This window comes from Bos mutus, chromosome 12 (assembly GCF_027580195.1).
Source record: "Bos mutus isolate GX-2022 chromosome 12, NWIPB_WYAK_1.1, whole genome shotgun sequence".
In the NCBI taxonomy this organism is placed as follows: domain Eukaryota; kingdom Metazoa; phylum Chordata; class Mammalia; order Artiodactyla; family Bovidae; genus Bos; species Bos mutus.
In genome coordinates this window covers 37,272,984-37,345,072 of record NC_091628.1, presented here as the reverse complement: position 1 = coordinate 37,345,072, position 72,089 = coordinate 37,272,984, and positions in this window count along the sequence as shown.

Genomic DNA, 72,089 nt, shown 5'->3' with positions numbered 1-72,089 from the left:
CAGTTTGTGAACCAATACCCTGCAATCAGTGTGTGACAGAAAATTTATTGAGTACCATTAAATTATATCTTAAGAGCTATATGATTGTCTTCTTTAGTATTTTAATATAGTGAACTAATATCTGTTCACTTGATTTTAAATTATACCTGTGCCTAGAATTAAACATACAAGTCACAGTGTAATGTCAGTTTAGTATTTAACTTTATTTTGGTAGTGTTTGTTTTCTTTTAATTTGTTTTTAATGTTTTCATTTTAAATTTTATGTTCTGTAGTTTTACCCCAACAGTCATAGCTGGATTCAAATATTTTCACATCTTCTTTGTAAATATGGCTATTTATGTCTTTCATAAATTATAGAAACTATCTGACTGTTGATTTCCCTCTATTCCCAGTATTTTCTATCCCATGAGTAAAGCAAATATCAAAATGTTTCACTCTATCCCTGATGAATCTTATTTTCACCTTTCATACATTTCATTTATATCTACCTTAAATATTTAAGTGTATTTTCTTCAAGTCTATCTCTCCATTTTAAATTCTATAAACATACATATTTAATCAACTAAATCACTCCATTGAGGTCTAGCTAAAAGCACTATTATTTTTTACTAATAAAAGTTACATCTGATTCTCTCCCTGGTTACTTTGATAGTCTATTGTTCATTTGTCTTATTGTCAATGAATTCTGTTCATATTTTTACTTATTATGTATTTTCACATTTGTGTTGCCTATTTCTTATATTTTTCTATAGCCTATTTTATTTGCAATTCTCCTTCATGTGTACAGAGTCATATTTTTGGAGTTTTTAATATATAGGGAATGTTTGAGATTTCTTGTCCTCTCCCACCATACCTCACATACCCTATTCCCCCTACTGTTAATATCTTAAAATATCATGGCCTACTTGACATAATTAATGAACCAATCCTGACACACTATCAACTAAGGCCTATAATTTATCCATATTTTATTAGTATTTACCTAATTGTTTTTCTGTTCAGAATCCCATCCTATGTAACACATTACATTATTTACTGTTTCCCTTACCTTCCTATTTCTTTTGACAGCTTTCAGAATTGCTTTGTTTTTGATGACTTTGAGAGCTTTGAGCATTTCTGACCTGATATTTGGTGAATGACCCTCAATTTGAATGTATGTGATGTCTTATAGTGATTATAAAGGTGTTATGAGTTTGCAGGTGAATGACTACAAAGGCAAAGTGCTGTTTTCATCATATTCTATTAAGCTCACATATTACCTATATAGCTGTTCAATATCAAATAATTATGGCAGAGATAGTTTTGTAGTGTTTCCCCATTGTAAAGTTATTATTTTTTTTTTCCTTCCCCTTTTTAGTCTGCGCTCCTAGTCACTATTCAGAGTGGGAAGTTAAGCTTCCCTCTCATCAAGTGTGGAATATCTAAATACGTTAATTGCTTGAAATTCTTCTGAAGAGGAGACTTGTACCTTTTCCCTATTTATTTATTTATTCAATTATTTGTATCAGTAGAAACTCATGGAAATTATTTTATGTTTTGTGTTATAGTGCAATGCTACATTATTTAATTTGTTGCTCAGTTTATTTCAGCTTTATCTATTTGTAGTTTTTCATCTGGCCCCTTGACATAGTTCTGTTTTGGGGGTAGGGGGCAAGGCTGTATATATTGTTTTTGGAACCCCTGGATTAGCAAGATCCCCTGGAGGAGAGCATGGGAACCCACTCCAGTACGCTTGCCTGGTGGGCTATAGCCCATAGGGTGGCAAAGAGTCAGACATGACTCAAACGACTTAGCATGTACGCACCCATTATTAGAGTATACTGCACAAGAGTTTTATCTCTAAGAACTCATGGATTTTTATTTATTCATGATTTATAATCAATTAATTGTTTCCTTTGATCAGAAATCTTGGTTCATATTTTGCAGGAAATAGCATTTTGTTACCAAACACTCTCTAGATGATGTTTTGTTTTGTTTTTCATAACTTTAATTCCAAAATCATTGACTGCTATCATGTTAACCATTCAGTATATAGCTGTTCAGTATCAAATACTTATCAGACTGTTTCCCAGGTGGCACTAGTAGTAAAGAACCTGCCTGCCAATGCAGGAGATATAAGAGACATGGGTTTAATATTGGGGCCAGGAAGATCCCCTGGAGGAGGACATGACATCCCACTCCAGTACTCTTGCCTGAAGAATCCCATGGACAGAGGAGCCTGGTAGTTTACAGACTGTAGTGTTTCACAGAGTTGGACATGACTAAAGTGACTTCACACACACGCAGGTAAGCATGCACCAGACTGTAGCTGCAATGCAAGTTGATAATCACCTCCTTAAAACAAGGAAATTATTTTCCTGTAGATTATCAAGAGGGATCCAAAATAATCACTTGAGTTCTTTTAAAATAGAAGAGAAAGACAAAAGGAGAAGTCAGAGAGAGAGATGAAATTTGGAATAGGTTAGACAGTGTAATGTAAGAATAATGCAACAAGCCATTGTTGACTTTGAAGATGGAGGAAGCAGAGCACAAGCAAAGGAATTTAATGGCCTAAATGCTAGAAATGGCCTTGAGGTGACAGCCAGAAAAAAAAAGAAAAGAAAAAAAAAGTGGGAATCTTTGTCCTACAATTTAAGGGAACTGAATTCTGCCAACAATACAAATGATTAGGAAATGAACTCTCTTCTAAATCCTCTAGAAAAGAGAACAGATGAACCTACTTCTTGATTTTGGTATGACAAGGCTCACTGAATTTATGACCAAACAGAATTGTAAAATAATGTATTTAGTAGTTTAAGCCACTAAAGTTGAAGAAATTGTTAGAGCAGCAATATAAAACTACTTTAGTTATGGAGAGTTTTAACTCCAATGTTATTTGTTTTTCCACTTTTTTAAATTTTTATTTTATTTTTTAATTTCACAATATTGTATTGGTTTTGCCATATATCAAAATGAATCTGCCACAGGTATACATGTGTTCCCTATCCTGAACCCTCCTCCCTCTTCTCTCCCCATAACATTGACAAAATTCAACATCCATTTATGATAAAAACTCTCCAGAAAGCAGGAATAGAAGGAACATATCCAATGTTATTTAAATATTTTGAAGTAACATGTAGTTCCTATAAACAATATCAGATATTCTCAATGTATTTATTTAGTATTTATTCTTTCATTTCACTTATTGTCTTTTTCTTATTGGTGAAGTAGGTATTTTAACATTTCTTTCATGAAGTCTGTTGGTGTGAGCTATCAGATAAAAGGTTATAACTTCTCAGTTGTACTAGATTTTTGCTATTTTTCCTCCAGCAGTTTGAAGCTAATGTTTTGTTGTATAGTCTTGCTTGATTTCTTTTAGGTAATCTATAATTTTTCTTTAGAAGCTTTGACAATTCCTTTTTTTCTTTTTCCTTTGGTATCTTGTGATGTCACTAGATATGTTTAGGTGAAAACTTAATTTTATGTTCCTTGCATTTCACTTAGTGTGTACTTTCCAATTAAAAATTCATGATTATAATAGAGAGGAAAACTCAGCTTCTGTTTATTTAAATATAAGATGTTTATAATTTCCTGCATTTATCCCTTCTTTAAAACATGCTTTGGATGTTTTGGAAGTTCTATTATAATCTCTCAAATCTCTTTATCATATGTAGTTCTTTCATAAATTTTATCTTTTTATTGCTCACTGTGCTCACAGTCAATATTTTAGCCTTTCTTTCAAGGTTTAATATATTTAAAGCCATGAGAGTGTTCACTTATAGCATTCTAATATTTACTTATTTACACAAACTATCTTTGGAGATACAATGGAAACAGTGACAGACTTATTTATTTATTGTCCTCCAAAATCACTGCAGATGGAGACTGCAGCCATGAAATTAAAAGACACTTGCTCCTTGGAAGAAAAACTATGATCAACCTAGACAGAATATTAAAAAGCAGAGACATTATTTTGCCAACTGAGGTTTGTCTAGTCAAAGCTATGGTTTTTCCAGTAGTCATGTATGGATGTGCAAGTTGGCCCATAAAGAAAGCTGAGCACCGAAGAATTGATGATTTTGAATTACAGTGTTGGAGAAGACTCTTGAGAGTCCCTTGGACTGCAAGGAGATAAAACAGTCAATCCTAAAGGAAATCAGTCCTGAATATTCATTGAAACAACTGATGCTGAAGCTGAAACTCCAATACTTTGGCCCCCTGATAAGAAGAACTGACTAACTGGAAAAGTCCTTGATGCCGGGAAATATTGAAGGCAGGAGGAGAAGGGGACGAGAGAGAATGTGATGTTGGATGGTATCACTGACTCGATGGACATGAGTTTGAACAAGCTCTGAAAGTTGGTGATGGACAGGGAAGTCTGACTTGCTGCAGTCCATTAGGTCCCAAAGAGTCAGACATGAATGAGCAACTGAACTGAACTGACTGATATTCTATTCAGACTCTCAACAGAGTAGTTGATGCCCATCCATACTGGGGAGAACAATCTATTTAATGATTAATTTCTATATTGAATGGAAGCAGCAAGAGTAACACTCTCATTCTTGAATTTTAGTGGAAAGGCTTTCAGCTGCTCATCATTTGGTAACATGCTTGGCTGTGGACTTGCTATATATGGATTTTATTATATTGAAATATACTCTCTATATACTCACTTTTGGAGAAGGCAATGGCATCCCACTCCACTACTCTTACCTGGAAAATCCCATGGATGGAGGAGCCTGGTAGGCGGCAGTCCATGGGGTCAGCACAGAGTCGGACACGACTGAGCGACTTCACTTTCGCTTTTCACTTTCATGCATTGGAGAAGGAAATGGCAACCCACTCCAGTGTTCTTGCCTGGAGAATCCCAGGGACGGGGGAGCCTGGTGGGCTGCCATCTATGGGGTCGCACAGAGTCGGACACGACTGAAGTGACTTAGCTGCAGCATACTCACTTTGATAAGTGACGTTATTATAAATGAATTTTGAATTTTGTTCAATGATGTTCTGCTTCTATTGAGATGATTATGTGCTTTTATCCTTCAATATATTAATGTGGTGTATCACACTGATTAATTTATGAATAATGAACTGTGCTGTTTTGATTTTTTTTTGATTGATAATATTTTGTTGAGGGTTTTTGCATCTATATTCATCAAAGTTATTGGTTTGTAGTTCTGTTTTTTATAGTGTCTTTATTTTGATATCAGTATAATGGTGGCCTTGTACAATGTATTTGGGAGTGTTTCCTCCTTTTCAAATTTTTGAAATAGACTTAGAGGATAAGTATTAGCTTTTCTTTACATGTTTGGTAAAATTTCCCAGTGAAGCCATCTGGTCTAGATTTTTGTTTGCAGGGAGTTTTGTGGGATTTTTTTTTTTTTTAATTACTGATACTATTTCACTTCCTGTGTTCAATCTCTTCAAAGTATCTGCTTCTTCTTAACTCAGTGTTGGCGGACTGAATGTCACTAGAAATTTGTCCATTTCTTCTAGGTTGTCCACTTTGTGGGCATATTTCTTTTTATATTATTCTTATGATTTTTGGTATCTCTGTGGTATTGGTTGATATTTCTCCTCTTTTGTTTATTTGAGTCCTGTCTCTTTTGTTCATTGCAAGTCTGACTAAAGGTTTTGATTTTGTATATACATATACAAAATTTTTATTGATTTTTGTATGTATATATATATAAATATATATATTCTTACATGTATTTTATTTCCTCTGTTATCTGTTTTTTTTCTTTTTTTTCCTTCTGCTGCTCTACTTCTTTTTTTCAAATTCTTTAGTTTATAAGTTAAGTTATTTACTTGAGATTTCTCTTGTTTCTTAAAGAAATTTTTTCACTTCATCCTATAGATTTCTGTAACTATGCTTTCCTTTTCATGTGTATTGAGAAATTTCCTGATATCCTTTTTTGTTTCTAACAGTGACCCTTTTTTTGTTTGTTTTGTTTTGCTTTTTAGTAGCATATTGTTTACTCTGCACCAGTTCTGTTTTTCTATTTCCTTTTATCTCTCTTTTTTTTTTTTTTGACTTAGTTTCCAGTGTTTTTTGGTTTTGTTTTTTCTCTCTCTCTCTTTTTTTTTTTTTTTTTTTTTTTGCAGTTTTGGTTGGAAAGAGTGCTTGGCAAAATTTTTCTCCTCTTAAATTTGTTGAGGTTTGTTTTGAGACCTGGTATTTTGTCTATCCAGAAGCATGTCCAGAATGCTTGAAAGAATATATATTCTGCATTTTGTGCAAGTAGTGTCCTACAGATATTTGGTCAAACTGTTTTTCTGTGTCATATAGGACCTTCAGTTCAATTCAGTTCAGTTGTTCAGTCGTGCCCGACATTTTGCTACCCAATGAACTGCAGCACGCCAAGCCTCCCAGTCCATCACCAACTCCCAGAGTTCACCCAAACTCATGTGCATTGAGTCGATGATGCCATCCAGCCATCTCATCCTCTGTCATCCCCTTCTCCTCTTGCCCCCAATCCCTCCCAGTATCAGAGTCTTTTCCAATGAGTCAACTCTTCGCATGAGGTGGCCAAAGTATTGGAGTTTCAGCATTAGCATCAGTCCTTCCATGAACACCCAGGGCTGATCTCGCTTAGAATGGACTGGTTGGATCTCCTTGCAGTCCAAGGGACTCTCAAGAGTCTTCTCAAACACCACAGTTCAAAAGCATCAATTCTTCAGCACTCAGCCTTCTTCACAGTCCAACTTTCACATCCATACATGACCACTAGAAAAACCATAGCCTTGACTAGACGGACCTTTGTTGGCAAAGTAATGTCTCTGCTTTGGAATATACTATCTAGGTTGGTCACAACTTTCCTTCCAAGGAGTAAGTGCCTTTTAATTTCATGACTGCAATCACCATCTGCAGTGATTTTGGAGCCCCCCAAAAAATAAAGCCTGACACTGTTTCCACTATTTCCCCATCTATTTCCCATGAAGTGATGGGACCAGATGCCATGATCTTAGTTTTCTGAATGTTGAGCTTTAAGCCAACTTTTTCACTCTTCTCTTTCATTTTCATCAAGAGGCTTTTTAGTTCTTTTTCCCTTTCTGCCATAAGGGTGATGTCATCTGCATATCTGAGGTTATTGATATTTCTCCCAGCAATCTTGATTCCAGCTTGTGTTTCTTCCAGCCCAGTGTTTCTCATGATGTACTCTGCATATAAGTTGAATAAGCAGGGTTGCAGAATACAGCCTTGACGTACTCCTTTTCCTATTTGGAACCAGTCTGTTGTTCCATGTCCAGTTCTAACTGTTGCTTCCTGACTTGCATACAGGTTTCTCAAGAGGCAGGTCAGGTGGTCTGGTATTCCCATCTCTTTCAGAATTTTCCACAGTTTATTGTGATCCACACAAATGCTTTGGCATAGTCAATAAAGCAGAAATAGATGTTTTTCTGGAACTCTCTTGCTTTTTTGATGATCCAGCAGACGTTGGCAATTTGATCTCTGGTTCCTCTGTCTTTTCTAAAACCAGCTTGAACATCTGGAAGTTCACTGTTCACATACTGCTGAAGCCTGGCTTGGAGAATTTTGAGCATTACTTTACTAGCGTGTGAGATGAGTGCAATTGTGCGGTAGTTTGAGCTTTCTTTGGCATTGCCCTTCTTTGGGATTGGAATGAAAACTGACCTTTTCCAGTCCTGTGGCCACTGCTGAGTTTTCCAAATTTGCTGGCATATTGAGTGCAGCACTTTCACAGCATCATCTTTCAGGATTTGGAATAGCTCAATTGGAATTCCATCACCTCCACTAGCTTTGTTCATAGTGATGCTTTCTAAGGCCCACTTGACTTCACATTCCAGGATGTCTGGCTCTAGGTGAGTGACCACAGCATCGTGATTATCTTGGTCATGAAAATCTTTTTTGTACAGTTCTTCTCTGTATTCTTGCACCTCTTCTTAATATCTTCTGCTTCTGTTAGGTCCATACCATTTCTATCCTTTATCAAGCCTATCTTTGCATGAAATATTCCCTTGGTATCTCTAATTTTCTTGAAGAAATCTCTAGTCTTCCCCATTCTGTTGTTTTCCTCTATTTCTTTGCATTGATCACTGAGGGAAGATTTCTGATCTCCCCTTGCTATTCTTTGGAAGCCTGCATTCAGATGCTTCTATATTTCCTTTTCTCTTTTGCTTTTCACTTCTCTTCCTTTCACAACTAGTTTTAAGGCCTCCCTAGACAGCCATTTTGCTTTTTTGCATTTCTTTTCCATGTGGATGGTCTTGATCCCTGTCTCCTACACAATGTCATGAACCTCCATCCATAGTTCATCAGGCACTCTATCAGATCGAGTCCCTTAAATCTATTTCTCACTTCCACTGTATAATCATAAGGAATTTGATTTAGGTCATACCTGAATGGTCTAGTGATTTTCCCTTCTTTTTCAATTTAAGTCTGAATTTGGCAATGAGGAGTTCATGATCTGAGCCAGTCAGCTCCCAGTCTTGTTTTTGCTGACTGTATAGAGCTTCTCCATCTTTGGCTGCAAAGAATATAATCAATCTGATTCTGGTTTTGACCATCTGGTAATTCCATGTGGAGAGTCTTCTCTTGTGCTGTTGGAAGAGGATGTTTGCTATAACCAGTGTGTTCTCTTGGCAAAATTCTGTTAGCCTTTGCCCTGCTTCATTCTGTACTCCAAGGCCAAATTTTCATATTACTCCAGGTATTTCTTGACTTCCTACTTTTGCATTCCTGTCCCCTGTAAAGAAAAGGACATCTTTTATGGGTGTTCTAGAAGGTCTTGTAGGCCTTCATAGAACCATTCAACTTCAGCTTCTTAAGCATTATTGGTTGGGGCATAGACTTGGATTACTGTGATATTGAATGGCTTGCCTTGGAAACAAACAGAGATCATTCTATTGTTTTTGAGATTGCATCCAAGTACTGCATTTTGGACTCTTGTTGACTATGATGACTACTCCATTTCTTCTAAGTGATTCTTGCCCACAGTAGTAAATATAATGGTCATCTGAGTTAAATTCACCCTTTCCAGTCCATTTTTGTTTGCTAATTCCTAAAATGTTGATGTTCACACTTGCCATCTCCTGTTTGATCACTTCCAATTTGCCTTGATTCATGAAACTAATATTCCATGTTCCTATGCAATATTGCTCTTTACAGCATTGGACTTTAATTCCATCACCTGTCACATCCACAACTGCTTGTTGACTTTGCTTTGGCTCTGTCTCTTTATTCTTTCTGGGGTTAGTTTTCCACTGATCTCCAGTAGCATATAGGACACCTACCAACCTGGGGAATTCATCTTTCAGTGTCCTATCTTTTTGCCTTTTCATACTGTTCATGGGGTTGTCAAGGCAAGAATACTGAAGTGGTTTGCCATTCCCTTCTCCAGTGGACCACATTCTGTCAGAACTCTCCACCATGACCCGCCCATCTTGGGTGGCCCTGGATGGCACAGCTCATAGTTTCATTGAATTAGACAAGGCTGTGGTCTTTAACCAGATTGGTTAGTTTTCTGATATTGAGGTTTTCAGTCTGCCTGCCCTCTGATGGAGAAGGATAAGAGGCTTATGGAAGCTTCTTGATGGCAGAGCCTGACTAGAGGGAACCTGGGTCTTGCTCTGATAGGTGGGGCTATGCTTAGTAAATCTTCAATCCGATTTTCTATTGAAGGGCAGGGCTGTGTTCCCAACAGTTATTTGACCTGAGGCCAAACTACAGTAGAGGTAATGTAAGATAATGGTGACCTCCTTCAAAAGATCCTATGCAGGCACTCTTACATTCATTGCTCCCAACCCTGCAACAGGCCACCGCTGACCCACCTCCACCAGGGACTCCTGGACACTCACAGGCAAGTCTGGGCCAGTCTCTTGTGGGGTCACTTTTCCTTTCTCCTGGGTCTTGGTGCACACAAGGTTCTGTTTGTGCCCTAGCAGAGTATGTTTTCCCAGTCCTGTGTAAGTCCTGGCAGCTCTATGGTGAGTTAATGGCGACCTTTTCTTAGAGGGCTTATGCCATACCCTAGTGCACCCAGAGCCCCTGCCACCCTAGTAGTCCACTGCTGACCCATACCTCCTCAGGAGACATCCAAACACAGTTCTGTTTCAGTCTCTGTGGGGTCTCAGTAAGCAAATGTAAACAAAATAAATCACAAGTTTTAAGAAAAAGAAGAAAACACAAATAATGAAATGTGCCAACAAAGGTCTGTATAGTCAAAGCTATGGTCCTGTATGAGAGTGAGAGTTGGGCCATAAAGAAAACTGAACACTGAGGAATTGGTAGAGTCCCTTGGACTGCAAGAAGATCAAACCAGTCAACCGTAAAATAAATCAGTCCTGAATATTCATTGGAAGGACTGATGCTGAAGTGGAAGCTCCAGTATTTTGGCCAGCTGATGCAAAGAACTGAGTCATTGGAAAAGACTCTGATGCTGGGAAAGATTGAAGGCAGGAAGAGAAGGGGATGACAGAGGGTGAGATGGTTGTATGGGATCACCAACTCAACGGACATGAGTTTAAGCAAGCTCCAGGAGCTGGTGATGGACAGGGAAGCCTGGTCTGCTGCAGTCCATGGGTCACAAAAAATCGGATATGACTGAGTGACTGAACTGAACTGAACTGACTGAAACATTTGGTCCCAATTGTAGGTATAGTTGGAGAAGGCAATAGCACCCCACTCCAGTACTCTTGCATGGAAAATCCCATGGATGGAAGAGCCTGGTAGGCTGCAGTCCATGGGGTCGCGAAGAGTCAGACACGACTGAATGACTTCGCTTTCACTTTTCACTTTCTTGCTTTGGAGAAGGAAATGGCAACCCATTCCAGTGTTCTTGCCTGGAGAATCCCAGGGGCAGGAGAGCCTGGTGGGCTGCCATCTCTGGGGTCGCACAGAGTTGGACACGACTGAAGCAACTTAGCAGCAGCAGCAGCAGCAATAGGTATAGTTCTAAAGTCTTGAGAGGAATCTGTTTATACCTGATATAATATCTTGACCTATAAATTCTAAAGAGTGATCTTTTTTTATTTTATTTATGTATTCATGTATGTACACATATGTATGTATGTAATTTATTGCTTCTAAAGCAATACATTGCAGTTCTCAAGGTAACCCCAGAGTTAGATCACCACTATTTGGGGAATCTGAATTATCTTTTTAAAAATATACTTCTCAAAATACGTGCATGAATACATACCCTTTGTCTTACAAATAATATGTCTAAATATCTGAGTTAGTCCTTTCCAACTAGATTCAAAGGGTGATCTTTGTAAACGTCTATTCTATTATATACTGTCACTTCAATTATGAATTGATATACCCAAGAGTACTTCTTAGTTGAAGAAGTGTTTGTAACTTTCATTTGGCCCTCCACATCTGTGGTTCATGCAACACAGACAGTATGATAATGTAGTACATATTTGTTGAAAAGCATCTGTGTATAAGTGGTCTGCACACTTCAAACCTGTGTTGTTTAAGAGTCAACCTTATTTGTAAAATTGGAAAATCTCCTCCTTTATGGAGGGAGTCGTTATATAACATGAGTAGTAATGATTACAGATTGACTTAGCTATCATTATCTAGTTGTTTTGGCAATGTGAAAATTTTTCAGTCTACATAAGAAACATTTGACACATAAGTATATGTTTATATAGATTTTATAGTAGATTCAGATTGTTGTGTTTACTAAATTCCTTCTGAAGTCTTGCACAACTCTTTCTGACCTCATGGATTGCAGCACACCAGGCCTCTCTTCCTCCACTGTCTTTAAGAGCTTGCTCAAATTTGGTGATGCCTATAACCACCTCATTCTATGCTACCACCTTCTCCTTTTGCCCTCCACCTTTCCTAGCATCAGAGTCTTTTCCAATGGTTCAGCTTTTTGCATCAAGTGGTTAAAGTATTGGAGCTTCAGTTTCAGCATCAGTCCTTCCAATGAATATTCAAGGTTGATGGAGATACTATATAATGAAAGGTAAGATTGGCAATATACTGCTAGGGCTCAATTAATTTAGCAGTCACCTTTAATATATGCACATATGGTAAACAGTCCCAGGTATCAGGCTAAGGGAAATGCAACAAAATTATCAATCAAAATTATTAGTCATGGGAAATCTGGCAGCCTCTGGAGAAGATTCTCTCTGCCCTGCCCCCAGGTCAACTCAGAGTGTGTGCAGTTTTAGTCAGTGGAGTTCCTGCTTCCCATATTTCTCCTCTTAGTCCCAGTGTTCCTTAAAACAGTCAATGGGGCTGATCTTCCCCATGTTAGGACCAAGGACAAAGGCAATTCATCGTGGCTCAACTCCTCACTTCCCATGGTGGAGGTCCACACTTTTTCTTTCCGTCCCTACTTAGGGGCACAGGTCCTGATCACTTTTCTTCCCTTCATACTGGATTATGTATGTATCTTTCTTACTGTCTTAGTTCTACAAGAGTCTTTCTGCCAGTATTATATACACAATATTACATGATACAGAAGGTGGGAAGGATATAAACAATTTGAAATCCTCATATATTGCTGGTAGAAATCTAAAACAGTACAACAGTTTGGAAATCAGGCTGATTGTTCCTCAGATGGTTAAATAAAGAGTTACCATAAGAGACAACTGCTCTACAGCAAGGTATATGCTCAGAGGAAATGAAAACATGTTCATGAAAACATCTGTACATTAATGTTCACAGTAGCCTTATTCATAATAGGCAAATGTAACAACAACTCAAATTTCCACCAACTGATGAATAAATGAAATGCTATTTTGATATAATAAAATAATTGACAATGAAAAGGAATACTATAACATGAATGAATCTTAAGAACATGCTAAGTGAAAGAAGTAATTCCATTAAATTATTAAATGTTCAGAATAGGCAGATCTATAGATACAAAAATTGTAGAGTAAGTGTTATTGTCTTTGTTTAGGGGATTATTCAAATATTCTATGGACAGAGGTTCATAACATTATACAGGAGGCAGTGATTAAAAAAATCCTCAAGAAAAAGAAATGCAAAATGGTTGTCTGAGGAGGCCTTACACAAAGCTGAGAAAAGAAGAGAAGTGAAAGGTAAAGGAGAAAAGGAAAGATAGATCCATCTGAATGCAGAATTCCAAAGAATAGCAAGGAGAGACAAGAAAGGCTTCTTAAATAAACAATGCAAAGAGAGGAAAACAATAGAATGGGAAAGACTAGAGATCTCTTCAAGAAAACTAGAAATGCTAATGGAAAATTTCATGCAAATGTGGGCACAAAAAAGGACAAAAATGGTATAGATCTAAAAGGAGCAGATAATATTAAGAAGAGGTAGCAAAGATACACAGAAGAACTATACAAAAGAGATCTTAAAGACCCGGATAATCACAATAGTGTAATCACTAACCTAGAGCAAGACATCTTTGAGTATGAAGTCAAATGGGCCTCAGGAAGCATCACTACCAACAAAGCTAGTGGATGTGATAGAATTCCAGCTTAGCTATTTCAAATCTAAAAAAAAAAAAAAATAATAATAATGCTGTTAAGCTGCTGCACTCAATATGCCAGCAAATTTGGAAAACTCAGCAGAGGCCACAGGACTGGAAATGGTCAGTTTTCATTCAGTCCCAAAGTTTCCCAGTTTTCATCATCCAATCCCAAAGAAGGGCAATACCAAAGAACGTACAACCTACCACACAATGGCACTCATTTCACATGCTAGCAAAGGAATGCTCAAAATTCTCCAACATAGGCTTCTTCAATACATGAACTAAGAACTTCCAGATGTTCAACTTGGATTTAGAAAAGACAGAGGAAGCAGACATCAAATTGCCAACATCCATTGGATCATAGAAAAAGCAAGGGAATCTGAGAAGAATGTCTACTTCTGCTTCATTGAATACAAAAAAGCCTTTGACTGTGTGGATCACAACAAACTGTGGGAAATACTTCAAGAGATGGGAATACCAGACCACCTTACCTGTCCCCTGTGAAATCTGTGTGCAGGTCAAGAAGCAACAGTTAGAACTGGACATGGAACAATGGACTGTTTCAAAGTTGGGAAAGGAGTGTGTCAAGGGTACATATTATCACTGCTTATTTAACTTATATGAAGAGTACATAATGCCAGGCTGGATAAAGCACAAGCTGGAATCAAGATTTCTGGAAGAAATATCAATAACCTCAGATACACAGATGACACCACCCTTATGGCAGAAGTGAAGAGGAATTGAAGAGCCCCTTGATAAAGGTGAAAGAGAAGAGTGAAAAAGCTGGCTTAAAACTCAACATTCAAAAAACTAAGATCATGGCATCTGGTCCCATCACTTCATGGCAAATAGATGGGGAAACAGTGACAGACTTTATTTTCTTGGGCTCCAGAATCACTGCACATGGTGACTACGGCCATGAAATTTAAAAAAAAAAAAAAAACAAAAAACACTTGCTCCTTGGAACAAAAGCTATGACCAACCTGAACAGCATATTAAAAGCAGAGATATTACTTTGCTGACAAAGGTCCGTATAGTCAAACTATGATTTTTCCAGTAGTCATGTAAGGATGTGAGAGTTGGACCATAAAGAAGGCTGAGCACTGAAGACTTGATGCTTTTGGCTGTGGTGTTTGAGAAGCCTCTTGAGAGTCCAAGCCTCCTTGGACTTCAAGGAGATCAAGTCAGTCATTTCTAAAAGAAATCAGTCCTGAATATACATTGGAAAGACTGATGCTGAAATTGAAGCTCCAATATTTTGGCCAACTGATGTGAAGAGCCAGCTCATCAGAAAAGACTGATGTTGGGAAAGATTGAAAGGAGGAGAAGAAGGGGACAACAGAGGTTGAAATTGTTGAATGGTATCACCAACTCAATGGACATGAGTTTGAGCAAGCTCCAGGAGATGGTGAAGAACAGGAAAGACTGGTTTCCTGCAGTCCATCGGTTTGCAAAAAGTTGAACATGACTGAGTGACTGAACACGCAAAGGGTAGGACACGACTGAGCGACTGAACTGACTGACTGAACTGAGTGACTGAACAATAGTAACAACAACCTAACAGAAGGAAAAGGTAAGGCAAGGTTTACATAAGAAAACAAAAGTATAGACTGTGGGCCAGAGAATTTCTGTTTAATGAGCATTACACATAGTTTTGGTTTTGTAGGAAACCTTGTCATGTGAGCTATGAAATTATTCTGTTAATGGACTCTAAATATAGCTGCTAATGCCCTTCTATTGGTATCTTCATATTAGATAAATCAAGACATTGCTCTGGTTATCATTACTTATTTTAATTCTAGTTATAATACTCAGCTGCTATAAATATAAATTTCTTTATTCTTATCCCCAAATCATTAACATAGATATGATTCAAATTTTGTCATTTTCATAAATATTGAAAGAAACAGCTAAAATTCACATTGATGGCATTTTTGGAAAAAGGATTAAGCATCAGATATTTTAGTTTTTAAGATATTATTTCTACTAACCTAATGTTTGTTCTGATCTTTTATTCTATCCTCAACTGCCTCCTCTTCACTGACCATCATCTGCTTTATTTATTTAAAGTTATATAAATAATGGTCAAAATATACTAACAAATTAAATATCTAATATATCTTTCAACCATACATGATACATTTCATAAATCTTTCTTAGAAAAAGGTAGCATATCTAGGATTGTATTTTTGCTTACACAATTAACCCTGAAATACACGGTTGATTTCACATAACATTTCTGAAAATAATTGTATTGTTCTCCATCTATACACAAATATGAAAGACAATATGTATCTTTTCTGAAAGTTGGAGTCTCTATTGCAGAGTAACACTTTTGAAGGCATAAGCAACACTATATTCATAAAACCAGCATTGCTGTTGTTGTTCAGTGACTAACTTGTGTCTGACTCTTACTCACCATTAATTCTTCTTGAGATTTTTTTAATTGGCCCCTGAGGCTTCACACTTTTGCATATATGAAGCTATTTCTGGTGAGTTTTTCTTTAAAATAAAAAAAAAATGCTTGTGCATCAAACATTTTAATCATGTCAAACACTGAGATTAGCATTTTGATATGCAATATTGAATAAGACTCACTTGACTGCTCATAGTACTCTCATTGCCAATGCACACTGAGTATGTAAGATGGGGGATGGTGTAGATGATAATGAAACAAATAATTTCAATAAATAAAATGTCACTACTGGCATTATAAGTAGGCAGGTGCACATACACACAGAGACACACTTATGTAACTGAGAATAGCCACAGAAGTCTTTCTGACTTAGTATCACAGATAGAATGTTTTCATGACTTATAAAAAAATAAATATTTTCTGATTCATAGAATTGTTTTCATTGTTAGTACCTTAGCTTTGGACCTAATTATAATGTCATTCAACATAATTTGAACACATTTAGTTTAATAGTGTTACCTGAGTGAAATTTTCCTTTTAGTTTTAGCATTTAAAAATTCTGAAAAAAATACTGTCAATTTCTGAATTAATAATAGTAATTGAAACATCATTTACTCTATAGTGCATAAGAATTTTAGGAAGCAAAGAAACCATGTCTTTATATTTGTATCCTGAATTTGTCAAAAATAGCCATTTATGTGACTGTTTCTCATTTTCAAATAAAATCAATAATTAGAAAATGCAAATTACTAAAATGCAAGACTATATTAATAAATCTAAGTTTTGTATCTGTTAAAAGGACTTAAAATGAATGAAGCCAGAGGGCTTGTTTGCAATGAAGGTGTTGATTCCACCAATTATCAAGTGTCAAAGTTAATTTCTTTTATATTCTCCGAGGCACATATTTTAAAAGCATTAGCATATATTTAAATCTGCACACCCTGGAAATAACAGAATTACAAAGAGCTAACATCTTTACTATGGATAGTCTTGAAGAATTACTTTTTTTTTTTAAATGTCTCATGGAGACTAGAAAATTATCAAGCTAATGATGTCAAATACATTTTAAAAGTATTATTTTTTGATGTGTTCAAAGAGCACATTTGCATATTATAATCAATCCAAAGCTTATTTATAAGTAAGCTATTACATGTATCAGTAAAGAATTTCTGTTAGTCTTCTTTTTTGCTATCAAATATAATACTAACATCAACAACAATAGAAAATTTTCTGAAAGTAATATTCCCTTTTTAGGCTTCTTAAGATAAAACAGAAGGTAAGATTACTTGATATTTACATATATTTAATTGTAGTTTAAATTCCCCATTAGGATTTTTAAATTTTGGAAAGGTTAGTGCTAAAGGATTAGTTTTTCTTTTTAAAAAATAGGAAAATATAAATATAATTTGCTTAAGAAAAAGTGGTTTGTGAAATACTCTATGTAGACATAGTGTTCTAAAGACAAACTGCAAATTAAAGAAAAAAATATTTACTTTGGATTGGAGGACAATTGCTTTATAATGTTGTGTTGTTTTCTGCCATACATGAGTATGAATCAGCCATAAGTATACATATGTTCTTTTCCCCTTGAACCTCCCTCTCACCTCACATGCCATCCCACTAATCCAGGTGGTCATGGAGCACCAGGTTGAGCTCCCTGTGTTATATAGCAATTTCCCATCAGCTATTTGTTTTACATATAATAATGATATCTATTCAAGAAAATTGGAGATATGAAAAGAATATTTTATGCAAAGATGGGCACAATAAAGGATAGATAGAGCAAGGACATAACAGAAGTAGAAAAGATTAAGAAGAGGTGGCAAGAATACACAGAATAACTGTACAGAAAGGTCTTAATGAGTTGGATAACCAGGAGGGTGGGGTCACTCACCTAGAGCCAAGCATTCTGGAGTGTGAAGCTAAGTGAGACTTAGGAAGCATTACTGTGAACAAAGCTAGTGGAGGTGATGGGATTTCAGCTGAGCTATTTCATCTCCTAAAAGATGATCCTCTTTAAGTGCCATACTTGATATGCCAGCAAATTTGGCCACAGGACTGGAGAAGGTCAGTTTTCATTCTAGTCTCAAAGAAAGGCAATGCCAAAGAATGCTAAAATTACCATCGATTCAGTTCAGTTCAGTTGCTCAGTACCATACAATTTCACTAATTCCACATGCTAGCAAGATAATGCTCAATATTTTTCAAGGTAGGCTTCAACAGATCCTGAAACAAGAACTTCCAGATGTACAAGCTGGAAAGGCAGAGGAACCAGATATCAAATTGCCAACATAAACTGGATAATAGAAAAACCAAAGGGATTTAAAAAAAAAAATCTACTTCTACTTCAGTGAGTCTGCAAATGCCTTTGACAGTGTGGATCAAAAGAAAGTGGAAAATTCTTAAAGAGATGGGAATATCAGATCACCTTACCCATCTTCTGAGAAACCTGTATGCAGAACCAGATGGAACAGAGAGAACCAGACATGGAACAATGGACTAGTTCAAAATTGAGAAAGGAGTACTTCAAAACTGTATATTGTCACCTTGCTTATTTAATTTATATGCAGAGTGTATCATGCAAAATGCTGGATAACTCACAGGCTGGAATCAAGATTGTCAGGAGAAATATCAACTTCAGATATGCAGATGATATCACTATGGGGAGAGAGCAAATTAGCCAAGAATGCATGTTCAGGCTATCTTGCCCCATGTTTTGTAAATAATGACTGTACAACAACTGAGATCATTTATAGCAGTCCTCATGTACATCATGAGGCATTCACTTTGTTATGGGTTTTGTGTGTGATACACCTATATGAGCTCCACCTAAAAAACAGTGGCATTTTACTACTGCATCAAGGGTGTGTCTGTTGGATCAGCCACCAGAGTACAGATTATAGTCTGTCTGTTGTTATGACTGCTGCATCAGCCAGGAGAGAATAAAAGAGTCTGCGGTTTCTATGGCTGCTCGAGTCTTCTTCAAACCTCTTAGCTCACACTTTGCTTATCCTGGGATCAGCAAACAGTACAAAAAGTGATAAGTGGTAAAGTCCCTCAGTCATGTCTGACTCTGCGATCCCATGGACTATAGCCTACCAGGTTCCTCTGTCCATGGAATTTTCCAGGCAAGAGTACTAGAATGGGTTGCCGTTTCCTTCTCCAGGGGATCTTTCCAACCCAGGTCTTCCATATTGCAGGCAGGCACTTTACCATCTGAGCCACCAGGGAAGCAGATACAGTAAGACAACTGGTGTCACGAACAAGATGAACAGCAATACAACCACTTTAATAACAGAAATCAAAGAGGAACTAAAGAACCTCTTGATGAAGGTGAAAGAGGAGGTGAAAAAGCTGGCTTAAAACTCAACATTCAAAAAACTAATATCACAGAATCCAGTCCCATCACTTTATGACAAATAGATAGTTTTTCCTATCACTGGAAACAGTGATAGATTTTATTTTCTTGGCCTCCAAAATCACTGTGGACAGTGACTGAAGCCAGGGGGGAAAAGCTATGACAAACCTAGACAATGCATTTAAAAAGCAAAGACATTACTTTGCTGACAAACGTCCACATAGTCAAAGCCATGTTTTTTGTTTTTTTTTTCCAGTAGTCCTGTATGAATGTGAGAGTTTGACCATAAAGAAAGCTGAGCACCGAATTGATGCTTTCATACTGTGGTGCTGGAGAAGATTCTTGAGTCATTTGGACACAAGGAGTTGAAACCAGTCAATCCTAAAGAAATAATCCCCAAATATTCATTGGAAGGACTGATGCTGAAGCTGAAGCTCAAATATTCTGTCTCCCTTATGCGAAGACCCAACTCATTGGAATTGTCACTGTTGCTGGGACAGATTGAGGCAAGAGGAGAAGGGGGTGACTGAGGATAGATGATTGGATGATATCACTGACTCAATCAACATGGATTTGAGCAAACTCTGGGAGACTGTGAAAGACAGGGAAACCAGCTGTGTTGCAGTTCATAGGGTCTGAAAGTGTCAGACAGGACTTAGCAATTAAACAACAATATGTATATTTCAAATGCTACTCTCTCAATTCATCTCACCCTCACCTGACCCCACTGTGTCCATAAGTCTGTTCTCTATCTATGTCTGAGTCCTTGTTTCTGTCCTTCAAATAGGTTCATCAGTACCATTTTTCTAGATTCCATATATGTGTGTGTGTGTGTATATTGTTGTTGTTGTTTAACTGCTAAATTGTGTCCAACTCTGCAACCCATGGACTGTAGCCCACCAGGCTCCTTACTCCATGGGATTTTACAAGCAAGAATAGTGGCGTGGATTGCCATTTCCTTCTCCATATACATGTGTTAATATACAATTATTTGTTTTTCTCTTACTTGCTTCATTCTGTAGAACAGGCTGTAGGTTCATCCACCTCTCTAGATCTGACTCAGATTCACTCCTATTTATGGCTAGTAACATTCCATTGTATATATGTACCACTACTTTTTTATCCATTCATCTATCGAAGGACATCTACGTTGCTTCCATGTTCTGGCTATTGTAAATAGTGCTGCAATGAACACTGGGATGTATATGTACTTTTCAATTATGATTTTGTCAGGGTATGTGCCCAGTAGTGGGATTGTTGTTTTATTCCTAGTTTTTATTGTAGTTTTATTTATAGTTTTTAAAGAAATCTCCATACTACTCTCCATAGTGGTTTTATCAGTTTGCATTTCCATCCATGATGCAAGGGGGTTCCCTTTTCTCCACATCCTCTCCAGCTTTTATTGTTTGTAAATTTTTTGATAATGTCTATTCTGACCAGTGTGAGGTGATGCCTCATTGAGGCTTTGATTTGCATTTCTCTAATATTAAGTGATATTGAGCATTTTTTCTTGGGTTTATTCATCATCTGTGTGTCTTCTTTGAAGAAATGTCTGTTTAGGTCTTCTGTCCACTTTGTGATTTGGTTGTTTGTTTTTCTGGTGTTGAGTTGCATAAGCTGCTTATATATTTAGGAGATTAATCCTTTGTCAGTTGCTTCATTTGAAATTATTTTTTCCCATTCTGAAGGCTGTCTTTTCATTGTATTTATGGTTTCCTTCACTGTGCAAAAGTTTAATTAGGTCCCATTTGTTTATTTTTGTTTTTATTTCCATTATTCAAGCAATGAGTCATAGTGGATCTTGCTGTGATTTATGTCAAAGAGTATTCTGCTTATATTTTGCTCTAAGCGTTTTATAGTTTCTGATCTTATGTTTAGGTCTTTAATCCATTTTGAGTTTACGTTTCTATATGGTCTTACGAAGTGTTCTAATTTCATTTTTTACATGTAACAGTCCAGTTTCCCCAGCACCTCTCATTGAAGAGACTTTTCTTCATTTTATATTCTTGTCTCCTTTGTCAAAGATAAGGTTCCCATAGGTGTGTGGGTTTATCTCTGGGCTTTCTATCTTGTTCCATTGGGCTATATTTCTGTTTTGCGCCAGTACCATACAGTCTTGATGACTATAACCTGTAGTATAGTCTGAAATCAGAAATGTTGATTCCTCCAGCTCCATTCTTCTCTCCCAAAATTGCTTTGGCTATTTGCTTTGGGGTCTTTTATGTTTTTATACAAATTGCTAAATTTTTGTTTTAATTCTGTTAAAAAAGAAAAAGTGCCATCGGTAATTTGATAATGATGGCACTGAATCTGTAGATTGCTTTGAGTAGTATAATCATTTTTATAATATTAATTCTTATGATTCAAGAACATGGTATATCTCTCCATCTGTTTGTGTTGTCTTTGATTTCTTTCATCAGTGTCTTAAACAGTTTTCTGTATATTGCTCCTGTGTCTCCTTAGATAGGTTTATTCCTAGGTAATTTATTATTTTTGTTGCAATGGGATGGATTCCTTAATTTCTTTCTGATTTTTCTTTGTTAGTGTATAGGGATGTAAGGGACATCTGTGTTTTATTGATTTTATATCCTGGAACTTTACTAAACTCACTGTTTAGTTCTAGTAATTTTCTGATAGTATCTTTAGGATTTTCTATGTATATTTTCATGTTATCTGCAAATAGTAAGAGGAAAAAATGTACACTTTAATGAGATTGTATAACACTTTTCCCTTGGTTAATATTTAACATTCCACAATCCTGTAACATGTATTGTGAGGGTTGTTTTAAAATAAAGAGCTACTTTATTGTCACCTTTCACTCTAAGTATGTAACTATTTAAGGATATACACCAAGAAAATCATTAATAAATGCAATAAAACAGAAACTATTTGACTTTTAAAATAATTTTCCAAGCCAGTCAGTTTATATTTCCCAGATGAGTGAATGAATAAAAATTAACAATCATTAGTCTTTCTTGAAAAATTGGGTAACAGGTCCTGAAACCAATCCTCTGCAGTGATGACTGTATTTGTAATCTAGCAATAAGAATTTCAGTGTGAGTGTCAAGAATATGGACTTTGGATTTAGTCTAATAGAATTTTACCTTTACTCTAACATGTTTTAGCATTTTAAGATTTCTGTGTGTCATTTTTATCTTCTGCAAAATCAGGATTAAAGAATAGTAACTACTTAATCGATTATTGTGAGGACTAAATGACTGTGCATGTGTAAAATGCTTACCAAGATGCTTGATGCTTGCTATTTTTAAATAAATAACATTAAAAATAATCAATTATAAGGAAGGAAGACATAAAAAGAATTATAAATCTTAAATTTTAAAGCAACTATAATTTTATTAATCATACATTTCCATTAAACATCTGATAATATTTCAGTTTTTCACCTTTTCCTCAGTACTAAATAATGTTAGCATAAACATTCTAGCAAACATTAATAGCTTTAATAAAGCACATATATATTTAAAATATTTTACATGGAGTAGCTTACTAATACAAGATTTTCAGCTGCTACCAGAAGAAACTGCAAAACTATAATCACCTTGAATTTGATATCTCAAAATATTTACATGTTCAAGTTTCAATAATTCTCAAGAGAAAATAAGTTTATTAAAGAACATTTTATGAAATGGTTTGGAAAGTAAATTAATGCACATGTTTTGTGAAGCTAAAATGCAACTGGTTTTTTTTGTTTTTTTTTTTTAATTTTATTTTTAAACTTTACATAATTGTATTAGTTTTGCCAAATATCAAAATGAATCCGCCACAGGTATACATGTGTTCCCCATCCTGAACCCTCCTCCCTCCTCCCTCCCCATACCATCCCTCTGGGTAGTCCAGTGCACTAGACCCAAACACCCAGTATTGTGCATCAAACCTGGACCGGCATCCCATTTCATACATGATATTTTACATGTTTCAATGCCATTCTCCCAAATCTTCCCACCCTCTCCCTCTCCCATAGAGTCCATAAGACTGTTCTATACATCAGTGTCTCTTTTGCTGTCTCGTACACAGGGTTATTGTTACCATCTGTCTAAATTCCATATATATGTGTTATTATACTGTATTGGTGTTTTTCCTTCTGGCTTACTTCACTCTGTATAATAGGCTCCAGCTTCATCCACCTCATTAGAATTGATTCTAATGTTTTCTTTTTAATGGCTGAGTAATACTCCATGTGGTTTTTATTTTTTGCTCTTTTTCTAGTTTAATACAACATTTAAACATTATTATATCCCCTAAACAAATGCTAATACTGTAGTGAGCTCTAGTAGAATTTCTATGTTCTTTAACTAAATGATCTTTCCAGATAAGATTCGATAATCAAAATAAATTGATAATTATAATTATTTTTATGAATCTCTATACATTGATCTCACAATCAAGACAGACATAGTATTTCAAATCATGTAGAAAGTGGTTAATAGCCTAGGGCTAGTGTACTTGAATTTTCTTTACCTCATCCATAATTATCCATCTTCTGAATTTTGAAGGTTTTCTGACTACAGAAAAAACTCCAATCACAAAATTAGTCACTGCTGGGACAATAAGGATTTGACTACACACTTTGGTGTTCAAATTAAAGATCAAATTATGGATTCTTGTTATTTGAAGTGGAAACTATTCACAAATATCAATCAGAAATGGAAGATCAAGTTATTTATTGGTATAATGACTATCATATCTTAATTTCTCCCTATAGGGAACTATATTTATATATCTATCTATGATTCATATTTCTTTTTCAATCTATACAACTATTCTCACATCTATAGAAATATTAATACATGCCAAAACATTTATAAAATTATAAATTAATTCTTGAAGCATCCTAAATAATAGATATTATTATGCCCATTTCATCCATAAAGACAAAATTTTGAATATTCAATATTCCCAGACTTCATCAAATCTCTACAGCAGATCTGCAATTCAAACTCAGTTATTTAAATTTCGGAGCCCTAACTCCTTCAACTAAGTCTACAGATACCACTAAATAAGACAGTATACTGATATTTTAAAATAAAGTGCATTCTTTTTTGGTAAACAATAATGCATCAGTATAATCACTTATATTTGGCAAACAACAATACATCAATATAAACACTTATTCAGCTTACAGGTATGCTGGTCAGCAATTTTGGCAATACTCCATTTGTTAGATTTTTATCAAGTCACATAGGCTGATTCATATGGTTAGTGAGGTTGACTATTGATTGATTTAGTTTGGCATCAATTAGAGGGACTTTGGCTACACAATTTGTCTATACGTATCCCTCATTTTTCAGTAGCTTAGCCCAGACAGAGGATAAGATGGTTAGATGGCATCACCTACATAATGGACATAAGTTTGAAAAAACTCCAAGATATAAGGAAGAACAAGGAAGCCTGGCATGCTGAAGCCCAAGGGTCGCAGAGTTGTACATGACTTAGTGACCGAACAGCAACAAGCCCAGACATAGTCTCTTGGTTCTTCCCTGGTAGCTCAGATGGTAAAGAATCTGACTGCAGTGCAGGAAACCCAGGTTTGATCCCTGGATTGGAAAGGTCCCCTGGAGAAGGAAATGGCAATCCATTCTAGTATTCTTGCCTGGAAAATCCCATGAACAGAGTAGGCTGACTGGCTACACTTCATGGGATCACAAACAGTCAGACACACAAAAAATTCAAATAGAGAGATGCAAAAGCTTTCCAACTTTGCTATATTTTTTAAAGAACAGATTAGCCAAAATAATGGCTGGTCCCAGAATCAGAGTGGCAGTCCCTAGAAAGTTACATAATACAGACAGGAGTAAAGAACAGGAGACAATAAAGCAACAATTGTACCAAATTCAAATGTGGACATTTAAAAAACTTATTACATTATGAGATCTCTCATTTTTCAAAAGCTTCTTGTAAATGTTTCCAGATGAACTACAAAATTATTTTGGCAAGTTATACACTCACAAAAACTTATTGCATATAATTGAAGTTCATATTCTTTTTATGTACAAATCCATATCCTTTTATATTGATTTTTATTTTCCATTAAATACTATAATTGAAATGCCTATTTAAGACATCTTTATTTTTTCTCTTTGTAATCCTGTAATATTTTTCACATAGATACAACACATTTTAAGTTCCTTTTTTCTTATTGTTACTAACAAAACTGTATCCCCTCTTATTATATGTTAATAAAAATTCTTTTGTTTTAAACAGCTTTGTTTACTACTATAAATGACTGTTATGTTTTAGAAGTATCATTTCTTAATATTGAACAATCAAATCATTGGGATGGCCAATGTGGGAACTTCTACTGGATTGAAAGAAGCCTGGGTGATAGATTAGAAAGGTAAGGACTACCAGCCTCTGTACAAAATTACTTTGTTGTGATTCAGGACAAAATCCATGTTGAGAAATTCCAGGATGGCAAACTGAATCATCACAGTAGATCACACATGGAAATAGAAGAAACTTAATCCAATATCTGGTATTTGATATGATTAGAAACTCTGACATAGATTTTAGATAATAGTAAAAATGATATACAATGTTATTAGACATGCATGCAAGTGCGCTAAGTCGATTCAATCATGTCTGATTCCTAGAGGCCCTATGGACTGTAACTCCCCAGGCTCCTCTCTCCATGGGATTCTCTAGGCAAGAATGCTGGAGTAGGTTGATATGTCCACTTCCAGAGTATCTTCCTGACCGAGGGATCAAACCCACATCTCTTATGTTTCCTGCATTTGCAGGCAGGTTCTTTACCACTAGTGCCACCTGGGAAGTCCAATATTAGACATGTACTATGTTAAAAGTCTTCTGACACATACCTACTGACTTAATTCTCATAATATCCCCCATGAATTTACCGACTTTCAAAGTGAGAAAACTATAGCCCAGAAAGGGCTATAGCCAAGATCACATTGTTACTAACAATTTGCCTTTGACCTTAGAATATGTGCCTTTTAGTTCAAGAGAAGTGACCCATTTCGAAGGAAAATGTATGTAACTACAGATACATAATTTTATGAACCGGTAAACAACAAGTGTTTGATGTTGAAGCTGAAACTCCAATGCTTTGGCCACTTGATGCGAAGAGCTGACTCATTGGAAAAGACCCTGATGCTGGGAAAGATTGAAGGCAGAAGGAGAAGGGGATGACGGAGGATGAGATGGTTGGATGGCATCACCAACTCAATGGACATGGGTTTGGGTGGAGTCCAGGAGCTGGTGATGGACAGGGAGGCCTGGCGTGCTGCAGTTCATGGGGTCACAAAGAGTCGGCCACAACTCAGCAACTGAACTGAACTGAACTGAAACAGCAAGTGATAACAGGGAAACTGAGTAAGATCCAATAGTGTCCTAAAGAGTATTCAATACTTGTTATTGATCTCAACTGTGTGCAACTCTTTGTGGCCCCATTGTAGCCCACCAGGTTCTTCTGTCCATGGAATTTTCCAGGCAAGAATACTGAAACGGGTTACCATTTCCTGCTCCAGGGGATCTTCCTAACCCAGGGATCGAACCCAGGTCTCCTGCCTCTCCTGCATTGGCAGATGGATTTTTTTTTTTTTTTTACCAATAGTGCCACCTAAATTATAAATTCTTTTTTGATCTTGACAGCTGGTGAGGTTTTGGTTTCTGATTTTCTCTGTTAAATTCAAGTTTTTGTCAGTATTTTCTGCCGGAAACCACTGATCTTTCAATGCTGGTGGGGATGTGGCATCTATATATATATATATATATATATCTCTCTATATATGTCTATCTATTATCTATCTACCCTGAGTTTCCCTAGAACACCATAAACTTTCATTATTACTTGACTTTTTAACTTTCTGGAATATCCTAACAATAATTTTTATTTCTTGAAAACCTCTGATATGAAAACCTCAGATCTAATAACAGTGCTTCACTAAAACTTTCCCTTATTTTGTCAAACAAGAATAAGTTGATCATCTGTGATCCTGTAATAGTTAAATCATATCTTTTTGCTTACTATCTTATCCTTCAACTTCTATTTGCATTTCTCTGGAAGTTCCTTCTTTTCCTAAGTTCCTTATTAATTTTGTAAAGTACAAGTTTCTTTACCTTGAGGTCAAAATGAGTTAATGGAATCAGAGGAGATTTTATTTCATTTCATACTTGGCCAGGGGCTTCCCTGGTGGCTCAGACAGTAAAGAATCTGCCTGAAATTAAGGAGAACTTGGTTCAATCCCTGGGTTGGAAAGATCCCCTGGAGAAGGAAATGGCTACCCACTCCAGAATTATCACCTGGAAAATTCCATGGACAAAGAAACCTGGTGGGTTGCATACGTGGGGTTGAAAAGAGTTGGACATGATTGAGTCACTAACACTTTGACTTTCTGCTTACAGAATCAACTACCAAAAATAATGGGGATGCATACAATAAAATTGGAGAAGGAAATGGTAACCCACTCCAGTGTTCTTGCCTGGAGAATCCCAGGGACGGGGGAGCCTGGTAGGCTGCCGTCTACGGGGTCACACAGAGTCGGACACGACTGAAGCGACTTAGCAGCAGTATACAATAAATTAACCATTATTTTGCACATCATTGTATTTATCATGTCAGAAGTTATTAAATTACATTTCTTAAAATTTACTCAATAAAACAATTTTGCCATATAACTGCTCTACTGATTATGAATTCTGTATTCTAAAGAATCATTATTTACATAAATTATTTTTTGGAAATATGTTAAAATGCTAGAATTCTAGTATTACCTTACATCACAGGAATTTTTTCTACTCCCTTTGTCAATAGCTTTACCAGAAGAAATAGCAGATCCTGAACAACTCTCTTCTGTTTGGTAATTCTCAATTAATTATCTTCTGAATGTGTAAAGAATAAATTTTCAATCAATATCAATGACTTTCAAATATTTTTTTCTATTAAACATATAATATGCTTATTCATTTCACATATTTATCAGTTCCAGACATTTGCAGAAACAGAAACAGGGACTATATTAGCATACAGACATCGATAATATTATGTTTATCTTATATATGAAGCCTTAGTTTCTAAGCTACTACCTAAATCAACATTACAAAATGTTTCACTGATTTATATAGCCCTTGATTTCAGTAAACTAGAAAATGGTTCTCAAAAGCAGCCAGCCATTTAACAGACCTAGAAGTGCAGAAAAAACCACCGAGATTTGCCAAAAAAACAGATGCTGTGCTTGGAAGAAAAGTTCCCAACTTGGCATCAGGAGCTTACAGTACCATCCAAATGATTCCTCCACACTTTGGAAGACAATATTTTCAAACAACCTAAGCACACAAAAGCCCAGTTGAATAGCACTAAAGCTAAAATGTAATTAGTCTTTGAGGAATAGATTAAGGTGTAAAAAAAAATGTACTTTAATAACTGTGCTGTATTTTTAAGTTTAGTTTTGAAAAATACCAAATAACTTTTTACATGTGCTTTAAATGAAATTATGGTAGAAAAGTGATTCCCTAATCAGTTAACACAATTGGTTCAGAGGAACTGAGTGTGTCTTAATACCAGTCTTCAAAGTACATAAAATTACTTTTTAAACCCATTATTCTTGTAGGGTATGAAAAAAAACAAAATCAGAGGGGTAGCTTTTCCAGGGAATTGCTTCAGATAAGACTGAGTGTTTTATATTTTTCATTGTTTTTATTTAAAGATCTTTATTCCATATATATGTGTTAGTATACTATATTGGTGTTTTTCTTTCTGGCTTACTTCACTCTGTATAATAGACTCCAGTTTCATCCACCTTATTAGAACTGATTCAAATGTATTCTTTTTAATGGCTGAGTAATATTCCATTGTGTATATGTACCACAGCTTTCTTATCCATTCATCTGCTGATGGACATCTAGGTTGCTTCCATGTCCTGGCTATTAAAAACAGTGCTGTGATGAACATTGGGGTACACGTGTCTCTTTCAATTCTGGTTTCCTCGGTGTGTATGCCCAGCAGTGGGATTGCTGGGTCGTATGGCAGTTCTATTTCCAGTTTTTTAAGGAATCTCCACACTGTTCTCCATAGTGGCTGTACTAGTTTGCATTCCCACCAACAGTGTAAGAGGGTTCCCTTTTCTCCATACCCTCTTCAGCATTTATTGCTTGTAGACTTTTGGATCACAGCCATTCTGACTGGCATGAAGTGGTACCTCATTGTGGTTTTGATTTGCATTTCTCTGATAATGAGTGATGTTAAGGATCTTTTCATGTGTTTGTCAGCCATCTGTATGTCTTCTTTGGAGAAATGTCTATTTAGTTCTTTGGCCCACTTTTTGATTGGGTCATTTATTTTTCTGGAATTGAGCTGCAGGGGTTGCTTGTATATTTTTGAGATTAGTTGTTTGTCAGTTGCTTCATTTGCTATTATTTTCTCCCATTCTGAAGGCTATCTTTTCACTTTGCTTAATGTTTCCTTTGTTGTGCAGAAGCTCTTAATTTTAATTAGGTCCCATTTGTTTATTTTTGCTTTTATTTCCAATATTCTTGGAGGTGGGTCATAGAGGATCCTGCTATGATGTATGTCAGACAGTGTTTTGCCTATGTTCTCCTCTAAGATTTTTATAGTTTCTGGTCTTATGTTTAGATCTTTAATCCATTTTGAGTTTATTTTTGTGTATGGTGTTAGAAAGTGTTCTAGTTTCATTCTTTTACAAGTGGTTGATCAGTTTTCCCAGCACCACTTGTTAAAGAGATTGTCTTTTCTCCACTGTATATTCTTGCCTCCTTTGTCAAATATAAGGTGTCCATAGGTACATGGGTTTATCTCTGGGCTTTCTATTTTGTTCCATTGACCTATATTTCTGTCTTTGCACCAGTACCATACTGTCTTGATGACTGTGGCCTTGTAGTAGAGCCTGAAGTCAGACAAGTTGATTCCTCCAGTTCCATTCTTCTTTCTCAAGATGGCTTTGGCTATTCGAGGTTTTTTGTATTTCCATACAAATTGTGAAATTATTTGTTCTAGCTCTGTGAAAAATAGCATTGGTAGCTTGATAGGGATTGCATTGAATCTATAGATTGCTTTGGGTAGTAAACTCATTTTCACTATATTGATTCTTCCAATCCATGAACATGGTATATTTCTCCATCTATTGGTGTCCTCTTTGATTTCTTTCATCAGTGTTTTATAGTTTTCTATATATAGGTCTTTAGTTTCTTTAGGTAGATATATTCCTAAGTATTTTATTCTTTTTGTTACAATGGTGAATGGAATTGTTTCCTTAATTTCTCTTTCTATTTTCTCATTATTAGTGTATAGGAATGTAAGGGATTTCTGTGTGTTGATTTTATATCCTGCAACTTTACTATATTCATTGATTAGCTCTAGTAATTTTCTGGTGGAGTCTTTAGGGTTTTCTATGTAGAGGATCATGTCATCTGCAAACAGTGAGAGTTTTACTTCTTCTTTTCCAACTTGGATTCCTTTTATTTCTTTTTCTGCTCTGATTGCTGTGGCCAAAACTTCCAAAACTATGTATGTAATTTAGAAAGATGGTAACAAAAACCCTGTATGCAAGACAGCAAAAGAGACACAGATGTATAGAACTGTGTTTTGGACTCTGGGAGAGGGAGAGGGGGGATGATTTGAGAGAATGGCATTAAAACATGTATAATGCCATATAAGAAACGAATCGCCAGTCCAGGTTCGATGCAGGATACAGGAAGCTTGGGGCTGGTGCCCTGGAATGACCCAGAGGGATAGTATGGGGAGGGAGGTGGGAGGGGGGTTCAGGACAGGGAACACGTTTACACCCATGGCAGATACATGTTGATGTATGGCAAAACCAATACAATATTGTAAAGTAAAAAAAAAAAAAAAAAAAAATCTTATAAAGTTAAAAAAAAAAATAAAAGTATAAATAAACAAAAATAAATAAATAAAGATCTTTATTCCAAAAACTTGATAAAATCAGTGAAACTCAGTTTCCTGTATTTTAAAGTAAGAAACTGTAAAATACAAGAGGAATACAAAGCACAAAGGAAAATATGGGCCTGAGCAGAAACATTAAGTGAGGTTTTTATTTATTTTGAATACAAAACCAGGGAACAGTTAATATTTAAGACTAAGTTATTTTTCTTGAACTGTTACTAGTAATATTACTAGTAATATTGACGCTTAGTTTCTCATTTGTTCAATGTTGAGATCTTTGATAAATATTTTCATATTGCATATAACTTTGGAATTCGTAATTTTAAAGACATATTAATTTGGTTTTCCTAAAAATATTTACTAAATTAAGATATTCTAACAAAACTTTAGATGAAAATTCTCTGTATTTATTTTTATAAATGCATATCAACATATTTTTGACTTGAACTTAATAAAATATGATAAAGTGAATTGAGTCAATGTTTGAAATTTGTTGAAAATTTTGTACTATACCTTCTGTATCTCAAAAAGTATATATATATATATATATATATATATGATTTTCTAATAATAGGAAAAGTACATTCTTTCAGAATATAGTTGCCTGGCATTTGATTACAAATTAATTAATTTCCTAGTACTAAAAAAATGTGGTTTATAGCAATTTATTTTTGGAGTCTTGTGAAAATGAACATCCAAAGACTATTGAATTAACGTGTTAATTCTTAGTGTGCTTTATTTTTCTTTCTACATAATAATTATAGATAATTTTAATTTAGGGTACTTTCACTAATTGAGGTTGAGAGAGTCAATTCCTAGGTACGTTGATAAAAAGTCCAGAGTTCCTGAGGAGGAGAAAGGGGTCTAGAGCCCTTGAGAAGGAGAAAGGGGTCTGGGGCTCTCTAGGAGAAAAGGACAAACATTCTTTTCTACATTGCTTTGTCTTAGTCAATATAACATTGTATGTTACTCGAGGACATGTTTCTCCTTAACAGGAACGTTCTGACTAATTCTGTCATCTTAAAATGTATATTATAGGAGTGGGTCTGGTAAGTTCTTTCTGTTGTTCATTCTAATCTTGTTAATTTAAGGTGTATATTGTGGGAGTGAGTCTGGAAAAAGTATATAAGACCTTGATAAGACTAGTTAGGGGGGCATTCTCCATCCCCCTTCTGATGTCTATGTCAGAAGCTTTCTCTGTCCCTTTTCTTACTTTAATAAAACTCTGCTACACAAAAGCTCTTGAGTGATCTTCTTTTGGAGCTCATGAATCTGACATTGTTCACTGTAAGCTATCAGGGTCAAGTTCCTTGGATATAGAATATCAAGGGAACAAAGATGACACGTTCCCAGGATCAAGAATTTTTGACTAGTTTAAGCACGGGCAGCTGTGATGGTGCACAAGCACAGCCGAGAGAAGCTACCCCACATCCGAGGTTAGGGGCAGCGGCCCAGAGTGCCAAGCTGCGACGGTGCAGGAACAGCTGAGAGGAGCTACCCCACGTCCCAGGTCAGGGGTGGTGGTAGGTGGCCAGGAGAAGCTATCCCCTGCCCGAGGCCAGGGGTGGTGGCCGGGAGGAGCTACCCAACGCCCAAGGAGTAGTGGCTGCATGGGTGCAGGAGGACCTAGAGGAGCTACTCCACATTCAAGGTCAGGAAGGGCAGCAGTGAGAAGATACCCCTCGTCCAAGGTAAGGAGCAGTGGCTGCACTTTGCTGGCACAGCCATGAAGAGATACCCCACATCCAAGGTACGAGAAACCCATGTAAGATGGTAGATGTTGCAAGAGGGCATCAGAGGGAAGACACACTGAAACCATAATCACAAAAAACTATAGTCAATCTAATCACACTAGGACCACAGCCTTGTCTAACTGAATGAAACTAAGCTATGCCCTGTGGGGTCACCCAAGATGGGCGGGTCATGGTGGAGAGATCTGACAGAATGTGGTCCACTGGAGAAGGGAATGGCAAACCACTTCAGTATTCTTGCCTTGAGAAACCCATGAACAGTATGAAAAGGCAAAATGATAGGATACTGAAAGAGGAACTCCCCAGGTCAATAGGTGTCCAATGCTACTGGAGATCAGTGGAGAAATAACTCCAGAAAGAATGAAGGGATGGAGCCAAATCAAAAAGAATACCCAGCTGTGGATGTGACTGGTGATAGAAGCAAGGTCCGATGCTGTAAAGAGCAATATTGCATAGGAACATGGAATGTTAGGTCCATGAATCAAGGCAAATTGGAAATGGTCAAACAGGAGATGGCAAGAGTGAATGTTGACATTTTAGGAATCAGAGAACTAAAATGGACTGGAATGGGTGAATTTAACTCAGATGGCCATTATATCTACTACTGCCGGCAGGAATCCTAGAAGAAATGGAGTAGCCATCATTGTCAATAAAAGAGACCGAAATGCAGTACTTAGATGCAATCTCAAAAATGACAAGAGATCTCTGTTCATTTCGAAGGCAAACCATTCAATATCACAGTAATCCAAGTCTATGCCCCAACCAGTAATGCTGAAGAAGCTGAAGTTTAACAGTTCTATGAAGACCTACAAGACCTTTTAGAACTAACACCAAAAAAGATGTCCTTTTCATTATAGGGGACTGGAATGCAAAAGTAGGAAGTCAAGAAACACCTGGAGTAACAGGCAAATTTGGCCTTGGAATACAGAATGAAGCAGGGCAAAGGCTAATAGAATATTGCCAAGAGAACGCACTGGTCATAACAAACACCCTCGTCCAACAACACAACAGAAGACTCTACACATGGACATCACCAGATGGTCAACACCAAAATCAGATTGATTATATTCTTTGCAGCCAAAGATGGAGAAGCCCTATACAGTCAGCAAAAACAAGACTGGGAGCTGACCGTGGCTCAGATCATGAACTCCTTATTGCCAAATTCAGACTGAAATTGAAGAAAGCAGGGAAAACCACTAGACCATTCAGGTATGACCTAAATCAAACCCCTTATAATTATACAGTGGAAGTGAGAAATAGATCTAAGGGACTAGATCTGATAGATAGAGTGCTTGATGAACTATGGATGGAGGTTCATGACATTGTACAGGAGACAGGGATCAAGACCATCCACATGGAAAAGAAATGCAAAAAAGCAAAATGGCTGTCTAGGGAGGCCTTACAAATAGCTGTGAAAAGAAGAGAAGCAAAAAGCAAAGGAGGAAAGAAAAGATATAAGCATCTGAGTACAGGCTTCCAAAGAATAGCAAGGAGAGATAAGAAAGCCTTCTTCAGTGATCAGTGCAAAGAAATAGAGGAAAACAACAGAATGGGGAAGACTAGAGATCTCTTCAAGAAAATTAGAGATACCAAGGGAACATTTCATGCAAATATGGGCTTGATAAAGGATAGAAATGGAATGGACCTAACAGAAGCAGAAGATATTAAGAAGAGATGGCAAGAATACACAGAAGAACTGCACAAAAAAGATCTTCATGACCCAGATAATCACGATGGTGTGATCACTGACCTAGAGCCAGATATCCTAGAATGTGAAGTCAAGTGGACCTTAGAAAGCATCACTACGAACAAAGCTAGTGGAGGTGATGGAATTCCAGTGAGCTATTTCAAATCCTGAAAGATGATGCTATGAAAGTGCTGCAATCAATATGCCAGCAAATTTGGAAAACTCAGCAGTGGCCACAGGACTGGAAAAGGTCAGTTTTCATTCCAATCCCAAAGAAGGGCAATGCCAAAGAATGCTCAAACTACCGCACAATTGCACTCATCTCACATGCTAGTAATGTAATGCTCAAAATTCTCCAAGCCAGGCTTCAGCAATATGTGAACCATGAACTTCCAGATATTCAAGCTGGTTTTAGAAAAGGCAGAGGAACCAGAGATCAAATTGCCAAGATCCACTGGTTCATGGAAAAAGCAAGAGAGTTCCAGAAAAACATCTATTTCTGCTTTATTGACTATGCCAAAGCCTTTAAATTATGGATCACAATAAACTGTGGGAAATTCTGAAAGAGATGGGAATACCAGGCCACCAGAACTCCTCTTGAGAAACCTATATGAAATTCAGTAAGCAACAGTTAGAACTGGACATGGAACAACAGACTGGTTCCAAATAGGAAAAGGAGTACGTCAAGGCTGTATATTGTCACCCTGCTTACTTAACTTATATGCAGAGTACATCATGAGAAATGCTGGGCTGGAAGAAGCAGGAGCTGGTATCAAGATTGCCGGGAGAAACATCAATAACCTCAGACATGCAGATGACACCACCCTTATGGCAGAAAGTGAAGAGGAACTAAAAAGCCTCTTGAGGAAAGTGATAAGTGGAGAGTGAAAAAGTTGGCTTAAAACTCAACATTTAGAAAACGAAGATCATGACATCTGATCCCACTGTTTCCACAGTGGCTGACTTTGTTTTTTTGAGGGCTCCAAAATCACTGCAGATGGTGACTGCAGCCGTGAAATTAAAAGATGCTTACTCCTTGGAAGAAAAGTTATGACCAACCTAGATAGCATACTGAAAAGCAGAGACATTAGTTTGCCAACAAAGGTCCGTCTAGTCAAGGCTTAGATTTTTCCAGTGGTCATGTATGGATGTGAAAGTTGGACTGTGAAGAAGGTTGAGCACTGAAGAACTGATGCTTTTGAACTGTGGTGTTGGAGAAGACTCTTGAGAGTCCCTTGGACTGCAAGGAGATCCAACCAGTCCATTTGAAGGAGATCAGCCCTGGGTGTTCTTTGGAAGGAATGATGCTAAAGCTGAAACTCCAGTACTTTGGCCACCTCATGCGAAGAGTTGACTCATTGGAAAAGACTCTGATGCTGGAAGGGATTGGTAGCAGAAGAAAAGGGGATGACAGAGGATGAGATGGCTGGATGGCATCATCAACTCGATGGAAGTGAGTCTGAGTGAACTCCGGGAGTTGGTGATGGACACGGAGGCCCAGCGTGCTGCGATTCATGGGGTTGCAAAGAGTTGGACATGACTGAGCGACTGAACTGAACTGAACTGAGCCTAAAATACCCTCAGGGTATATGCCCATAGTGAGATTGCTGGGTCATGTGGCAGTTTTGTTTCTAGTTTTTTAAGGAATCCATGCTGTTCTCCATATCAGTATCAAGTTACATTCCTACCAACAGTTGCAAAGGGTTCTTTTTTCTCCTTACCTTCTCCAGCCTTTATTGTTTATAGAGTGTTTTATGATGGCCATTTTGGCTAATGTGAGATGATACCTCACTGTAGTTTTTATTTGGATTTCTCTAATAATGAGCAATGCTGAATATATTTTCATCTGTTTGTTGGCCATCTGTATGTTTATTTTGGAGAAAAGTCTGTTTAGGTCTTCCTCCCATGTTTTGATTATGAGCTGCTTGTATATTTTGGAGATTAATCCTTTTTCAGTAGTTTCATTTGTAATTATTTCTCCCATTCTGATGGGCTGTTGTTTAATCATATTTATTATTTCCCTTGTGCAAAAGCTTTTAAGTTTAATAAAATCCCACTTGTTTACTTTTGCTCTTACTTCCATTACACTAGGAAATGGGTCAAAGAAGATCTTGCACATGTACCCTAGTGCTCATTGCAGCATTATTTACAACAGTCAGGTCATGGAAGCAATAGAGATGTCCACTGATGAATGACTGGATAAAGAAGTTGTGATATATATATTTAGTTTTCATTTGTGTTTTTGGCTAAGCAATATATGTAGCAGAATATTGCTTAGCCAAAAACACGAATGAAAAACTAAATAGTATATATTAACAAATATGTTTATGGAATCCAGGCAATGATACTAATAAAACTATTTGCTAGGCAGAAATAGAGATGCAGACATAGGAAACAGACTTATAGATACAGCAGTGGGAAAGAGAAGGTGGGACAAATTGAGATAGTAGCATTGAAAAGCAATGGCACCCCACTCCAGTACTCTTGCCTGGAAAATCCCATGGATGGAGGAGCCTGGTGGGCTGCAGTCCATGGGGTCGCTAAGAGTCGGACACGACTGAGCGACTTCACTTTCACTTTTCACTTTCATGCATTGGAGAAGGAAATGGCAACCCACTCCAGTGTTCTTGCCTGGAGAATCCCGGGGATGGGGGAGCCTGGTAGGCTGCCATCTATGGGGTCGCACAGAGTCGGACACGACTGAAGTGACTTAGCAGTAGCAGCATTGAAATATATACATTGCCTTGAAGAAAATAGATAGCTATACGGAAAATGCTGTATAACACAAGGAGCACAACCAGGTACTCTGTGACAATGTAGAGGGTTGAGACGTGGTGTGGGGAGGGAGAGAGTTACAAAAGGGGGAGGAGAATTGTATACTTTTGGCTGATTCATATTGTTATATGGCAGAAACCAACACAACATTGTAAAGCAATTATCTTCCAATTAAAAAAGGATTTTTAAAAATCCTCAACCTATGATAATTATGTTGCCACTGTCTCAGAGAATGAGATGCTGGAATGGCATCACTGACTCAGTGAACATGAGTCTGGGCAACCTCTGAGAGATGGTGAAAGACAGGGAGGCCTGGGGTACTGCAGTCCATGGAGTCAGACACAATTGAGTGACTGAACAACAATAATAAGTGATATTTATATCCATATTACAAAGCAAAAATTTATAGGGAATGTCTGAGTGTAATAAATATCACAGTGTATTGACTATTATGTATATTAGTATCAATTATAAATTTTACTAGTATGTGGGCTTCCCAGGTGGTTCAGTGGATAATGAATCCACCTGCAATGCAGAAGATGCAGGCAGACATGAGTTTAATTTCTGGGTTGGGACGATCCCCTGAAGGAGAGCATGGTGACCCATTCCAGTATTCTTGCCTGGGGAATACCTGAGCATTTAAATTTTGATATGTATTATGGAGTTACTCACTGAAAGATTTTCATCAGTTATACCAGTCTGATTATAGAGACACAACTGAGCAACTAAGAACAGCCCACAACACATGATAAGTGTTATTATGCTATATGAGTTATTTCTTACTATGCTTTCTAAAAACAATCCTGAAAATCAATGCTCTAATATGTATATAATCCTGTATATGATAAATTATCATTAAGCAAATAATTACTGCTACCAAGAACAATGAGGGAGCTTCCCTGGTAGCTTGGACAGTAAAGTGTCTGCCTACAGTGCGGGAGACCTGGGTTCAATCCCTGGGTCGGGAAGATCCCCTTGGAGAAGGAAATGGCAACCCACTCCAGTATTCATGCCTGGAAAATCCCATGGACCGAGGAGTCTGGTGGATACAGTTCATGGGGTCGCAAGAGTCCAACACGACTGAGCGACTTCTCTTCTTCACTTCACTTCACCAAGAACAGTTATAAAAGCTTGACAAAGTACAAAAATATGTTTGGAGAAATTTAAAAGCTGCTCAGGAAATTCCATAGTCAAGATGAGCCTAAGGACAAAAGATGACTGTACAGGACTCTGTGGGAGAGGGAGAGGGTGGGAAGATTTGGGAGAATGGCATTGAAACATGTATAATATCATATATGAAATGAATCACCAGTCCAGGTTCAATGCATGATACTGGATGCTTGGCGCTGGTGCACTGGGACGACCCAGAGGGATGGTATGGGGAGGGAGGAGGGAAGGGGGTTCAGGATGGGGAACACGTGTATACATGTGGTGGATTCATGTTGAGGTATGGCAAAACCAATACAATATTGTAAAGTAATTAACCTTCAATTAAAATAAATAAATTTATATTAAAAATAATTTAGGGTGTGAATAATAGGTGAAAATGATCTGTAACTGTAAAACTTCTAAAAGCAAACTTAGGGGAAATGCTCACTGACATTGTTCTTGGCAATGATCTTCTCTTTTTTATATAACAACAAAAGCACAAGCAAGAAAGGCAAATGAAAATAGTGGGATTGCATTAAGCTAACAATCTTTTGTACATCAAAAGAAGCAATAAAAACATTTAAAGATAACCTGGAGAGTGGGAGAAAACATTTACAAGCTGTTTATCTTATAAGACTAATATCCAAAACATACAAAGAATTCATACAACTAAATAACAAAAAGAACATCCAATTAAAACAGAGTAACTTAATAGACATTTTTCTAAAATGACATCCAAATGGCAAACAAGTACATGGAAAAATACTCAAAATCGCTAATTGACAGGGAAATACATTCAAAGCCATGAGATATCACCTCATACTTATAAGAGTGACTATTATTATAAAGACACGAGATAACAAATGTCGGGAAAGAGAGTAGATAGTTGATGTTAGATAGTTGTTGTTAAGAGGATAGATAATAAATGTTCTGACCATAAAAAAACAAATTGTAATTATCTGATGTTAAGAATGTGTCATCTAAACTAATCATAGTGCAATATATAAATGTATGATATCAACATGCTGTACACTTTACACTTACATAATGTCAATTATATCTCAATAAACTGGAAAAACAATAGGAGAAATTTGAACATTAGGTATATGGGGAAATAGGTACTATGTTATCAATTTTTTTGTAAAATTTAAACAATTGTAAATTTGAAAATTCATTAAAAAGAAAGCTGGGAGAATTTAAAACCAGATTTTTTAAAAAGAAAAAGTAAGTTGTTGAGGCAACTGGTGTTCAAAAAAGAAAAAACAACAACTACAGAGAGTAGTGAACTGACGGACATGAACAAACAACATTCTTCTGTGAGTTGTGTGTGTGTGTGTATTTTTTTTTTTCCTTAGTACATTTGTTGATTGTGTGTAAAGGGCAAAAATATGAAGAATTAAGTGAAGTGTCAGAGACCAATCCTTGCAGAGAAACAAGGTAAACTTTTGGGAGCTGCACAAAGCTAAAATGATAAGAAGATGATAGATGGATAGACAGACAGTGAGATGACAAATAGAAGGATAGATAGAGAGACAGAGGTAGATAGGTAATATGAATATCAAAGTCTTTGGTGAGAAATGAGTGAGAAAAGGGGCCAGAATAAATCAACAGTGCCTATTTTCCTCTCTATACATCTTCCATATTCTTTTTAGCACAGAAGGCAGAAAATCTAAGCTCAAAGGTTCTGCTTGTTTTTCACATGCTGAGAAGACCAGATAAAACTTCTGACCAGGCTCTCACTTACAAATATAAACAAGAGCTGAATGCTGGGAGAAATGGCAAACTGATATCACAACTGTCAAAATACTAATTAGCACAGACTCTGATTGGATCAAGGTGATTGTCTGCCCTTCAACTACATAGGTGGAAAAAAGAAAGAATCCTTTATGGAGGATTAGGAAATCAGTCTTCTAAGATTTTGAGTTTTACATAGTTAAAAAAAATTACTAAAAATATGAAGAGATACAATTAAATGCTTGAAAATCAAGCACTTAGCTAGCATCAGGAGGAATTTAAAGAATAAATTAAGATGATCAATAAAATAAGAATAAAAGATAAAGATAATAAATTCAAAAGGTGAGAATTTCTATAAGAGAATAATCTATAAAAAGCATGAAATGGATATTCTAAGACTAAAATATACAAAAGCTGAATGTGATAACCCAATTTTGGGTTTAACAGCAGCTTATACATTGAAAAAAAGAGAAATAGCTAATCTAAATACATTTTTATACAAAATATGTAGACTAAAGGAAATAAAAGAAAATTTAAAATAGAGAAAGAGAGTATAAGGGGTGTGTATGTAATTTGAATCCTTAAAGGAGAAGTGAGAAATGACACAGAAGTAGTGTTTCAGAAGATGTTTATAATAGCCAGGACATGGAAGCAACCTAGATGCCCATCAGCAGATGAATGGATAAGAAAGCTGTGGTACATATACACAATGGAGTATTACTCAGCAATTAAAAAGAATACATTTGAATCAGTTCTAATGAGGTGGATGAAACTGGAGCCTATTATACAGAGTGAAGTAAGCCAGAAGGAAAAACACCAATACAGTATACTAACGCATATATATGGAATTTAGAAAGATGGTAACAATAACCCTGTGAACGAGACAGCAAAAGAGACAGTGATGTATAGAACAGTCTTATGGACTCTGTGGGAGAGGTAGAGGGTGGGAAGATTTGGGAGAATGGCATTGAAACATGTAAAATATCATGCATGAAACGAGATGCCAGTCCAGGTTCGATGCACGATACTGGACACTTGGGGCTAGTGCACTGGGACGACCCAGAGGGATGGTATGGGGAGGGAGGAGGGAGGATGGTTCAGGATGGGGAACACATGTATACCTGTGGTGGATTCATTTTGAAATTTGGCAAAACTAATACAATTATGTAAAGTTTAAAAATTAAATAAAATTTAAAAAAAAAAAAGAAGATGATTGCTGAGAATTTTCCATGATGAAAGATATCAACATGTAGACTTAAGAAGCCTTGCAATTCCACATAACACAAGTAATAAAATTTAAAAATAAAGAAGGAAGAAAGAAAGGAAGGAATTGAGGGAGAGAAGGAGGGAAGAAAGAAATGCTGCACTTTGACATACTATAGTAAAGCTGCTAAAAGCAAAAAGTCTAAAAGCAATCAGGAAGAAAGCATACATTATCTTCAAATGAATAATAATAAGACTTGAAACCAACATTTCAAATGATCTAGGAAATCTAGAAGATAATATAATGACTTATTTAAAGAACTACTTAAAGATATGAAATGAAAACTTATACCATAGAATTCTCTACCCAATAAAAAGTTACAAAACTAAAGTTAATATTAAAAATATTTTCAAAATAAAGTAAAACTGATATATTTATCAAATATATTAGTAATAATTAAAATATACATTTTTTCAGGCAAAAGGAAAAGAGAACCCTTTCCTTTGTGATTCCAGATGGAGTCAAAGAAACACAAGAAGATAGACGAGCAACGGAAATGGGAACAGAGATTTTATAGTCTTGTTTTTCTACATCCCACTTTTATTGCATTTACTTGACTAATTGTCTATCTGGCCCACAGAATTATAGTTTCTACCTACATAGGAGCTGTCCATGTTCTACTTCTGCTACCAGTAATGTATGCAAATATTTGGCAGCCTTTTCTTATAATTTATATATTAATGTTCCTTTATCACACTTTCCCTGATTTAGCTCCATGGTATGGCAAACACAATTAAAGCTAAACAAATACCTGTGCTTTCCTCTATTTGTTAGACTTTCTTGGAGTGAAATATGACTAGCATAGGAATGAGCATATGACTAGCATTGGTTAATCATCCAAGAGCCTAATGATACATTCCAACTTCTCATCAGAGGCCATTAATACTTTATTTGCCCCTGCTATGTCTCTTTCATGACTGAAAACTTGAATGGCATTGGTTCCAGATGGTATAGATTCAAGACAGATGAGGGATATAAAACTCATCTAAGAGCTGGCTTGATGGAGAAATACATTTTTAGTATGTTAAACCACTATAATTTTGAGTTTGTTAATAATAACAGCATTCTCTAACTTAAACGGATAGGTATGTATGTATGACCTCTGTTTATCTCTGGTTCTATTTGTCTCTGAAAATTAACTTCAAAGGTACAAATAATGGTACATGGAACACCTTCTGAATATAAGACAAAGTTTTCCTCACACCAGCAGAATGTATTGTTCCCATATTCTGTAAATTTGAAGTAAGAATAGCTATTTACAAACTGAAGAATTATTAGCAATCGTCCCAGGATTATAATACATAGGTCTGTTCTTAAGGTTTATTGTATGTTAGCACATTTTTTAATTTCAATCCTTTTATGTTATGATAAACTGAAAAAAATTCTGTTTACATATGTTGAAAGTCCATACTGCAATAGGACAAATGCTATTTATCTATAAGGTGATGACATTTAATACTATTGTTAATTATACAAATAATTATGCAATTTATATTTTAAAAAGTACAAATACATGCTATATTTAAACTCCACTTGGTACTTTAAGAGGTATGGCTATAAAGTAATGGCATTGATTTTACATATTGTTATGGAAACACAGTTATTAATTATGCTTATTAATTGCCTATCTATAAGTTATATGCTGCTGCTGCTGCTGCTAAGTTGCTTCAGTCGTGTCTGACTCTATGCGACCCCATAGACGGCAGCCCACCAGGCTCCCCCATCCCTGGGATTCTCCAGGCAAGAACACTGGAGCGGGTTGCCATTTCCTTCTCCAATGCATGAAAGTGAAAAGTGAAAGTGAAGTCGCTCAGTCATGTCTGACTCTTAGCGACCCCATGGACTGTAGCCTACCAGGCTCCTCCATCCATGGGATTTTCCAGGCAAGAGTAATGGAGTGGGGTGCCATTGCCTTCTCCGTATAAGTTATATAGTCACACATAAATAAAGATATGTCAATTTTGTTACTTAATAATTAATATTTAAATTATTTGTGGATATTCATTAATTTATTAATAATTAAATGTATTAATCAATAAAATATAAAACTTTATGCACTGCAGGGCATAATTACAACTTATTGAAGTGATAGAAGTTTTAAGAAGTATAAAAAGAATTAACTATATAGAGTACTATAATTGTTGAATCCTGCAACAACAAATAGTCCCATAGCTGTCTATTATTTAATAAAAGAACAGTGAGTAAATGGTGATAAAACAGTATCACTGTAAAATGTCATGTCATACAGCATGCATATGTCATACAGCATAGTAAGGTCATCATTGCTAAACACTTTAAAGAATATTGTCATTATTGCTATATAGTTTAAAGAACATTGATTTGGAATTCTTTACTTTCCCAATGATATGCTAATTATTTTGTGGATGCTAAACACAAAAGGAAAAAATATAGTCTCCATCATTTAGAAAAAGTTGAGTACAAGATACAGAAAAATACTATAGCTTTTATTTTATTTCAAAATAATGCAGATTTTTAAAAAATAAAATCCATGTTGTGTATAAGTAAGGGCTTCTCTCCCCTTATATTCTATCCCAGGGTCCAGAAACAAGCAGTGTTGATAGTGCAGCACCCTTTTCAGATATTTAGCCATGGGTTTGAAATAAACATGAACAAAGGTAATTAGAAGAGACTACACTGAATACTGTACATTATCCTCCCACTTGAAATATATCATGATCATTAGTTTTCTTTTTTGGAATATACAAAACCTTGTGTTTGATAAATATTTCAGATTACTCCCTAGTCTAGGATTATTATGATCAAAAATTCCTCAGCTGACAGATATTTAAAACCTATGTTTTATCCCTATTACAAATATTCCCTGAGAGCTCAGTTGGTAAAGAATCTGCCTGCAATGCAGGAGACCCTGGTTCTATTCCTGGGTCAGGAAGATCTCCACTGGAGAAGGGATAAGCTACCCACACTGGTATTCTTGGGCTTCCCTTATGGCTCATCTGGTAAAGAATCAGCCTGCAATGTGGGAGACCTGGGTTTGATCACTATGTTGGGAAGATCCCCTGGAGAAGGGAATGGCTACCCACTCCAGTATTCTGGCCTGGAGAATTCCATGGACTGTACAGTCCACAGGACCGCAAAGAGTCGGGCAAGACCAAGAAACTTTCACTTCACAAATATTGCAGTTTGTATATGGTTATATTTATTTCCTTGCCTTCCTGTGTATTTCCAAAGGGTATTCATAAGGTTAAATGATGCACATCATAAGTTTTTGTTACATACTGACGAAAGTCCTTCCAAATATTTTGACTATATATGGGTCCTTTCCAAGATCTTACAGGACTCCTTTGACCTATCCAAGGACCAATTTCTAGTATAACCTAGTCCCACAGTATATTACTTGCCTGTGTTATCCTTAATGGTGCTCTATCGTATAGGGAAGTCTTCATCAGTTTGTTTATTTAAAGAAAAATATTTGCCTATAAAACTTTATAATAAACTTAACAGAAACTATAAAAACCTTCTCAATGGTATACCAGTTCAAGAACTACTTATTACCTTGTCAAATTGAAAATTCCCTTTTGGAAATTCCTAACTTAAACACAGCTCTGGAAAATGGCACGTAGGGACACCTAAGACAGACAGGTCATGGTGGAGAGTGCTGACAAAGTGTTTGCCATTTTGTCAGAAGCGAGAAGGGAATGGCAAACCACTTCAGTATCCTTGCTTTGACAATTCCATCAATGGTATGAAAAGGCAAAAAAATTATAACACCAGAAGATGAGCCCCCCAGTCCATAGATGTCTAATATGCTACTGGGGCAGAGGGGAGATATAGCTCCAGAAAGAATGAAGAGACTGGTCCAAAGTGGAAATGACATCCAGCTGTGGATGTGTATGATGGTAAAAATAAAGTGCTGTAAAGAACACTATTGCATAGGATCCTGAAATGTCAGGTCCATGAATCAAGGTAAACTGGATGTGGTCAAGTAGCAGATGGCAAGAGTAAACATTGATATCTTAGAAATCAGTGAACTAAAATGGATGAGAATGGGCTAATTTATTTCAGATGACCATTATATCTACTACTGTGGGTAAGAATCTTTTAGAAAAAATGGAGAATACCTCATAACCAACAAAAAAAGTCCAAAATACAATACTTGGGTGCAAACTCAAAAAAGAAAGAATGAACACAGTTCCTTTCCAAGGCAAACCCATTCAACATAACAGTAATCCAAGTCTATGCCCCAACCACTAATGCTGAAGAAGTTGAAATTGAACAGTTCTATGAAGACTTCTAAGACTTTCTAGAAGTAACACCAAAAAAAAATGTCCTTTTTATCATAGGGGATAGAAATGCAAAAGTAGAAAGTTAGATAACTGGAGTAACAGGCAAGTTGGGCCTTGGAGTACAAACAAGAGAATACATGGTCGTAGCAAACACACACTTCCAACAACACAAGTGACGGTTCTACACATGGACATCACCAGATGGTCAACACCTAAATCAGATTGATTATGTTTTTGGCAGCCAAAGATGGAAAAGCTCTATACAGTTAGCAGAAAAAAGACATGGAAGTGACTGTGGCTCAGATCATGAACTCTTAATTGTAAAATTCAGACTTAAACTGAAGAAAGTAGGGAAAACCACTAGGCCTCTCAGACATGACCTAAATAAAATCCTTTATGATTATACAGTGGAAGTGACAAATTACAGGGATTAGATCTAATAGGCAGAGTGCCTGAAGAACTACAGACAGAGGTTCTTAATTTTGTACAGGATGTGGTGACCAAAAACACCCTAAAGAAAAAGAAATGCAAGAAGGTTAAATGGTTGTCTGGGGATATCTTATAAATAGCTGAGAAAAGAAGAGAAGTGAAAGAGAAAGGAGAAAATATACCCAAATGAATGCAGAGTTCCAGACAATAGCAAGGTGATATAAAAAGGCTTTCTCACCTGAACACTGTGAAGAAATAAAAGGAAACAATAGAATGTGAAAGACTAGAGATCTCTTTGAGAACATTGGAGATATCAAGGGCACATTTCATGCAAAGATGGGCACAATAAAAGACAGAAATGACAAGGACCTAACAGAAGAAGAAAATACTAAGAAGAGCTGGCAAGAATACACAAAGAAATTGTACAAAGAAGATCTTAATGATACTTTTAACCATGATGGGTGTGATCAGTCATTTAGAGCCAAACACCTTGGAGTGTGAAATTAAGTGGACCTTAGGAAGCATTACAATAATCAAAGCTAGTGGAGCTGATGGAATTCCAGCTGAGTTCTTTCAAATTCTAAAAGATAATTTTGGTAAAGGGCTACACTCAATATGCCAGCTAATTTGGAAAACTCAGCAAGGGCCACGGGACTGGAAAAAGTCAGTTTTCATTCCAATCCAAAAGAAAGGCAATGCAAAAGAATGTTAAAACTATAGCACAATTGTGCTTATTTCACATGCTAGAAAGGTAATGCTCAAAAATCCTTCTAGATAGGCTCTGCAGTACAAGAACCAAGAACTCCCAGATGTACAAACTGGATTTAGAAAAGGTAGAGGAATTAGAAATCAAATTGCCAGCAATCATTGAATCATACAGAAAGCAACGTAATTCCAAATAGCACATCTACTTTGGTTTCATTGACTACACTAAAGCCTTTGATTGTGTGGACCACGAAAATAGCCGCTTGATGAGGATGAAAGAGGAGGGTGAAAAAGCTGGTCTAAAATTAAACATTCAAAAAGTTAACATCCTGACACCCAGTCCCATCACTTCATGGAAAATAGATGGGGGGAAAATGGAAACAGTGGCATATTTTATTTACTTGGGCTCCAAAAATCAGTGAGGACAGTGACAGCAGCCATGAAATTAAAAGACACTTGCTCCTTGGAAGAAAAGTTATGACAAAACTAGACAGCAAATTAAAAAGTAGAGACATCACTTTGCCAACAATAGTCCATATACTCAAAGCTGTGTTTTTTCTAGTCATCATGTTTGAATGTGAGAGTTGGAACATAAAGAAAGCTGAGCACCCAAGAATTGATGCTTTCAAACTATGGTGCTAGAAAGACTTGAGAGTCCCTGGGACTGCAAGGAGATCAAACCAGTCAATCGTAAAGGAAATCAGTCTTGAATATTCATTGGAAGGACTGATGCTGAAGCTGAAACTCCAGTACTTTGGCCACCTGATGCAAAGAACTGACTTATTTGAAAAGACCCTGATGCTAGGAAGGATTGAAGGTGGGAGGATAAGGGGAGAACAGAGGATGAGATGGCTGGATGGCATCACCAACTCGATGGACATGAGTTTGAGTATGTTGGACACGACTGAGAGACTGGACTGAACTGAATGAACTCTGCATGTACGTTTAATAAGCAGGGTGACAATATACAGCCTTGAAGTACTCCTTTCCCAATTTGGAACCAGTCTGTTGTTCCACGTCCAGTTCTAACTGTTGCTTCTTGACCTGCATACAGATTTCTCAGGAGGCAGGTAAGGTTGTCGGGTATTCCCATCTCTTAAAGAATTTTCCACAGTTTGTTGTGATCCACAAGTCAAAGGCTTTGCCATAGGCAATAAAAAAGAAATAGATGTTTTTCTGGAACTCTCCTGCTTTTGCAATGATCCAGCAGATGTTGGCAATTTGATCTCTGGTTCCTCTGCCTTTTCTAAATCCAACTTGAACATCTGGAAGTTCACGGTTCACATACTGTTGAAGCCTGGCTTGAAAATTTTGAGCATTACTTTCCTAGCATGTGAGATGAGTACAATTGAGTGGTAGTTTAAACATTCTTTGGCATCGCCCTTCTTTGGGATTAGAATGAAAACTGACCTTTTCCAGTCCTGTGGCCACTGCTGAGTTTTCCAAATTTGCTTTCCAAATTTCCAAACACTTTCACAGCATCATCTTTTAGCATTTGAAATAGCTCAACTGGAATTCCATCACCTCCCCTAGTCTTGTTCATAATGATGCTTTCTAAAGGCCACTTGACTTCACATTCCAGGATGTCTGGCTCTAGGTGAGTGATCACACCATCATGATTATCTGGGTCATGAAGATCTTTTTTTGTATAGTTCCTCTGTGTATTCTTGCCACCTCTTCTTAATATCTTCTGTTTCTGTTGGGTCCATACTATTTCTGTCCTTTACTGTGTCCATCTTTGCATGAAATGTTCCCTTGGTATCTTCAATTTTCTTGAAGAGATCTCTAGTCATTCCCATTCTTTTGTTTTCCTCTATTTCTTTGCACTGCTTACTGAGGAAGACTTTCTCTTGTCTCCTTGCTATTCTTTGGAACTCTGCATTCAAATGGGTATATCTTTCCTTTTCTCCTTTGCCTTTAGTGTCTCCTCTTTTCTCAGGTATTTGTAAGGCCTCCTCAGACAACCTTTTGTCTTTTTGCATTTCTTTTTCTTGGGGATGGTCTTGATCACTGACTCCTGTACAATGTCACGTACCTCCATCCATAGTTCTTCAAGTGCTCTGTGTATATATCAGATCTGATTTTTGAATCTGTTTGTCACTTCCGCTCTATCATCATAAGGGATTTGATTTAGGTATCAGGTGTGATTAAAATAAGGACTGGCTGCACCAAGATCTAGAATTCTGGTTTCAAACATCTAAATAAATGGTTAAAAATCTGGAAATATATTTGGGGAATAAGGACAAAATAATATACTATAAAGTGTGCAAAATATAGAGACCCTGATGGTGGAAGAGACTGAAGGCAAGAGGAGAAGGGAGCAACAGAAAATGAGATAAATGACTCAATGGACACAAATTTTATGTAAATGCTCATTTCATTAGCACATATTAAATGTTTTTATACCTAGTTCAGATGGGTTAAGAGTGGCTTGTGAAGCAACTGGCAGCAAATGGTGATACTGAAACTATCCAGGGAGAGCAAGGGAGAGAGACTGTGTAACAGTTGCTGTTATAGATTCACTGTATGGAAAAATATTTTCCAGAATTATGAATTAATTAACAGCCTATATTTCTTTTTCAAATTTGTGAACCCTATAATGAAGGACTGCAATGCATTTTCCATAGCTTTTGTTTCTTTAAAATTGTTGCTTTCTAAAGTTCTTTTGTTCTCACATTTCTTGGAGAACCCAACTACTGATCAGTAGAGTTTCACCCAAGAAATAGTAATATTTGAACATTTCTGAATTTTTTCCATATTGCTTTGTTCCTTGTTATATTTATACCTTTAATTTTGAAGGATTGCTGGTGCTTGTATCACTGCAAACAATCAGTACCCAGTAATTGTGTAACACATAATGATACTTACTGTACAACAAAGCCTGAGTTTTTATCAACTGTAAACCCCTGGAGCTAGGTGTCTCCCTCCTAATCTATTCATCTATACCATGGCCTTTTCTCTTCACACTCAGCAGATTCATAAGGTTATTTGCCTTTAGCAATTTTACTTGCTTACAGTATGAAACGATGAAGGTTGATAAAAGGAGAGATTATATTTTAAAAAAGTAATAAAGAAAGAACAGGGAAGCAAAGCTAAAAGAAACAGCTGCTCTAATTTATTTCTCTGTGAGGGTCTCAGGGCTCCTCAAGTGTTTTCCTGTTTTGGCTCTTCAAATCCAGCCTAAGCTAAAACGAAGACATATGATAGATGTTGTTACACATACACACAATTCCCAAAGGCCCCAGTAGGGTAAAGGACAAAAGGAAGCAAAACGAAAAGAAGATAAAACTGGAGAGCTGAGTCTGATCCCTGGGCTGGGAGGATCCCCTGGAGGAGGAAATGACAACCCAATCCAGTGTTCTTGCCTGGAGAATTCCATAGACAGAGGAGCCTGGCAGGCTACAGTCCAAGGGGTCACAAAGAGTCGGACATGACTGAGCAACTTTCACTCACTTACTCAGTGTTTAGTGAAGGGCAGGGAAGTCTGGTGTGCTGCTGTCTATGAGGTCACAAAGTGTTTGACATGACTGAGTGACTGAACAACAAAGACAAGTTTAAGATGGTGAGTAGGCCACTGAATATATGATTCTGAAATTCAGTAGGAAATTTATTTAAAGCCATTGCTTTCTTGTATTTCACAGGCAGTGGCATTAGATACAGAATATAAGCAAGCATAGCCCAAGAGATAACCATTATTTATAGAGATCAGGAAGACACATAAAAAAAAAAAAAAAGAGAGAGAAGATTCATTTAGGAGGATGAGAAAAAGCACCATGTTTCAAAAAAAATTTTTTTATATTTGTTTATTAATTAAACAAAAACTACAATGAAAAATGGCATCATGAAAAATTACTTAGCACAATAAAGGAAAACAACAATAATAAAAATTTTCACTCTTGGTTATATCTTAGACATCTTGGTTACATATTCCAAACATTTAATTGTTTAAACTGGCAACAGAATGTAAATATGATTTCTAAAGCTGTTCAACATCAGACTCCAACAACATTGGTGTTGCAAGAGTATGATCCAAACATTTCCTTTTTCATATTTAAACGTTAAGAAAGAAGAATACAATGGCTAAAAACAAGATATGATTGTAAATTAGATAGTGTCAAGGAAAAAGTTTGACATTTGAAAATATATCAAGGATAAGTGAAGTATGATGATACATGGAATGTAAAATAGTAGGCATTTACATAACTTAAAATACATTGCCTATTCCAAGAAGATATGAATTGACTGATTTTCCAAATAACAAGGTACTTTAAAAAATTCCCCCAAATTTTTTCTTTGTAAGAAAATTGAGCAAAAAATGAATGTATAAAATATACTAACTCATTCTACTTGGAGAATGAAGTGGCAATCCATTCCAGTATTCTTGCTGGGCTCCAGTCAATGGGGTGGCTAAAAGGTTGGACACCATTTCACAACTAAACAGCAACAACAGCAAACTCATTTTAAGGTATTCCTCAAATAAGAATTTTTAAAATAAGTAGTCTCCATCAAAGTTCCAGGTTGCAAGATTCACACTTAATCTGTAAGTTTTAAATAATAATGATAACAAAATACATATGTAATTATTTTTATTCTAACTACCTTCTGGCTATTGACAGCCTGAAAAACATGCTGGGAAAAAATAATTCTGAAAAGTTTTATAAAGAGCTGTTATTGAAAGGGCTGCTTCTGGAACAGCTTAATCTGCCATCACTCAAAAATCAAAATTTTCTGAATCATTTCCAATTGTCTTAGGCTCAAATACTTGAGCTCCTCCCAGGCTGAGCCAGAGCAGGGAGAGGGGTAATCATCCCCATGTGTTTCTGCAGTTCAAGACAATGCTCTCCTAAAAATATCATCCTCCTTAAATGGAATAAGGGGTAGCAGAGAAAGGGATTTAGGATTTGATTGATGGATAGTCAAAAAATTCCAAATGTCTTCTGCAATCATTCAGATAGAAGAGAGATGCATATACATAATTTAATATCAATCATGGAGGGCTAAGTTATAATTTAGCAACAATAATAGCAAAAAATAAAACAAAGTCCTATTTCTCATGTATAATTTTTCCAGTCGTTTTACTGTAAGGATCTAGGCTTTTGGAGTGCTCATTATGTGGAATATTATCAATCACTATGGAAGACATTATGCTTAATATAAAAGACTGATAATAGTAAGAATATAAATTATATTTTATTTTGAAAATGATTAAAACAAAAATATTTTAAATCTTTTTTCCCTTCAAACCAATGCCTTGGAAGAGTAAATTCAGAATATTAAATTTCAATTTTTTCAAAGGAAATAAAGATTGTAGTGATAACTTTATCTTTCTATTTTGTTATTTTATAAAGACAGCATTTTAAGTTAAAGATTGTGAAATTCAGTTAAAAAATAGAAAATCTCTAGCGAATTAAAAAAATTAATGGCCATATTTCTTATGGTGTCATCTATAGATCACCTGTCTCAATAAACTTTTACCATTTAAACTTGCATATTAATGGGCCCTGAAGATGGTGACTGAACTATTGAAATTAAAAGATGTTTGCTCCTTGGAAGGAAAGCTGTGACAAACCTAGACAGTGTATTAAAAAGCAAAGACATTATTTTGCCAACAAACCTCCATATAGTCAAAGTTATGTTTATTTCAGTAGCCATGTACGAATGTGAGAGTTTGACCATAAAGAATTCTGAGCATTGAAGAACTGATGCCTTGGAATTGTGATGCTGGAGAAGGCTTGAGAGTCTCTTGGACTGAAAAGAGATCAAACCAGTCAATCTTAGAGGAAATAAGCCCTGAATATTCATTGGAAGGACTCATGCTGAAGCTGAAACTGTAATATTTTGGCCACCTGATGCAAAGAACTGACTCATTGAAAAAGACTGATGCTGGGAAGATTGAAGACAAAAGGAGAAGGAAGCAGCAGAAGATTAGATGCTTAAATAGCATCACTGACTCAATGGACATGAATCTGAGCAAACTCTGGGAGACAGTGAAGGACATGGAAATTGACATGCTGCAATCCATGAGGTCACAAAGAGTAGGACAGGACTTAACGACTGAACGACAACATTCATGAGCCCAATTCTAGAACTAGTTAATCATATTTCTCTAGGAATCTGCATTTTTGACAAGCTGTCTAGATAATTCTTAAAGTGACTGAAATCAGTTTAAGAAATTCCCTTTAGGTGATTCATTTAATTTGAACATTTGTAGGATGAGTTATAGAGTATTTATACCTGTCATCAGGAAATGATATCTATTACCAATGCCATCATTTTTTAAAAGGCTATTTTTTAGGGAGCAATTTTATGTTCACAGCAAAATTTAGAGGAAAATACAGAGATTTCCCATATTTTCCCTGCCTTCAAACATGCATACATCTATCCCCCATTATCAACATTCCTCACCAAACTGGTACATCTGTTGCAAGTGATGAACCTACATTGATATATATCATAATCACCCAAAGACCATAGATTATTCTAGAGTTCATTCTTTTTCTGGGTGTTGTACATTTTTTTTTTTTTTAAGTTTTGACATCTGTATGATAGCATCTATTCATCATTATGGTACCATACTAAGTATGTTCCTGCCCAAAATATCCTCTGCCCTTTGCTTAACGCATATATATGGAATTTAGAAAGGTGGTAACAATAACCCGGTGTATGAGACAGCAAAAGAGACACTGATGTATAGAACAGTCTTATGGACTCTGTGGGAGAGGGAGAGGGTGGGAAGATTTGGGAGAATGACATTGAAACATGTAAAATATCATGTAAGAAACGAGTTGCCAGTCCAGGTTCAATGCTTATACATTCCTGCCCCTGAACCTAACCCTTTGCAACTGACTTTACTGTATCTATAGTTTTGCCTTTACCAGAGGATAACAGAGTTGAATTCATTTCATATTAATCCTCTTCAGATTAGCTTATTTCATTTAGTGTTATAAGGTTGTCTTCTTCATATCTTTTCATAATTTGATAACACATTCATTTTCAATATTAAAATATTCTGTTGCCTAAATTTATCTAAAACTCTTTATCTAATCATCTACTGAAAGATACCCTGGCTGCTTCCATTCCATCAAGTTTTGATGAACAGCAAAGATATCTTTGGAAGTAGAAACATGATGCTGGGGGGTTGCCTGGGCTTTGGATCTCTGCCTTCTAGCAAAAAAAGCCACAGTATAATGGTTAGAAGTCTTGATAACTGGTCAAACTTGGCTCTCACATTTATTAACTAATTATCTTGAAACATTTGTTTAAGCTATTTGAGCCTTTGTTGCTTGGTCTGAAAAATGAAGAAAATATCATATTACCTCCTGTGGTTCTTTGAGAATTAAATAAGATTATTCCTGTATTGCTAACAAGACCAGGAGCTGACTGTGGCTCAGATCATGAACTCCTTACTGCTAATTCAGACTGAAATTGAAGAAAGTGGGGAAAACCACTAGACCATTCAGGTATGACCTAAATCAAATTCCTTATGATTATACAGTGGAAGTGAGAAGTAGATTTAAGGGACTTGATCTGATAGAGTGACTGATGAACTATGGATGGAAGTTCGTGACATTTTACAGGAGACAGGGATCAAGAGCATCCCCTAGAAAAAGAAATGCAAAAAGGCAAAATGGCTGTCTGAGGAAGCCTAACAAATAGCTGTGAAAAGAAGAGAAGTGAAAAGCAAAGGAGAAAAGGAAAGACATAAGTATCTGAATGCAGAGTTCCAAAGAATATCAAGGAGAGATAAGAAAGTCTTCACAGTGATCAATGGAAATAAATAAAGGAAAACAATAGAATGGAAAAGACAAGAGATCTCTTCAAGAAAATTAGAGATACCAAGGGAACATTTCATGCAAAGAAGGGCTCAATAAAGGACAGAAATGGTAGGGACTTAACAGAAGCAGAAGTTATTAAGAGGTGGCAAGAATACACAGAAGAACTATACAAAAAAGATCTTCATGACTCAGATAATCACAATGATGTGAGCACTCACCTAGAGCCAGACATCCTGGAATGTGAATTCAAGTGGGCCTTAGGAAGCATCACTATGAACAAAGCTAGTGGAGGTGATGATGGAATTCCAGTTGAGCTATTTTAAATCCTAAAAGTGATGCTGTGAAAGTGCTGCACTGAATATGCCAGCAAATTTGGAAAACTCAGCAGTGGCCACAGGACTGGAAAAGGTCAGTTTCCACTCCAATCCCAAAGAAAGATAATGCCAAAGAATGCTCAAACTACTGCTCAGATGCACTCATCTCACATGCTAGGAAAGTAATGCTCAAAATTCTTCAAGCAAGGCTTCAACACTATGTGAACCATGAACTTCCAGATGTTCAAGTTGGATTTAGAAAAGGCAGAGGAACCAGAGAGCAAATTGCCGACATCCTTTGGATCATTAAAAAAGCAGGGGAGTTCCAGAAAAACATCTATTACTGCTTTATTGACTATGCCAAAGCCTTTTACTGTATGGATCATAATAAACTGTGGACAATTCTGAAAGAGATGGGAATACCAGACCACCAGAACTGCCTCTTGAGAAACCTGTACGCAGGTCAGGAAGCAACAGTTAGAACTGGACGTGGAATAACAGACTGGTTCCAAATAGGAAAAGGAGTACGTCAAGGCTGTATATTGTCACCCTGCTTACTTAAATTATATGCAGAGTACATCATGAGAAACGCTGGGCTGGAAGAAGCACCAGCTGGAATCAAGATTGCTGGAAGAAATATCAACAACCTCTGATACGTAGATGACACCACCCTTATGGCAGAAAGTGAAGAACTAAAGAGCCTCTTGATGAAAGTGAAAGAGGAGAGTGAAAAAGTTGCTTAAAACTCAACATTTAGAAAACGAAGATCATGGCATCTTGTCCCATCACTTCATGGCAAATAGATGGGAAAACGGTGGAAACAGTGTCAGACTTTACTTTTTTGGGCTCCAAAACCACTGCAGATGGTGATTGCACCCATTAAATTAAAAGACCCTGACACCTTGGAAGGAAAATTATGACCAGTTTAGACAGCGTATTAAAAAGCAGAGACATTACTTTGTCAACAAAGATCCACCTAGTGAAAGCTATGATTTTTCCAGTTGTCAAGTATGGATGTGAGTGTTGGACTATAAAGAAAGCTAAGCTCTGAAGAATTTATGCTTTTGAACTGTGGTGTTGGAGAAGACTCTTGAGAGTCCCTTTTACTGCAAAGAGATCAAACCAGTCCATCCTATAGGAGATCAGTCTTGGGTGTTCATTAGAAGGACTGATGTTGAAGCTGAGCTGATGCGAAGAGCTGACTCAAATGAAAAGACCCTCATGCTGGGAAAGATTGAGGGCAGGGGGAGAAGGGGATGAGATAGGATGAGATGGTTGGGTGGCATCACCGACTCAATGGACATGAGTTTGGTTGAAATCCAGGAGTCGGTGATGGACAGGGAGACCTGGCTTGTTGCAGTTCATGGGGTCACAAAAAGTCAGACACGACTGAGCAACTGAACTAAACTGAACTGAATTGATTGTTTAGAAAGCTTGCCATTAAGATCTCATGCCTTTTTTAATATCATTTATTATAGAACTATCATTAATATTTTCATCAACTGTGGTTCCATAGTTAAATATAACCTCTGCATTTATAGCAAGTATTTTCCTGTTTACACTAACTTGAGTGCCAATAAATGAACATCTGTGATCATTTAAGCCAGAATAAGCCTGTTAGACCATTGGTGTTGGAATTAGTTTGTTGTTTCTACTCCTTCTGCTATTATTTTATCATTTTATCTTTTTAATATGCACTCCCAGTAGATCAAGCTTTTAGGTTGTAACTGCTTTATTTCCGCAAAAACTGTGGATAATCTCTTACACAGATATGTAGCACATTTCCTAATACACACAATTTCAAAATAATTAATTATCATTTAGTCTTTGCGTGATTCTCATGATGAGAACTGGTAAAGTTATTAAAAGAAACTAACTACATGTTGAATGAGAAGATAAAAATCTCATGACAATATAAGTGTTGCCAAATCTTTCTTCTTATATTTATTAATTTAAAAGAAACAATATATCCCAACTTTTAGACATTTTTCTAACTAACATTTTAGTAGATGATAAACTCAAAGTCATTTCATTAATATGAGTTTAGATGAAAATTTAGAAGTTATTTTTGTAAGGAAATATTTTTTACTTAATCATAAAAATGTTTTAGAACACACAGTTATTGACTTATCTAAACAAGTGTAATGCTTTCATTTCCAGTTGTCAGGAATGTTAAACAAAATTTTCTATAAATCCTATTATATTAAAAATTTTAGTATAATTTTCCATTTGATGTATCCATTTTAAAGGATACTAGTGACCTGTATCTATATTATAGCTGCCATATTCTGATACTACACAATGAAAATGATGGACCTCTATACTTCCTAAGCTACTTTGTCATATGTTGACAGTATTGAGCAATAAAGTAGTATAACAAACAATGATATGGAGTTCACAGATGCTTATCACTCTGAACAAGACAGATTTATGGCAATATCCTTCTTAGAAGACAGCAAAACCACTTGAAGTGTGTGTGTGTATATATATATATATATATATATATAATTCAGTAATGAATTTTTTTCAATCATTTCATGTAAAAGTAATCCCTAGGAAGGTATCCATTTAAAGGGCAAACTCTAATAAAGGAGTGAAGCTGCTTCAGCTGATATATGTATGTATATATGATTTAATTGTGATTGAGGAGCATAGATCTGATAGAACAAAATCTGCAAATATCTCTATATTGCACGGCCAGACCTACTCCTAGGTTAAGTCAGAATAAGGCATGCATATTCTAAAGGAATCATAATCTGCAGGTTAACCCAGCAATGTTTTCTTGTTTGCTTTTAAAATTTTTATTTTTTTAATAATATGTATTTTAAAAACTGAATTCAAATAGTTCAGTTTTGATCAGTTGTTATTTGCCCAGGGGTGAGCCAGTAGTCATTCTATTGTACAGAAATGAATTTGCACATCAGTGAGGATTCACACCTGGTTAGGTAGTCAAGCCAGATTTTGCCCCAAAAAAGAAAAGAAAGTTGTCACTTTTTGAAACTGTTCCTCCTGTTTGAGTCTGAATCTGAATCAGGGAACTAATAAAGGGTACCTGAAAATGTCCAAGAAGTGACTTACTTGACTATATGTGCTAATGTTGGCATTTAAAATGAGTGCCCCCATCCTCCAAAAAAGAAAGATAAAAAGAAGTAAAATAATGAGTATCCATATTTTGCATTTAATATAGTGCAATTAATTCAAAACATATTTAGAGACAAATTTTTTCTTTTCATTCCTTATCCCCATAATGTTAACCTAAATTGCTAAAAATAATGTTCCTCTAATGGGTAAGAGCTTATGTGTAAAGTTAATTTATAGCTGTAAATTTTCCAATACCACTCTGTTTTTTCTATGTAAATTAAAAAAAAAAAAAAAAAACTTTGGTATGGAGAGGCTTGCCGGGGTCCAGCCCCTGCTGATCCAGGGTATTCGAAGCGGGGACGGCATCGGCGACCTATTTATTTAAATATTTTATCAAAGATATAAAGAGTAATAGGATGAGGATAGCTCAGTAGGAAAATTCAGTGGAGAAAAGAGGCTGAGTAGCTTGGTTTATGCGGGAGACCAATAAAACTTCAAGACAAGAAGTTTGCACCACTTAACGTAGGCCACAGGCGTCCTTCCATTCTCCCGAAGGAGAGGAGACAGTGAGGCCTCCCCGGTCAGATCTTAGAAGCCCAGGCATAATTAGTAAGCATGGCGGGTTCCGCGCTCCAGATGGAGACTCAACCAGAGTAAGAGAGAGAGAGCGACATGGGGAGACCAGTCTTTCGAGGAACTGATCCCCATTCTTTATTTTCCAGAGTCTGTTTTTATACACTGAGATATTATGCAAAAGTCACGCGGGGTCAGCAGTCCTGACTTTTATCAAAGTCAGGTGCTTCATACAAATGTATACAGAGGTCTTAGGGGTGTTACATCATCTTCTGGCCAGGGGGGCCTGCTGACAATTTATGACCCTCTCCTTGTGACAACGGTCAGTCAACCAGGACACTTATTTCTCCAGGGGTGATTATTCTTAAAACAGACACTACCCAAATAAAGTTACATTCCTATAGGGTGAGGATGTAGTGGGTTTTAGTTAAGGAAAGAATTTACTTAGCCTAAGGTCTAACGTGATTAATATCAAAGGTTAATACTTATTTCTTCTATATATTCATTAATGTGTGTAAGGGCAGGGGATATGGAGACTTAGCAACAAACATTGGCTCAACAAATGAAAAACCCTTCACCAATACAATTTCTAATCAGCCCATTATACTTATACTAATAGTTTTCTAACTTTTCTAAAGAACCTGTTTTTAGAAGGTTTAAAGCATCTCATGCCTCTCACGGTTGGGAGGCTGTGAGCAATCACATGTGGCCGGACAAGCCTGTCAGGCAGGCTAGAGAACCTTCAGAGGAGTTTGTAGGTTGAAACACTCCTATCACGCCCAGGAATTATTATTAACTGGAGCTCTAAGTTAATTCCTTCTCCAAAAGAGGTGGTGGGGGACAGCCCCCCGTAAAGTCAAAGGTGTAGGTGAGAGCACAAAGTAGTAAAGTAGGCAGGCTCTGGTTATGGGGATAGATGCTCAAGGATTTCCAGGGGGACTCCTGAGGCTTGATCCCGCCTTTGCGTATGTCGAGCCTCCTTCCTCATGACCTTTGCCATGGGCGGAGTACCTCACTCTGGCCCCCAACAGAGGCTGTCTTAGAAAATATCATTTCAAAAAAGAAAGGGAGGCTATTTCAATAGTCGAAGAGAGATTATGGGAGTAGGAAAAACCTTTGACTATGGGATCTGCAACTATCACAGATGTCAGTCAGGAGAGAAGTTTTCTTTTACAGGGAGAAGTAAACAAGGCTAGTAAGAATCAGACACAGACAAATGATAAGGACATGTCTTTCTTTTTGTCTGCCAATTTTAGGGAAAGGCAATAAAAGGAAGGGTGTTCCATGTTCAGTGCTTACTCAGACTGAGCATGGACTAGAGTTCAAAGAACTAGAAGAAAAGTCTGACTAAAGTTTGGTAACATAATAATGGTGAATGCTTTTCCTGACGGATCAGTGAGTACAAACTCTTCAGTTAATAATTTATAAGCAAAGAATGGGAATTTGGAGGACGATGTCTGACATTGTCATAAGTAATTAAGCAGGAGGACAGAAACATCCATTAATCCTATCTAAACCACAGGAAAGATGATGATTTTTTGCATTAAGCCATTTTTCAGAATACTAACGTGTGGAGGACTTCAGAAAAGTCACTTTACCATTGCTGTATTCCAGGAGCTCAGGATTTGCATAATGTTTGTCTTCTCCCAGGCCTCTATACTTTCCAATCATAGTCTCTTCTCCATTTATAGCATATAATTTGTACACTATAGATAATGGAATTTATAATATAATTTCTATATATACCATTTTAGTATACTTTTGTCTTTTAGTAATAAAATTAGTCTATAATTTTCAGAAATGTTTTAAGAGCACTAGAAAGATGGTGACTCTACTTCTCAACTTTCTCTAATGCCTCCACACTTTTTGTCTCTCACCTCTATGTGTTAGATTTGACCAACAATTCTCTCACTAGTCTCATTGCAATGGCTTCTTTAGTATTCTCCCTGGCCCTCAATCCTCTCATGTATCCTAAGGTTAAAGTTATATTTTGAAATGCAAAAACTTCCATGCAATCTCATGGCCTAAAACAACTTAATGACTCCTATGCATGACAATATAAAATCCAAGTCCTTCTGAATTATATAATTAATTATTTCAGACATGGCCCATTTCAAGATTTCCAGTCTCCTCCTTCTGCAGGTTTCTCCTGCAAACCTGCAGATTGCATTCTGGGCACCACTATGTAACAAAATATTGCAAGTAATCTTTGAACATGTGAAATCCTTCTGTTAATTCAGCATTTAGTATTCATCTGCCTCGTTAATATAATGATTTCCTGTCTCATGGAAAATTCCTGTGGTTCTTTTGAACTTGGTTTAAATTTCATCTCATTTGCAAGCCTTGTGTGGACTGTTCCATGATTTTTATAGGTTTCTTCTTTATTCTCACATCACTTTGAGATCAACTATCATTAAAATAATTTTCTTCCTGTATTCAAGAAATTCTAAGTGCTGTACATTAATTTCAGAAATTATGTCTTTTTGTTTATTTCTATATTATAAGAGAATTGTCAATACAAAGTAGGAAATCAAGAGATATCTGGAGTAACAGGCAAGTTTGGCCTAGGAATGCCAAGTGAAGCAGGGCAAAGGCTAACAGGGTTTTGCCAAGAGAACGTATTGGATGTAACAAACACCCACTTGCAGCAACACAAAAGATGACACTACACAAGGACATCACAAAATGGTCAATACCAAAATCAGATCGATGGTATATTCTTTGCAATCGAAGATTGAGAAGTGCTATACTATCTGAAAAAAACAATACCTGGAACTGACTGTAGCTCAGATCATGAACACCTTATTGCAAAATTCAGACTTAAATTGAAGAATGTAGGGAAAACGAGTAGGCCATTCAGGTATGACCTTAATCAAATTGCTTATGATTATACAGTGGAAGTGACAAATAGATTAATGGGATTAGATCTGACAGATGCCTGAAGAACTGTGGGCAGAGGTTCCTAACACTATACAGGAAACGGTGAGCAAAACCATTGAGAGAGTTAAAACTTAGTCAGGCAGTCCATGGCATTTTAAGGAGGAGGTGAACATTTTCACTCATGCTTGCCTTAAGCCTTCTGCGACAATGAATCTTGCCCAAGGACTGGCCTTTCTTTAGGTCTGGAACTAATGAATATACAGCAGTAATATATCTTACTCATGGAAAATGCTTTTCATAGATCACATTATGTTTTCTCAGCCTCTATGTTAATGATTACAATTGTAACGAATCTTGCCTATGAACTTGTTTCTCAACAATACATCTCACCCAGAGGCACGTTGCCTGGAACCTGGTCTCCTTGGTTAATCTCATGCTGAAGTTGTCTCAGGATATATGCTTTGGGAAAGGGTTTGGTGGAACTCTTGCAAACTTGAGGTATTCTTTTTATCTATTTTCAGCGGCCATTTGAAAAGTATATAATGCCTTACTTAAACTAGTAAGGCAGGTACTCTTCTACCCTCTTCCAGTGCCTTTTGCTGGAGGTGTTCTCTAACCTTTTCACTCTAATAAACTTTGTTACACAAAGCTCTATGTGACTGAGACTGCGTCTTTTGGATTCCAGAGTGAAATTTTCTGCTTTGGAGACCACGGATACTGGCACTGTTCACTGTAAGCTATTAACATGTCCAAGAAAAAGAAATGAGAAAAGGAAAAATGGTTGTTTAAGGAGGCCTTACAAATAGCTGAGAAAAGAAAAAAAGTGAAAGGCAAAGGAGAAAAGGAAAGATATACCTAACTGAATGCAGTGTTCTAAAGAATATCAAGGTGAGATAAGAAACCCTTCTTAAATGAACAATGCAAAGAAACAGAGGAAAATAATAGAATGGGAAAGACCAGAAATCTCTTCAAGAAAATTAGGGATACCAAGGGAACATTTCACACAAACATGGGCACAAAAAAGGACAGAAACGATATGGACCTAACTGAAGCAGAAGATATTAATAGGTGGCAAGAATACACAGAAAAGCTGTACTAAAAAAAGGTCACAATGACCTGGATAGCCACGATGATGTGATCACTCACCTAAAGATAGACATCCTGGATTGTGAAGTCAATTGGGTCTTCAGAAGCACTAGTAGGAACAAAGCTAGTGGAGGTGATGGAATCCCAGTTGAGCTATTTCAAATCCTAAAAGATGATGCTGTTAAAAATGCTACACTCAATATGCCCACCAGTTTGGAAAACTCAGCAGTGGCTATAGGACTGGAAAAGGTCAATTTTCATCCCAATCCCAAAGGAGGGCAACACCAAAGAATGCTCAAACTATAGCACAATTGTGCTCCTTTTACATACTAGTAAGATAATGCTCAAAATCCTTCAAGCTAGGTTTCAGCAGTACTTGAATTGAGAAACTCCAGATGTACAACTGGATTTAGAAAAAACAGAGGAACCAGAGATCAAATTGTCAACATCTGTTGAATCATATAAAAAGCAAGAGGATTCCAGAAAGCATCTACTTCTGCCTCATTGACTATTCCAAAGCATTTGACTGTGAATCAGCACAAACTGGAAAATTCCTAAAGAGATGGGAATACCAGACCATCTTATCCGCCTCCTGAGAAACTTGTATGTAGGTCAAAAAGTAACAGTTAGAACCAGATATGGAAGAAAGAAGTAGTTCAAAATTGGGACAGGAGTATATCAAAGTTGTATATTGTCACCCTGCTTATTTAACTTATATGTAGAAAACATCACACAAAATGCTGGGCTGCATGAAGCACAAGCTGAAATCAAGATTGCTGGGAGAAATACCAATAACCTCAGATATCCAAAGACACTACCCTAATGGCAGAAAGTGAAGAGGACCTAAAGTCTCTTGATGAATGTGAAAGAGGATGGTGAAAAAGCTGGCTTAAAACTCAACATTCAAAAAACTAAGATCATGGCATCCAGTCCCATCACTTCAAGGCAAATAGATGGGAAAATAATGGAAACAGTGACAGACTTAATTTTCTTGTGCTCCAAAATCACTGTTGATGGAGGCTGCAGACATGAAATTAAAAGGCAATAGATCCTTGGAAGAAAATCTATGGTAAACCTAGACAGGTTGTTGAAAGGCAGAGACATATCTTTACTAACAAAGTCCATATAATCAAAGCTACATTTTTTTTTTTCAGTCGTTATGTGTAAATGTGAGATTTAGAACATAAACAAAGCTGAGCACTGAAAAAATGAGCTTTCTAATTGTGGTACTGGCTAAGCCTCTTGAGGGTCCCTTGGACATCAAGGAGATCAAACCACTCAGTCCTTAAGGAAATCAATCCTAGATATTCATTGGAAGGACTGATGCTGAAACTGAAGCTCCAATATTTTGGCCACCTAATGAGAAGAGTCAACTCATTGAAAAAGACCCTGATGCTGGGAAAGACTGAGGACAAGAAGAGAAGATGGTGACAGAGGCTGGGATAATTGAATGGCATCATCAACTCAACGGACACAAGTTTGAGCAAACTCCAGGAAATAGTGAAGCACAGAGAAGACTGGCCTGCTGCAGTCCATGGGATTGCAAAGAATTAGATACACCTGAGTGAATGAACAACAATTGAAAATCAATCCATATGTCATTTTTATAATGAAGGAAGATGTAAAACTCTCTTTAGAAACAGGGAAAATAATAAAGGTCATCCAGAAGAAAAGTTCAATTTTCCCTGAAGATTATCAGAAATTGATATTTTACAGCTTCCCCAAATATGACAGTTTTATAGTGTAGACAGAAAAAAATAATAATAATCTGTATTATGCCCAGACAAATTATTTTCTTTTTAAATTTTCAGTTGCATGAAAATTGAGAGTGCCTATGGGGAATGCTCATAATCACAAAAATAAAAATAAAAAACAACTTATTATTAACCTTTCATTTTTTTTAATTCTATACTTACTCCCATTTTCATTCCTCACAATTTTATTGACTACTATTTTAAGCTTTTTGGTCTCCACATCTCATGTACATTTTTAAAGGATGTTTCTAAAAACCTCAGTTTAGCACACTTGTATTATTTTGACTAATGAAGACTGATTCAGAAATACTAGTGTCAAATCTTTGAAATGTCACCAAAGTCATTGTTTTTTAATGACTATGAAATGAAAAATTTGCTCTGCAAAACAATTTTTCTTCACCTGTGTTTCAATAAATCACTATTCTACTTTGACCTATCTTTTCATGTCATGTGTAAATTATATTTTGCTCCTGAATTCTATCCATTTTCATTGGTCATGTTGAAATTACATAGTGACTTTGTAGTCGCACTTATTAAATTTATATTATAAATAGGAAACTTCATTCTGTGATATAGATCTTAATCAATTTCCAACAAAATGCAATTTGAGAAAATATGCTTATCACTGAGAGATACAGTGAAGATAATAGATCCCCTTTACTAATAAGAAAAATGAAAATACAAATCCTTCAAAATAAAACTACTTGTGATTCATATTAGCATTGATTATGTGACATATTGTAAACATTATGTGGATTATTTCACAACTTTATTAAAATTATGCTTTGCTTTCTCTACAATATTTTTTATAGTTACATGAAATTAATTAAATGTAATAAGTAAGTTTTTATGTTAATATTTAAATTTAAATCATCAAAATTAGTTTTTCTTCTTAATATATCTTTATCTTTTCATTAAGAATAGTGAATGATACAGTAAAAAGGAAAAATATTTATCTCTTTTGTACTTCATTTATTTTATATTGAGACGGTAACTACACGGTCATAACTTATGATAAATTTTTAAATTTATGATAGGCCTCTGGCTTCCCTGGTGGCTCAGCTATTAAAGAACCCACCTGCCAATGCAGGAGATGTGAGATGCAAATTTGATACCTTGTTTGGGAAGATCCCCTGGGGAAGGAAATTGCAACCTGCTCCAGTATTCTTGCCTGGAAAATCCCATGGATGGGGAGCCTGGTAGGCTACAGTCCATGGGGTTACAAGGAGTTGAACATGACTGAGTGTGCACACACACACACAAACACACAGGTCTCTCATGCCAAATGTGAATATATTCTTAAAGTTAGTGTTATAGCATAATTATTTCCTTTAAACATTTGAAACTGTTTTTTAAAAATGTACGGACCTCATAGAATGAGTTTGGAAGTTTACCTTCCTCTGCAATTTTCTGCCAGTACAATATTGTAAATTAATTAGCCTCCAATTAAAATAAATAAATTTAAATTAAAAATAAATGAATAAATAAAAATAAAAATGTACATGATAACAATTTATTGTTTGATAGGAAGATGTGGTGTTTAGGAAGTCATTTAGGAATTGACTGCTATTTTTAGAAGAAATAAATATGGTAATTATATTACAAGATAGAAATCATTTTATAATAGAAAATGAAAATTTTGTGGTATGTCTAAAAGGAGTCAAAATTACAGAATTAATTTTTTTCATATTTGCAGTATCATTTGTTTTATTTTATATTTACTGTCATCACAGATTGGAAAGTATTTTGCCATTTAAACAAATTTGAACAATGGAAGTATAAAGGCAGCAGCTGTAAATTGCTTTTTAAAATAGCATCATCCATGACATACACCATTCATAGACCACTCAGGTGTGACCTAAATCAAAGCCCTTAAGATTATACAGTGGAAGTGACAAATAGATTCAAAGATTAGATCTGATAGAGTGCCTAAAGAACTATGAACAGAGGTTCATGATATTATACAGGAGGCAGTGATCAAGACCATCCCCAAGAAAAAGAAATGCAAAAAGGCAAAATGGTTGTCTGAGGAGGGCTTACAGATATCTGAGAAAAGAGCAAAGGAGAAAAAGAAATACCTATCTGAATGCAGAGTTATAAGAATATCAAGGTGAAATAAGAAAGCCTTCCTCACTGATCAAAGCAAAGAAATAGAGGAAAGAATAGAATGGGAAAGACTAGAGATCTCTTCAAGAAAATTAGAGATACCAAGGGAATATTTCATGCAAAGATCAACTCAATAAAGGACACAAACAAAGTTGACGTAACAGGAGCAGAATGTGGCAAGAATACACAAAAGAACTATACAAAAAAGATTTTTAAAAACCCAGCCAACCACAATGGTGTGATCACTCACCTAGAGCCAGACATCCTGGAGTCTAAAGTCAAGTGAGTCTTAGAAGTCTTAGTCTAAGTGAGTCATAGTTCATCACTATGAACAAAGCTAGTGGAGACGATGGAATTCCAGCTGAGCTATTTCAAATCCTAAAAAATGATGCTGTTCAAGTTCTGCACTCAGTATGCCAGCAAATTTGGAAAACTCGCCAGTGGCCACAGGACTGGAAAAGGTGTTTTCATTCCAATCCCAAAGAAAGGCAATGCTAAAGAATGTTCAAATTAAAGCACAGTTGCACTCGCCTCACATGCTAGCAAAGATATACTTAAAATTCTCCAAGCCAGGCTTCAACAGTACATGAACAGTCAACTTCCAAATGTACAAGCTGGATTTTAAAAGGCAGAGGAACCAGGGATCAAATTGCCAATAGCACTTAGATTAGAGAAGAAGCAAAAAAATTCCAGACAAATATGTACATCTGCCTTATTGACTACACCAAAGATTTTGACTCTGTGGATCAAAACAAACTGTGGAAAATTCTTAAAGAGATAGGAATACCAGACCATCTTACCTGCCTTCTGAGAAATCTGTATGCAGGTCAGGAAGCAACAGTTAGAACTGGACTTGGAAAAATGGACTGGTTCCAAATTGGGAAAGGAATACTTTTAGGCTGTATATTGTCACCCTGTTTATTTAACTTATATGCAGAGTGCATCATGTGAAATGTCATGCTGAGTGAAGGACAAGCTGGAATCAAGATTTGGGAGAAATATCAATAACCTCCAATATGCAGATGACACCACCCTTAAGGCAGAAAGCAAAGAGCTACTAAAGAGCCTCTTGATGAAAGTGAAAGAGGAGAGTGAAAAAACTGGCTTAAAACTCAACATTCAAAAAACTAAGATCGTGTCATCCAGTCCCATCACTTCATGGTAAATAGATGGGGAAACAGGGAGAGACCTTATTTTCTTGGGCTCCAAAATCACTGCAGATGTTCACTACAGCCATGAAATTAAAAGACACTTTCTCCTTGGGGAAAAAAAAAAAAAAAAAACTGTGACCAACCTAGACAGCATACTAAAAAAAAGAGACTTTACTTTGCCGACAAATATCTGTCTAGTCAAAGCTATGGTTTTTCCAGTAGTCTTGTATGAGAGTGAGAGTTGAACTATAAAGAAAGCTGAGCACCAAGGAACTGATGCTTTTGAACTGTGGTGTTGGAGAAGACTCTTGAGAGTCCCCTAGACTGCAAGAAGATCAAGCCAGTCAATCGTAAAGGAAATTAGCCCTGAATATTCTTTGGAAGGACTGATGCTGAAGCTGAAGATCCAATACTTTGGCCACCTGATGGGAAGAACTGACTCATTGGGAAAGACCCTGATGCTGGGAAAGATTGAAGGCAGGAGGAGAAGGGAATGACAGAGGATGAAATAGTTGGATGGCATCACCAACTCAATGGACATGAATTTGAACAAGCTCCAGGAGTTGGTGATGGACAGAGAAATCTGGTGGGCTGCAGTCCATGGGGTTGCAAAGAGTCAGACGTGACTGAGGAACTGAACTGAACTGAACTGATAACATACAGAAACACACCAATATGTTATTTTAATGCTCTGTCACGTCCTACTCTTTGATATGCCATGGACTTTACATTCCATGGAGTTCTCCAGGCCAGAATACTGGAATGGGTACCCTTTACTTTCTTCAGGGGATCTTCCCTACCCAGGGATCAAACCCAGGTCTCCTACATTGCAAGCAGATTCTTTAGTAGCTGAGCCATTACAAAAGCCCAAGAATACTGGAGTGAAGCCTATCTCTTCTCTAGCACATATTCCCAAACCAGGAATTGAATCGGGATCTCCTGCATTGCAGGTGGATTCTTTACCAGCTGAACTGCCAGGGAATCCCAACATACACAGAGGGTAAGAATAAATCAGGGAAGCAAACTATTCATCTCAATTGTTATGTTTTCAATATGAATTTATTTTGTGCCTCCTGTAATCTGAGCAGTGTGCTGTACAGAGAGCGTAAAGGCTGAGCAATGCAAGAATTAAACACACAAGCTGTTATGGTGACATGAAATAAACATGCTACCCTTCTGAGTGGTTGGAGAAAGATTCACAGAAACGGTTTTGTTTTGCTTTTGTTGTTGTTTTTGAGAATTCAGTCATTAAATAGAAGAATTTCTGATACTATAATCAGAATCAGAACTATACTGAGAGGCTAGAAAATTACTCAAAACAGATAAAAATGAATGTGCAAACTCTTGATAATATGAAATGCCCTGATCATAGCTGAGAACACACCAGTTGCCTATCATTGAAGTGCATCAAGGAGGAACAGGGAAAACACTGTAATGAACATTAACTGCTAAGTTAAGGTATTAAAATACATTCTTCAAGTTATAAGTATCTGACTCTTGTGGTCAGATTAATGTTGTAGAAGATCAGAGAGAGATCTTGTATGGCAGAGAGAGAGCAAGGTGGTGGAAGTGTAGGTGGACATGGAGTACATCTCTCTCCACAGATACATCAGGAATACATCATCAGGCACAGAAGTGCATGCAGAACACCAGCTGAGGGTGGACAGGAGTACTGGCCAATGGAAAAGAATACATAGAACGATGCAAATTAAAAATCAAGCCCTGATCCTTTGGAGTGGGAGCACTGACTCCAACACCCTAGACTACCAGAAAACTAACTGTAGGGAGTATCAAATAGTGAGAACTCACACAAAGGAAACCACTTGAATACAAGACCCTGCATCACCCAACCAGCAGTAGCATCCTGTGCAGGATGCCACATCTAACCAATAAACAAAGCAAAAATAGAAACCCAATCATCAACTGACAGAATTACCATCTCACTCAGCCTTGATCATCATAGGATAAACAAACAAACAAAAACTCTGCACAAATCTCACCCTACACAAAGCTTACACAAAGCACTGGACCAACCTTAGGAGGGTAGAAACCAAAAGGAAGAAAGAATTCAACCTTGAAGCCTGGAAAAAGGAGACCTCAAACACAATAAGCTAAAAAAAATAAATAAATAATGAAAAGGAAAGGAAAAGATATGCTACACAAATGAAGGAACAACTAGAAACACAGAAGTCCAAATAAATGAAGAGGAAATAGACAAACTACATGAAAAAGAATTCAGAATAATGATAGTAAAGATGATCAAAAACCTTGAAAACAAAATGGAGAAAGTGCAAGAATCAATTATCAAAGACCTAGTAGAATTAAAGAATAAACATACAAACAACACAATTTTTGGAAATTAAAAATACTCTAGAAGGAATCAATAGCAGAATATATGAAGGAGCAGAACGAATCAGTGAGCTGGGAGAAAAAATGGTGGAAATACCTTCTGAATAGCAGAATAAAGTAAAAAGAATGAAAAGAACTGAGGATAGTCTCAGAGACCTCTGGGACAATATCAAACGTGCCAACATTTGAATTATAGTGGTCCCAGAAGAAGAAGAGAAAAAGAAATGGTATGAGAAAATTTTTGAAGAGATTATAGTTGAAAATTTCCCCAACATGGAAAAGGTAAAACCCTTGTCCATTAGAGAAAAAGCAAACAAACAACAACAACAAAAGAAAAACTCAGCACAAATCTCAATCTATCCAAACCAGCTCAATACCAGAAAAATAAATGACCCAATCAATAAATGGGCCAAAGAACTAAGCAGACATTTCTCCAAAGAAGACATACAGATGGCTAACAAATACATGAAAAAATGCTCAACATCACTCATCATCAGAGAAATGCAAATCAAAACCACAATGAGGTACTATTTCATGCCAGTCAGAATGGCTTCTATCAAAAAGTCTACAAACAATAAATGCTAGAGAGGTTGTGGAGAAAGGGGAACCTTCTTATACTGTTGGTGGGAGTGAAAACTAGTACAGCCACTATGGAGAACAGTGTGGAGATTCCTTAAAAACTGGAAATAGAACTGCCATACGACCCAGCAATCCCACTGCTGGGCATACACATTGAGGAAACCAGAATTGAAAGAGACACATGCACCCCAATGTTCATCACAGCACTGTTTACAATAGATAGGACATGGAAGCAACGTAGATGCCCATTGGCAGATGAAAGGACAAGAAAGGTGTAGTACATATACACAATGGAATAATGCTCAGTTATTAAAAAGAACACATTTGAATCAGTTCTAATGAGGTGGATGAAATGGGTGTCTATTATATACAGTGAAGTAAGTCAGAAAGAAAAACACCAATACAGTATATTAATGCATTTATGTGGAATTTAGGAAGATGATAATGATGACCCAATATGCGAGATGGCAAAAAGAGACACAGATATAATGAACAGACTTTTGGACTCTGTGGGAAAAGGCGAGGGTATGATGATTTAAGAGCATAGCATTGGAACATGTAAAGTACCATATGTAAAATATATGATTGGTCCAAGTTCAATGCATGAAACAGAGTACTCAAAGCCGGTGCACTGGGACAACCCAGAGGAATGGGATGGGGAGGGAGGTGAGAATGGTTTGCAGGATGGGGGACACATGTACACTTGTGACTGATTCATGTCAATGTATGGCAAAACCACCACAATATTGTAAAGTAATTAGTCTCCAATTAAAATAAATTAAATAATTTAAAAAATAAAAGCTTACACAAACCACTGGACCAAGCTTAGGAGGGTAGGAACCAAAAGGAAGAAAGAATTTAACATTCTTCAAGGAAATAATTCAATTTTCCTTAAAGCCAGGGAAAAGGAGACTTCAAACACAATAAGTTCAAAAAAGGAAAATAATGAACAGGCAGAGAAATACTACACAAATGAAGGATAAAAAACTAGAAACACAGAAGTCCAAATAAATGAAGAGGAAATTGGCAAACTACCTGAAAAATAATTCAGAATAATGAGAGTAAAATTGATCAGAAACCTTGGAAACAAAATGGAGAAAATACAAGAATCAATTAACCAAGACCTAAAAGAATTAAAGAATAAGCTTACATAGACAAACAACACAATTACTGAAATTTAAAATAATCTAGAAGAAATCAATAGCAGAATATCTGAAGCAGAAGAACAAATCAGTGACCTGAAAGATAAAATGGTGGAAATAACTTCTGAAGAGCAGAATAAAGTAAAAAGAATGAAAAGAACTGAGGACAATCTGAGAGACCTCTGGGACAATATCAAATAAGCCAACACTAGAATTATACAGGCCAGAATAAGAACAGTAAAAGAAAGAGTATGAGAAATTTTTTGAAGAGATTATAATTAAAAATTTACCCAACATGGAAAAGGAAATAGTCAATCAAGTCCAAGAGGCACTAAGAGTCCCACACAGGACACACCCAAGGAGAAACATGCCAATACACATACTAACCACACTACTACTACTACTACTAAGTCACTTCAGTTGTGTCCGACTCTTCATGATCCCATGGACTGCGGCCTACCAGGCTC